The 70,456-nt window shown below is 50.2% G+C and overlaps 2 protein-coding genes and 2 pseudogenes across 2 annotated transcripts; 2 read left to right on the top strand and 2 right to left on the bottom strand.

Annotated features, from left to right (window-relative positions):
* Window positions 1-3,936, bottom strand: part of LOC132772917 (zinc finger protein 850-like) — a 5,169-nt pseudogene extending 1,233 nt beyond the window's left edge.
* Window positions 3,937-6,148: 2,212 nt separating this feature from the next.
* Window positions 6,149-13,099, top strand: LOC132772918 (zinc finger protein 850-like; annotated as a pseudogene).
* Window positions 13,100-21,916: 8,817 nt separating this feature from the next.
* LOC132772929 (whey acidic protein-like) lies at window positions 21,917-58,753 on the top strand. Its single transcript, XM_067468346.1, has 6 exons — window positions 21,917-22,100; window positions 23,544-23,711; window positions 50,836-50,979; window positions 56,095-56,244; window positions 56,571-56,720; window positions 58,086-58,753. The coding sequence occupies exons 1-6, from the start codon at window positions 22,022-22,024 to the stop codon at window positions 58,112-58,114; spliced, it is 720 nt and encodes a 239-aa protein (XP_067324447.1). The 5' UTR covers window positions 21,917-22,021; the 3' UTR covers window positions 58,115-58,753.
* LOC132772931 (eppin-like) lies at window positions 33,134-38,156 on the bottom strand. Its single transcript, XM_060771778.2, has 4 exons — window positions 38,009-38,156; window positions 36,089-36,241; window positions 34,296-34,463; window positions 33,134-33,403 (listed from the first exon to the last, which is right to left on the bottom strand). The coding sequence occupies exons 1-4, from the start codon at window positions 38,088-38,090 to the stop codon at window positions 33,393-33,395; spliced, it is 414 nt and encodes a 137-aa protein (XP_060627761.2). The 5' UTR covers window positions 38,091-38,156; the 3' UTR covers window positions 33,134-33,392.
* Window positions 58,754-70,456: the final 11,703 nt, after the last annotated feature.

The raw sequence follows: 70,456 nt of genomic DNA, 5'->3' as shown, positions 1-70,456 counted from the left end.
GTTTCTGAAGATGATCCCTCTGAGAAAAACTCTGTCCACATTCCAGGCACATATAGGGCTTCTGCCCAGTGTGAGTCCTTTGATGTGAACGTAGATCTGAACTGCGAGAGAAGCTCTGTCCACAATCCAGGCATGTATACGGTTTCTCCCCAGTGTGGGTCCTTTGATGGGATCGTAGGTTTCCACGCTCCGTGAAGCTCTTTCCACACTCCAGGCATGTATAGGGTCTCTCTCCAGTGTGAGTCCGTTGATGTGAGCGTAGGCTTCCACTCTCAGTGAAGCACTTTCCACACTCCTCGCATGTATAGGGTTTCTCTCCAGTGTGAATCCGTTCATGTTGCTGCAGATGATCCCTCCGAGTAAAACCCTTTCCACACTCCAGGCATGTATAGGGTTTTTCCCCTGTGTGAGTCCGTTGATGCGAGCGCAGCCCTGAACTATGGGTGAAACTCTGTCCACACTCCAGGCACGTATAGGGTTTCTCTCCAGTGTGAGTCCTTTCATGCGAATGTAGGCTTCTATTCTCCCTGAAACTCTTTCCACACTCCAGGCATGTATAGGGTTTTTCTCCAGTGTGAGTCCTTTGATGGGAACTTAGACCCGAACTATGAGTAAACCTCTGTCCACACTCCAGGCAAAGATAGGGTTTTTCCCCAGTGTGAGTCCGTTGATGTGAACGTAGACTTGAACTGTGAGTGAAGCTCTGTCCACACTCCTGGCATGTGTATGTTTTTTCCCCAGCGTGAGTCCGTTGATGTGAACGCAGACCTGAACTATAAGTAAAACTCTGTCCACACTCCAGGCATGTATAGGGCTTCTCTCCAGTGTGAGTCCTTTGATGCAAACGTAGACTTCCGCTTTCAGTGAAGCTCTTTCCACACTCCACGCATGTATGTGGTTTCTCCCCTGTGTGAGTCCTTTGATGTTTTTGTAGGACTGAATTCTCAGCAAAGCTCTTTCCACACTCCAGGCATTTATAGGGTTTCTCCCCAATGTGGATCCACTGATGCGAACGTAGTTTTGAACTCTGAGCAAAGCTCTGTCCACAGTCCAGGCACGTGTAGGGCTTCTCCCCAGTGTGAGTCCGTTGATGTAAACGCAGACTTCCACTCTCTGTGAAGCTCTTTCCGCACTCCAGGCATGTGTAGGGTTTCTCTCCCGTGTGAGTCCTTTCATGTTGCTGCAGATGATGGCTTCGAGTGAAACTCTTTCCACACTCCAGGCATGTGTAGGGTTTCTCCCCTGTGTGGGTCCGTTGATGCGAACGCAGGCCTGAACTCTGAACAAAGCTCCGTCCACACTCTAGGCATGAATAGGGTTTCTCCCCAGTGTGAATCCGCTGATGTGTACGCAGACCTGAACTCTGAACAAAGCTCCGTCCACACTCCAGGCATGTGTAGGGTTTCTCCCCTGTGTGAATCCGTTGATGTGAACGTAAGCCTGAACTCTGAATAAAACTCTGTCCGCACTCCAGGCATGAATAGGGCTTTTCCCCAGTGTGAGTCCGTTGATGTTTACGTAGAGCTGAACTATGAGTGAAGCTCAGCCCGCACTCCAGGCACGTATAGGGCTTTTCCCCAGTGTGAGTCCGTTGATGGGAACGTAGACCTGAACTATAAGAGAAATTCTGTCCACACTGCAGGCATGTATAAGGCTTCTCTCCCGTGTGAGTCCGTCGATGCAAACGTAGGCTTCCACTCTCAGAGAAGCTCTTTCCGCACTCCAGGCACGTATAGGGTTTCTCCCCAGTGTGAGTCCTTTCATGTTTAAGTAGAACTGAATTCTGAGGAAAGGTCTTTCCACACTCCAGGCATTTGTAGGGTTTCTCCCCACTGTGGAGCCATTCATGGGAACGTAGTTTTGAACTCTGAGTGAAGCTCTGCCCACACTCCAGGCATGTGTAGGGTTCCTCTCCTGCGTGGATCCTTTCATGTTGCTGCAGGTGATCCCTCTGAGTGAAGCTCTTTCCGCCCTCCAGGCATTTAGGTGCGTTCTCCGTCATGTCAACAGTGATGTGGGTGTTTAGTTGTAATACAGATCCTTGCCTCTTCTTTTTTTCCTTTCTTATCTGAAAGTGAGATCAGGAATTCAGCAAGGCCACCCCCTTGAGAGGGTTTCTTCTTCTTCTTCCTATGTTCTTGGTTTCCATCCTGCACCCAAGAGGTGGCTCCATAGCATCCCCGTTTTCCCTGGTCAAGGAAGAAGCAAAAGGTCAAGGGTGGCAGCCAAAAACTTTCATTGCCTCCAAGATCCCCCCCCCCCCCCCGTTTCCCCTCATTGAAATATTAAGAAATGCAGGCCTCAGGTCTCAAATGAATACGCAGATTCCAGCAAAGGCAATCACAGATTCTTAAAAAAGAATGAACCTAGAAAGAAAGAAGAAAAGGAGGAAGGAAGGAAGGAAGGAAGGAAGAGGAACTCCTTCCAAGGGTGTCGTTCACTGGATAATGGGGTTCTCTGAATGACCAGGATGTGCTGAATGCTGAGAGACACAAAGATTTCGGGGCTCCCTCCCTTCCCCTCATGGGTCCCGGGTCCGCTTCCTGAGCGTCTCCAATTAGGCGCCTGCTGCCAACAAATCCCCGGCCTCTTCCCAAAGGAATCCTCCCACCACCAATTCAGGCCCTGCCTCCCCAACCCACATTGAGGATTGTTGGGATGCTCACAAAATGAGTCTTTGCTGAACAAAGTCCGCTCTGGGCCATTCTCTCCCTCGGATGAATCCCGGGATGGGATGCCGGGACTCCAATATTGTGGCGGGACCCATAGATGCACCCGAGGCGCCCGGCTGTCCTGTTTTTATGGATGTGTTTCAGTTGGTTCGGCCTGAGGATGTGGAGAAGGACCTTGGAGCTGCAAGGGCCACGACCACGTGTGCCCCAGACCCTTGCCCTTCCTGGCTTGCTAAATGAGCCAGAGGGAGATTGGCCGAATGGATTACGAGACAGGGCAACATCCCAACATCCCTGAACAAGGCAGTCATAGGACCAACTTAAACAACTTTCGGTCTATTTTCAATTTCCCCTTCTTGGGCAAGGTTCTAGAGTGGGAGGTGGGTATTCAACTCCAGGGGTTCTTGGATGAAACCGATCATTTTGACGTGGTCGTGTGACAGAGAAAGCTTTGGTTGCATTGGTGGATGGCCACCACAGAGAACTGGACAGGGGAAGTGCCTCCCTGATGGTCCTCCTGGTCCTCTCAGCAGCTTTCGTTACCATCGACCACGGGCCGCCTCTCCCGGATGGGACGTGAGGGCACTCCCTTGCCATGGCTGCACTCGTTCTTGGAGGACCGGACCCGGATGGTGGTTCTGGGGGACACCTGCTCGGACTCCTGGCCATTGGCTGTGGACTCCCGCGAGGTTTGATTTTATCCGCCATGCTCTTCAACATCTACATGAAACCACTGGGTGAGCTCACCTGGAGTTTTGGAGTTTGGCGTCATCTGTATGCAGATGACACACGACTCTATTACTCATTTCCACCCAAATCCAAGGAAGCTCCCCAGACCCTGGACCACTTCCTGACAGTTGTGATGGGCTGGATGATGGGTAACACAGTGAAGCTTAATCCAGACAAGACAGAGGTCCTTCTGGTCAGTCAGGAGGCCGATCGGGGTAGAGGGTGGCACCCTATGCTTGATGGGGTTACACTTCCCCTGAGGACACATATCAGCTGTTATGGGGTCCTCTTGGACTCAGCGCTGACAAGGAGGGCCTTGGCACAATTAATAATAATAATAATAATAATAATAATAATGAAACTTTATGTCTAGACTGGCCTCTATTCCCAGGAGGACTCGGGGCAGTTTACACATGGCAAGGCAAACATGCAATGCCTCAAAATAGGCACAGAAACATCAAAATAATACAAAATAATTGAGAGTAACAACAGAAAACTTAAAACAAAGGAATTAAGTACCAAAATAAAAACAAGAACAATCCATGAAGACATCCAAACTAAAACATGAATAAAATATTTACCCTAAAACAAATTATGAGATGTTGTATTAAAATGGCTGACAACGGTGTTTCATTTAAGATGTATCGTAACAACCGTCTAATCCACGAAGACGAGCCAGAAGCCCCCATCCTCCTCCTCCTCCTCCTCTCCACGCGCTGAAGTGCAAGTGTGTGTGTGTTTCCAGGAGTTTCTGAAAGGAGAGGAGGGTGGGTGGGGGCCATGTTTATTTCTGTGGGGAGGGGGCTCCAGGGACAAGGAGCGACCCATGGGCCTGTCAAGCCCCGTCTAGGTGGGTCAGCCCCCCCCCCCCCATCCTCCTCCTCCTCCTCCTCCTCCAAGGGGAACGGGACCGCCCACACTGGGCTCCACGGGGCTGTGTTTTTAGTTTTGTGTCCCAACACTGAGTGGCTGCTCTTGCATGCTCTGCCCTGAATCCCCCTGAATGAACCGGGGTGAGAAGGGCGGGACAGAAATGGCTTAAATAAATACATATTTTATTGTATTTTAAAGTTGGTGGCTTTGTTTTAATCTACTGCTGTAAACCGCTCCGAACCAAATTGGGAGTGGCAGTATGCAAGCCAAACAAACAAACAAACAAATAAATAAATATTGGCCATGAAGCAAGAGAAATGGAAACGAGGGCAGCGCTGGCATGAAAGTCGCAGCAAGGCCGGTGGAGCACGGCCTCTAGGCTCGTCCAAAAGCCTATTCTGCTGCTGCTGCCCTGAGGGGGGAAGTGGTCTCAGAATCCTAGAAGAAGAGTGGGAAGAGGAGACCCCCCCCTCCTGGGCCCTCATCCTCCAGCCCAACCCCATTCTGCCAAGAAGCAGGAAGATGGCATTCAAAGCCCCCCTGACAGGTGGCCACCCAGCCCCCAGAACATGGCCATATAGCCCGGAAACCTACAACAACCCACCCAGCCTCTGTTTACAAGCTTCCCAAGAAGGAAGGAGCCTCCTTCCACAACACTTCCCTCCGGGGAAGGCAGAGAGTTCCACTGCTGAACGGCTCTCCTCACAGTCTTCAGGAAGTTCTTCTTCCTCGTGTTCAGACGGAATCTCCTCCTCTCTTGGAGTTGGAAGCCATGGTTCCCTTGCGTCCTAGTCTCTCTCCAGGGAAGCAGAATGCAAGCTCCCTCCTCCTCCCCCCCCCCCCCGAGGCTTCCTCTCACATATTTATACATGCGGGGGGGGGGCAATCACCGAGAAGGAAGGCCTCCCCCCTCCCTCCCAACTCCCGGAGTGTTGGACTACAACTCCCGGCATTCCTTGCTTCCTTCCTTGGGGCTCTCGGGAGGCCTTCTTGTGGGCGCCCCAGGAGTGCCAAACCCCGCCCCGTGCTGGCCTTCCCTCCCTCCCCCCCCGCGAGGCCCCGCCCCCTCACCTCCTCTCCCGGCCCCGCTCTCGCTCTCTCCCTCCGCCTTCCTCACGCGCCGCTCCCTTCTCTCCAAAATGGCGGAACCCCCGCCCCCTCCCTCCCTCCCTCCGAACCCCGGCCGCGCGCCGCCCTCCCATTGGCTGGGCCCGGGAAGAAGCCCCTCCCTCACTCCCTCCATTGGCTGGCTGCCTCCGGCTGGGATTGGGGGATGGCAAGGCGGGGCAAGAGGGGCAAGAGGGGCGGGGACAGAGAGAGAGAGAGGGGGGGAGCAGGAGGGCGGGGCCCGCTCTCCACCAGGGGGCGCCCACACCAGGGCTTGGCCAGGCCTGCCCGGAAGGAGGAGCCGCGCCCCGCCCTCACGGAGAGAGAGAGAGAGAGAGAGAGCAGAGGGCGGCTCCTGCTCCCACACGGCCGGGCACGACCCCATGTTTCCGCCCAGGGAAGCTTTCCACCACACTTCCGCCCTCCCTCCCTCCCTCCTTCCGGGTTTGCGTGCAGAGAGAGAGGGAAGAGGAGGGACCCCGCAAGCCCCGCCCCTCCTCAAAGGTTACGGGGAGGGGGCGGGGCTACGGTAACGTCAAACTCCCTCCTCCCGAGGAAGGGGCGGGGCCTGCCTCCTTCCCCTCCCTCCGCTCCCCTTGCCCCGCCCCCTCCTCGCCCTCCACCAATCCTGGGCGAGAGGCAGGTTTTCCAATGGGACGGAGGGCGGGGCTCCTTCCCGGGACCGGCCAATGGGAGGGAGGGAGGGAGGGCGGCGACGGGCCTGAGGGAGAGGGGGGCCTCTCCGCCATTTTGGTGACAAGGAAGAAAGGAAGGCAGGCAAGAGGGGGGCGCGGCGCTCGAGAGGGAGGGATCCCGGGAGGTGAGTGGAAGGCGAAGCCGTTCCCGCGGGAGGGAGGCCTGGCGCCCACAAGGCCTCCCTCCCTCCTGAGGGCTGGAACCAAGGCAGGCAGGCAGGCCGCGAGGAGGAGGAGGAGGGCTGGGAGGGAGGGAGGGAGGGAGGGAGGGGGCAGGAGGAGCCTCTCATTGGGTCCCAGCCACGGGTGGGGGTTCTTCTGGGTGTGTGGGCCTGCCTGCCTGCGGCTTTTGGACTCTTGCTTTCATAGCTTTTTATCCCTGTACTTCCACCTGCCTATCCTGTCAACACACAGTGAGTGCATGGGGGTCTGGTAGTGTCAGCTCACAGCAGCTGCTCCCCATGAAGACACAGGAGTGCGCCCTGGTATCACCCAGAATGTTTACTACACCTGGATGCATGGACAGGGGGAAAGCCTCCTTATACACACACACGCACACACCCTCATTTGGAAGGAGATTTGGGGGGCAATGAGGCCTGGCTCGAGAGCAGGACGTGTGGAAAAGATCGGTTCCCTAAGGTCCCGCTCTCACATCCTGCCACCAGCAACCAGGCATCAGTATTACACCCAAAGGTGATGACAGGGAATGGCTTGGACTAGGCGAGGGGTCTTGGTGGCCAGTGTGATGCCTCTCCTCTTCACTCTTGGATCGAGACTGGACATTGCTCTCCTGCCAAGAAGGAAGCGCCTCCTGGTATCCTGCCTGCGGTCTGCGTCTACACTCATCTTTGCGCCTACAAATTATTTATTTATTTATTTATTGTTAACTTTATTTGTACCCCGCCACCACCATCTCTCTCCCCAAGGGACTCGGTGCGGCTTACACGAGGCCGAGCCCAGGCACAACAACAAAAGCAATAAACATCAATACAAGCAATTAAAAGGCAATTAAAAGACATATTTATTTATTTATTTATTTATTTACTGCGCTTATATACCGCAATTCTCAGCCCCAAGGGTGACTCATTGCGGTGTACAACATGAAGAAAAACAAGTGCAATCTACAAAGCATAGTGCAAAACAGTGTACAATTCGTCATAATCATAAAAACATCTTATCAGACAACAACATTACTACAAAATTACTACTACATTCCGAATCGTCTCATCTCTCATTATCAAATGCCTGCTGGAAAAACCAAGTTTTCAGCTCTTTCCTAAAAGAGTTGTAGTTTAGGGGTTTGTCTAAGTTCACTGGGGAGGGCATTCCAGGGTTGCGGGGCCACCACCAAGAAGGCCCTCTCCCTTGTCCCTACCAGCCGCACTAAAGACGGAAGTGGGGTTGATAGGAGGACCTCCCCGGCAGATCTTAGAGTCCGCACCGGTTCATAGGGGGAGATGCGGTCATGAAGATTGGCTGGACTCGAACTGTGGTCCAGCTGGATGTCTATGGCTGAGAAGGAATTTAGACCATAGTCTCCTAGTCCAACACTGAAACCACTACATTATGCTGGCTTCTTCATAAGTAACCCAAAGTCAGTCACTGAGCCCATTTACATCACACAATTACCACATTAGTTCACTTCCATTGCCATGGGTGCTCCCTATGGAAGTTTGGGATCTGTGAGGATGATGATGATGATGATGATGACAACGACGACGATGGTGATAAACTTTATTTGTACTCAGCTCCATCTCCCCAAGGGACTTGGGGCAGCTTACAACATAAAATAAATACAGTAAAATACATGTGTAGTTTCCATAGGGACAGAAACATCTTACTGAGAATTCAGAAGGCTCCTCCCTAAATTGCAAGTCCCAGGATTTCACAGAATGGAACCATGGTACCTCAAGTGGAATTCCAATGCTAGAATTGTGTGCAAAAGGAGCCAAACATGAATGAGATCTCTGATCCTGGTCTGTTTAAAAAAACACTAGCAATTAATTTCTACATATTTTAAGAACTTTATAACTTTAGGTTTTTCTCTTGTTTTTACAAATAATTCTTCACCATATGAGTTTCACTGGCAAGGAGAAATGAGTCTGAACTAATCAACTTCTAGACTATTGGATTAGTTCCAGGGAATTGCAAATGCAGCCAAATCGCCTTGTCTGGGACTGCCGCATGGAACACACATGCATTTCTACATGTATAATCCTACTGCTGGATACAGTCTGCTGCACAGTGGGGTATTATCGGCATGCACTGATTGCTGAATTGCATTATGTATTAAGGAATATGTTAATTTAATAGGCAAGCAGAAACTTCAAGTATGTAACACTTCTTGCAAGATTTAGAACAACCATTCCCTTTTATGATGTTAAATGAAAAGGCAGAGGAAATTAAAATAAAATATTTATTTATTTATTTCCGGCACTTATACCTCACCCTTCTCACCCCCGGGGGGGGGGGGGGACTCAGGGCGGCTTACACAACAAGGCACCATTCCGCGCCCATACAATTACAGTTATACAAAACGACAATCATAATTGAAACAATTAAAACAGTTATCATAGATAAAACCACAATGCAATTAACAATCAATAACACAACATATAGAACAATTCACGTGTTCAGCATTCGTCTTTCCGGGTTCCAGATCCCATTCCATTATACCTTACCTAGATAGTGTCAATTCTTTACCTGCTCATTTGACCAAACGCTTGGTCCCACATCCATGTTTTGAGTTTGAAGGAGAGGAGTGAGGTCGCTGTTCTGATTTCCCCGGGGAGCGAGTTCCACAGGCAGGGGGCCGCCACCAAGAAGGCCCTGCTCCTCGTCCCCGCCAGCCTCACTTGTGACACTGGCGGGGTCGAGAGAGCCCCCCCCCCAGCCGATCCTAAGCTCCGGGGTGGGACGTAAAGGGAGATCCGTTCAGACAAATACACTGGGCCAGAGCCGTGTAGAGTTTTGTAGGTCACAACATTATCCAAAAAGCAATACATAATTAAAACAGTGGGGATGCCAAATGTAAAGTTAAAATTGGAAATAATGCTGGGCCATGAACAACGAAAGGTGGTACAAGTGTTTTTTTGGAGGGCATACAAGCAGACTCGGGGAAATGTAAAGTGCTTGGAGGACAAAGTGCGATGGGATTCATTATTCCGGGAGGGCACACTGGAACAGCCACGTCTCCAAGAGTCCGTCACGGCCTCCATGTTTTCTCCCTCTATTTCCCAGTTGTCAATCATTCTTGTTGCCATGATCTTGGTTTTTTAGCTGCAACCCGGCTTTTGCGCTTTCTCCTTTCACCTTGATTAGAAGGCTCCTCAGCTCCTCCTCGCTTTCGGCCATCAGAGTGGCGTCATCTGCATATCTGAGGTTGTTCATGTTTCTTCCAGCCATTTCCACCCCAGCCTTGCATTCCTCAAGCCCCGCACATCCTCGCATGATGTGTTCTGCATACAAGTTGAATAGGTTGGGGGAGAATAGGCAACCCTGCCGTACGCCTTTCCCAATCTTGAACCAGTCTGTTGTTCCGTGGTCAGTTCTTCCTTTTGCTACTTGGCCCTGATACAGATTTCTCAGGAGAGAGACAAGGTGTTTTGGTATGTTTTCCATACAGCAGAACCTGACTCCCTGCACAAAATCCAAGACTCCCAAAGTGCACTTCTTCCTCCTCCTCCTCCCTTGAGAAAGAAGCCCCAAAGTGACCAGACTGTTCCCGTGGAAATCTGCCACTCTCCATAGGGACACTATTCCTCTCCTTCCCATGAGCCAGAGCGCGGCGGGTGAACCAGACTCCTCAGGTCGGTCACACTTTGAGCATTATTAGACCGAGTCTTTTATAGGAATTTTCTGTTGATGTCATCCCAAAGTTGTAAATGAATGATAGACGTCTGCCATCCCGGATCCATCATCTCAGTTTCCTGGCCAGATGTTGACTCTTCTTGATTGGTGTTGCCAAACACAAGGCTTGTGTTGACTTCCTTCTTAACGTAAGGAATGTTGCAAACATTACCTTAAAAGAACAATTGTCACAGTTCTTACCAGAGATTACTTCTCAATTCTCATTAGCAACTTTTAATTACAGGTAGTCATTGCAGGCCTTAATATTTTACTGGTGCTTCCAAAAGTCTTAACTCCTCCATACATACATCCTCCCATTCTTCCTTTCATTCCCACACATCATATTAATTTCAAATCTACAACGATATTTTCTTGTCAAATATCCCAGCAGTCCTTGATGTGGGTTTGAATTTGTTGGTTGGGGAATTGGTGGGTCTGAATTGGTGGCGGGAGGATTCCTTTGGGAAGAGGCAGGGGATGTGGTGGCAGCGTGCGCCTAATTTGGGATGCTCAGGAAGCAGACCTGGGACCCATCACGGGGAGGGAGGCAGCCCTGTAATTTTTGTGTCCCTCAGCATCCGGCACATCCTGGTCATTCAGAGAAACTCGTTATCCAGTGAATGACACCCTTTCCTATTGGAAAGAGCCGTTTGTGAAGATCTGCCATCTGTGTAGCCTTTATACCGTTCCTTCCTTTCTTCCGGCCTGCATCCCGTTCCTTTGGCCTCGTTTGTGTTGGACCCACTGAAATCAAGGTGATGCTCCAATAACTGGAAGGAGTTCCTCTTCCTTCTGCCATTCCTTCCTCCCTCCTTCCTCCTTTTCTTCTTCCTTTCTAGTTTCATTCCTTTTTAAGAATCCGTGATTGCCTTTGCTGGAATCTGTGTCTTGAGACCCTGAGGCCTGCATGTCTTAGTATTTCCATTTTGAGCATGACCTATGGAGGGAAAGGGGGGAAATCTTGGAGGCAGTGAAAGTTTCTGGCTGCCATCCTTGACCTTTTGCTTCTTTCTTGACCAGGGAAAACGAGGATGCTATGGAGCCACCTCTTGGGTGCAGGACGGAAGCCAATAACATAGGAAGAAGGAAACCCTCTCAAGGGGATGGCCTTGCTGAATTCCTGATCTCACTTTCAGATAAGAAAGGAAAGAAGGATAGTGAAGGATCTGAATTGCAATTAAACACCCCTGTCGCTGTTGACATGACGGAGGAAGCATCTCAATGCCTGGAGGGCGGGAAGAGCGTCACTCGGAGGGATGATCTGCAGCAACATGAAAGGATCCACACTGGAGAGAAACCCTACACATGCCTGGAGTGCGGAAAGAGTTTCACTTCTAGTTCAGGTCTACGTTCACATCAACGGACTCACACTGGGGAGAAACCCTATACGTGCCTGGAGTGTGGACAAAGCTTCACTTGGAGTTCAGGTCTACGTTTACATCAATGGATCCACATTGGGGAGAAGCCCTATAAATGCCTGGAGTGTGGAAAGGGTTTTGCTGAGAATTCATTTCTACATAAACATCAAAGGACTCACACTGGGGAGAAACCCTATTCATGCGAGGAGTGTGGAAAGAGCTTCTCTGAAAGTGGAAGTCTGCGTTCACATCAACGGACTCACACTGGAGAGAAGCCCTACACATGCCTGGAGTGTGGACAGGGCTTCATTCAGAGCTCAAAACTACGCTCACATCAACGGACTCACACTGGGGAAAAGCCCTATACATGCCTGGAGTGCGGAAAGAATTTCTCTCAGCAGGCTCACCTGCAGCAACATGAAAGGACTCACACTGGGGAGAAACCCTATCCTTGCCTGGAGTGCGGAAAGAGCTTCGCTTCTAGTTCAAGCCTACGTTCCCATCAAAGGACCCACACTGGGGAAAAGCCCTATCCTTGCCTGGAGTGTGGGCAGAAGTTCACTCATAGTTCAGGTCTACGTTCCCATCAAAGGACTCACATTGGAGAGAAACCCTATACATGCCAGGAGTGTGGGCAGAGCTTCACGCATAGTTCAGGTCTACGTTCCCATCAAAGGACTCACACTGGGGAAAGACCCTATCCTTGCCTGGAGTGTGGACAGAGGTTCACTCATAGTTCAGGCCTACGTTCCCATCAAAGGGCTCACACTGGAGAGAAACCCTATAGATGCCAGGAGTGCGGAAAGAGTTTCACTGAGAGCGGAAGCTTACGTTTGCATCAACGGACTCACACTGGGGAGAAACCCTATACATGCCTAGAGTGTGGACAGAGCTTCTCTCAGCAGGCCCACCTGCAGCAACATGAAAGGACTCACACTGGAGAGAAGCCCTACACATGCCTGGAGTGCGGAAAGGGTTTCACTTCTATTTCAGGTCTACGTTCACATCAACGGACTCACACGGGGGAGAAACCCTACACATGCCTGGAGTGCGGAAAGAGCTTCACTGAGAGTGGAAGCCTACGTTCACATCAACGTACTCACACTGGAGAGAAACCCTATACATGCCTGGAGTGTGGACAGAGTTTCACTTCTATTTCAGGTCTACGTTCACATCAACGGTCTCACACTGGAGAGAAGCCCTATACATGTCTGGAGTGTGGACAGAGCTTCGCTCAGAGTTCAGGTCTACGTTCACATCAGCGGACTCACACTGGGGAAAAACCCTATACATGCCTGGAGTGCGGAAAGAGCTTCACTCGGAGGGATCATCTGCAGCAACATGAAAGGACTCACATTGGAGATAAACCCTATACATGCCTGGAGTGTGGGCAGAGCTTCACTCAAAGTTCAAGTCTATGTTCACATCAATGGACTCACATTGGGGGAAAACCCTATCCTTGCCTGGATGTGTGGACAGAGGTTCATTCATAGTTCAGGTCTATGTTCCCATCAACCGACTCACGCTGGAGAGAAACCCTATAGATGCCTAGAGTGCGGAAAGAGTTTCCCTCAGAGGGCTTATTGGCAGCTGGAGATCACACTGGAGATAAACCCTATACATTTCTGGATTGTGGGCAGAGCTTTATTCGGAGTTCAGGGTCTACGTTTACATCAGAGGATTCAGGCAGAAGAGAACAATGCTATTTGACCCCTGAGAGATTTCCTAAGACAGAGCTTTCCAAACTTTTCATGTTGGTGACACTGTGGAAGACTGTAGGTTTTATATAGCAATATTAAATGATCACTCACAAGCCGGTTTTGCTTGGAAATGAATATATTGCTTGGATCTTTGCAGCAAAGAAAGACACTACTGACTTTTCCCCACCACCACTTCCTTTTATACACCTTTCCTGCCCATCTCCCCCTCTTCTCAGTTTCCTCATTAGAACTTGTTGCTTCACAAGTTCCCATACAAGGTTTCCAGCGCCCTTTGCTTGTTTCAAAATGTCACAGAGAGAGAATTGATTCAGCCAGGATGATTCAGTCAGGATGTCATGGAGGGAATTTGTGATGTCTTCATGCCCTCAGAAATTGACTCCTTTTTTTAAGGTTGTTTTTTAATTTTATTTATTGTAGCTTTAACATATTCAGTATTTAAACATTCTTATACTTATCATTCCCATTAACAATTGTACAGAACATGTATGTCTTGATACCTATAATATTTCATTCTCCTGCTTCATTACATCCAGTCACCCAGTGCTAACCCTTCACCCCCTATAAAGACGAGGAAGATGGCCAAACAGTAGCTGGACAGGGGGTAAAGCAGATCCCACCAACTGTCCCTCCAGTATAAAGAAGTCACACCACTGGCACCTATATAAACGTTATGAGGGGATATCTCACTAATTAACTTCCGCTGCCACCATAAATTGAAATATACAGGAACACTCTAGCTATTCAAAATAATTAAAGGGTTTTTAAGGACCACCAAACACTGTGTTTTAGTATTTTCTTCTTTTAAAGGAAAACAGTTGAGGTTGATTGAAAAGGGACTCTTAGCCACAAAGGCACACTTGACTCAGGATTTTTAAGTTTAAAAATAATCAAGGAAAGTTTATTGATAGAAATATACAGAAGAAAGTAGATGCTGGTTAAAAGCTTGGCTGTTACAGAGAAATTCTGGCTTGCCTTTAAAGCGTAATGGTTACATGTAAATGGTTCTTTCTTTGTTACTAACACAGAGATTTTCTTCTCTTTAACAACAAGTACACTTGACAGGAACTGAATCTCTGTCAAGATACATCTGTAGCTTAGCTACCCTAAACTATGGCCTAGCTAACTACAATCCAGCTATTCTTTCCCTAAATAGCTATTCCCAGTTTGCTACAGCTTACTTCGCTGGCAAACCAAAGGCAAACTGCCTACTCTTAACACGAACTCCTAAAAACTACCTTCCTACTCTAATCTCCCACAACAACAAAACTGACTGAAAAAGCCCTCTTCTTTCCCTCCAAACCTTGCTAAACTCCGCCCCTTTTCTAACCCAATCCTGGCTGTTCTAGTGCTGACTCAGGCCTAGGCCACTCCCCCTCTCTAAAATGGTGCTTTCCCTGAACTAAAATGGCTCCTGCTGCCCTCTGCCAGCTGTAACTAACTGGCCTGCTTTTCCTAGGCCCTGCCATCCAGGCTGGAAAGGTAAGGGATCTTTACACCCCCGACCAGCCAATTACAATACTTATTCCCAAAAATCAGTTGTTTCTGTTACAGTTTTGGTCCCCTTACCTTCTATATATACATATTCTATCAATTTCCCCCAAATCTTCCCAGAATCATCTTTTTTTGATAGTCCTTTTTTAACCTTAATGTTTCCTGTCAGTTTATCGTTTATTGCGATGTCCCAGATCCCCTCCTTATACCACTCTTCCAATTGGCACTCCCCTCCTTCTTTCCATTTTTTAGCTATTAATAATCTTGCTGCTGTGACCAGATTGGCAATTGATTCTTTCAGTTCTTTTGGTATTTTAACATTGTCAATAAATGACAGCAGTGCTATCTCCGGTGTTCCTGTTATCTCTATTTGGGTGATTCTTCTTATTTCTTGAAATACATTTTCCCAAAATTTTTGAACATATTTGCAAGACCACCACATGTGTCCGTATGTGCCAGTTCCTTGACAGCCCCTCCAGCACTGCGTAGAAGGTTTCTTGTCAATTTGATTTCATCTGATTGGTGTGAGGTACCATCTCCACACCACTTTGTAATAATTCTCTTTTATTCTTATTGACATATTCTTTTTAATATACGCATATTCCACATTCCTTTCCAGTTTTGTGGGTGTATTACTTTATTGCAATCCAACTCCCACGTTCTTTTGAGGTGGTCCTCCTCCTGGTCTCCTTCCAGCAGCATTAGATATCCCTTGTTATACCTTTCGTTCTTCCTTTTCCTTCCTTACTCCCCCTTTGGCTCATCATTTCTTCAAATCTGGTAAATTCTCTCCCTCCTTTATATTTCTTTCTTTCTTCCCTTAACCATCTTTCAAGTTGTAGAGCTTTATACCATCCAATGTTCCCTCCTGATAACTGGACCTTTACCTCATCTATATTTTCCATCTTTGATTCCCAATCTTTTAATTTCGTTATTCCTTTTTCCTTGAATTCACTTTCCAACTCCTTTTTGAGATTTATGGGGAAATTATTTGTAATCAACACCGGTGTTAATGGGGATATCGATGGTATTAATTTTTCTTCATATTTAGACCATATTCCCAATATGTTTTTTAGAAAAGGGTTCTCTATTTTGTTATACCATTTCTTGTCTAGATTCCTAGTTTTCCCTATAAAGAAAATATATTCTAGTTTCATATCTATGTCTTCACTCCCTTCTCCTACACCCCAAATTTGAATACTGGTGGGGTTGAGGGTGATGGATTTTGTCATTTGGGAATGCTGGAGTTGCTGGGATTTATAGTTCACCTAAAATCAAAGAGCCTTCTGAACTCCACCAATGATGGAATTGAATCAAACATGGCACACAGAATTCCCATGACCAAGAGAAAATACTGGGAAGGTCTGGTGGACATTGACCTTGAGTTTTTGGAGTTGTAGTTCACCTACATCCAGAGAACACTGTGGACTCAAGCAATGATGGATCTGGATCAAACTTGGCACAAATACTCAATATGCCCAAATGTGAACACTGGTAGAGTTTGGGGGAAATAGATCTTGACATTTGGGAGTTGTAGTTGTTGGGATTTATAGTTCACCCACAATGAAATAGCATTTTGAACCCCACCAATGATAGAATTGGACCAAACTTTCAACACAGAACACCCACGATAAAGAAAAAAAAACTATGTTTTCTGATGGTCTTTGGCGACCCCTCTGACACCCCCTTGCAACCCCCACAGGGGTCCCGACCCCCACTGGTCTAGAGGCATTCTGTCCTGACGTTTCGCCTGCATCTATGGCAAGCATCCTCAAAGGATGCTTGCCATAGATGCAGGCGAAACGTCAGGAGAGAATGCTTCTAGACCATGGCCATACAGCCCGAAAAAACCTACAACAACCCAGTTCTTAACTATGTTTGCCGGTATAATCTGAAAACAAATCCCCGAAGAATAACTCGTAAAGTATAAGCCCCAATGATACTCTGGTTACTCCCTCCGGAGTTTACTCGTTCAGTAAGAGTTCCAACTTCACTCTTACGTATGATATAATAAGGGAGTGTTAGGTATGAAAAGGATATAAACAACATTTCTGAGACAACAAACTAAACGCTTGAAATGCCCTTTAGAAAATAACATCCACAAGTCCCAATGATATTGCGGAGGTTGCTCGTGCAGACAGAGTTTTCTCTCTCTCTCTCTCTCTTCTGTGTAATCGTTTAAACAGTTGGTAAATATTGAAAAAAATATTTGCTGAGTGTCTGAAGCAATGAACTCAAGACCTGAACTGTCCTTGGGAAAGTAAAATGACGTCAACAAGGGTCCCCGGGTTGAAATCCCTCGTTTTGGGAGACTTCCCCTTCTTCTTCTTCTTCTTCTTCTTCTTCAGGATTCTACGGTATCTTCACATAAGCGTGTTAGTCTCAATAAGGAGGGAGGGAGGGAGGAGAAGAAGGAAGGAAGGAAAGAAGAAAGGAAAGAAAGAAAGGAAAAGAAGGAAGCAAGAAAAGAAGGGAGGGAGGGAGGAAGAAAAGAGGGAAGGGAAGGAAGGGATAAGAAGGAAGAAAAGGAAATGCAAAGAGACAGAATGGGGGACGATGAGGCCTGGCTCGAGAGCAGTACGTGTGAAAAAGATCTTGGAGTCCTCGTGGGGAGGAAGGGGAACATGAGCCAGGAATGTGATGTGGCGGCAAAGAAAGCCAATGGGATTTCGGCCTGCATCAATAGGAGCATAGTGTTGAGCTCGAGTGCGGCGGGAAGCCCCGCCTTCACATTGATATGAACCGCAGCGGAGAGTTCCGCAGTTCCTGGACCAAGTTTTTGGGATCAACAGATGAAGTGTGCCCCAGCAGCTGGCTCAAAACCAGGAATGCCTGCAGACTCTCCTTGCTTTCCCTTTCCCTTTACATTGTAACATTCCCCTAATAAAGCACTTGAAACTTGCAACATTTAATCTCTCCGCTTGATACTTTTGTATCTTTCCTTGCCTCAGACTAACTTAGCATTAAAATAACCCTTTTTCCAGGCTCCGGAGAGCCGTGAGCCTGCGGGGAGGTGCCTCCAGGCACCCCCCGGACCAAGGATCTGTGCTCGCCCAATTCGCGGATACTGAAACCGCCATTTTGGACCCCAGTAACCACTAAAACAGTAATATGGCGGATCAGCACCGTTCTAATTTTGTATTTTTCTGCTATTAATTCTAAGACTAACTGCTATCTCGCTTTCCCCATTTTGGGCTCCTGCGCTCGGGGAATAATCGTTTTGTTTAAAGTATTATTATTAGACAGCAAACAGCTGATTGCCAAACTCTGCTGGCTCGGTGAAAGCAGCCTGTTATTTCCTTGCTACCACTCGTTCCTGCTCGTGCCCTGCCATCAGGGGCTTGCTGTGGGCACCCACAGGAGGACCCAGAGAAGCGGCCAGGCCGGCCCCTGGCCCCAGCGCGGAAGATCTAGTTCGCCAAGGGCCGGACAATGGATTCTGTTGCTTCCTGACCCAGCGCACATAACTGGGTTCCTGTTTCCTCTTTGTGAACTCTCTGACTTATGCACTGGACTATGGACTCTGCTACTACCCAACCCAGCGCCCATCACCGGACTTCTGCCTTTTCTTATTGACTCTCTGCTTCATGAACTGTGTGCCACATCCCTGGCCACGAACTTCCTTCTGGTGCTTGCCTTGAAAAGCAAGCAGCCTCCGTTTCCACGCACCTTTACCAAAGGACTATGAGATCTCCAGTTTGCGTTATAATAAAGATCCAATATTGTAATAAACTTTTCTGGGAATGGGGATGGGATTGCCTCATGAAATATGAAATGTATGTAATGGAATATTATATGAAATGTACTCTGGTTCCCCTCCCCGCTTTTCCCTCTTTGACCCTTGCCCCAAAAGGAATGTGACCTGAGGATTACTGTGACAGGGAGGAAATCCTTTGTCGTCCTGAAACAGTTCATATTTACATTTGCATGGGCCCGTGATTGATCCTTTCTCAAACTAACTTTCAGAGCAGACAGTAAGGGAGGGAAGGGTCAACAGAAACTCAGGAAGAAAAGACTGATAAAAATCATTTTTAGGTATTTTGTTGATTCCCCCTTTTGAGGTCCAAATGCCGCCGAAAGCTTCTTTTCATATTCCCTCCCAAATCCCATCACAGACCAGGAAGCTCATTGTTCTCCTATCTAACACCCCGCCATGTGGAAACAAAGCCACACATTCCAGCTGGCGGATGCCCCAAAAGGCTGTCATTTCCACCGCCTTTGTCAGGCTTCGTCCCGCCTCCTGGCTGCCGATTGGTCCATCTTCCGAGGCGCTAGGAAGGTGCTGATTGGCCCCCTAGAGGCGGCAGAGCTCACTGATTGGACAGGAGGCAAGGCATGCCGCCAAGCCTCCTCCCAGCTGTTCTGCGGCCAGCCAATCAGGGCGAAGCCGGCCAGCAGAGGGCGGGCGGGATTTTTGAAACTGTTTTCCTTTGTCTGTGCACTATAAAAATGCTTGGAAATTCTGTAAAAGTATGCTTGCAGTGGAATGATTCCTGCAATGCATCTGATCTCAGCTGAATCACAATAAACGCCTCGGTCACTGAACCTCTTCAGCCTCCGGTGGGATTAATTCCTAATATTTTTCGTTCTTTGGATTGGCTTTCGCTGGCTGCTCACCGAGGTTTAAAGACCCCTTTAGCGGTCTTCAGGGATCTCTCCCGCTGGGAGACCCTCCAAAAGAGCTCGATATCAGTGTCTAGATCCAGGGAAGTCCTGCTCCCCATGCTCTATTCTGCTTTGGTTAGACCACTTTACCTGGAATATTGTGTCCCATTCTGGGCACCACAATTCAAGAGAGATATATTGACTCTAAGCTGGAATGTGTCCAGAGAAAGAGGGTGACTAAAATGATCAAGGGTGTGGAGAACAAGCCCTATGAGGAGCGGCTTAAGGAGCTGGGCATGTTTAGCCTGAAGAAGAGAAGGCTGAGAGGAGACATGATGAGGGCCATGTATAAATATGTGAGAGGAAGCCACAGGGAGGAGGAGGGAGCAAGCTTCCTTTCTGCTTCCCTGGAGACTAGGACGCAATGGAACAATGGCTTCAAACTACAAGAGAGGAGATTCCATCTGAACATGAGGAAGAACTTCCTGACTGTGAGAGCCGTTCAGCAGTGGAACTCTCTCTGCACCGGAGTGTGGTGGAGGCTCCTTCTTTGGAGGCTTTTATTTATTTATTTATTTACCTGACTTCTATACCGCTGTTCTCAGCCCGAAGGCGACTCACAGCGGTTCACAACAAATACGAACAGCAAAAATTCAGTGCTACAGTATAGAAACAGTTAACAACCTAACACATTACACAATTAATAAACAGTTACTACAATACCCATTCACTGTCGTCTCGTCATCAAAAACATGTTCCAGATTCGTCATCCATTGTTCCATTCCAGTGTTCATTAACCAATCATTGCACTAATTATTGGAACGCCTGCTCAAACAGCCCGGTCTTCACTTTTAAACAGAGGCTGGATGGCCATCTGTCAGGGGTGCTTTGAAGGTGATTTTCCTGCTTCTTGGCAGAATGGGGTTGTACTGGATGATGGCCCAGGAGGTCTCTTCCAACTCTTGGATTCTATGATTTTATGTAATGAAGGAAGAAAAGAAAAAGGAAGGGATAGGAAGAAAAGAAGGAAGGAGAGAAAGATCGAAAGAAAGAGGAAAGGAAGGAAGAGAAGGAGAGAAAGAAGAAGGTAGGAAGAAAAGATGGACAGGAAGAAAGAAAAGAAGAAGAGGGAAGGGATAAGAAGGAAGGGAGAAAAGGAAGGAAGGAAGAAAAAAGGAAAGAAAGGAAAGGAAGGAAGGAAGAAAATAGAGAAGGGAAGGAAGGGATAAGAAAAAGAAAGAAAGAACAAAAGAGGAAATGAAGGAAGCAAAGAAGGAAGGGATAAGGAAGGAAAGGAAGGAAAGAAGAAGAAGGAGGGAATGGAAGGAAGGAAAAAAGGAAGACCAGGAAGAAAGAGATTGCCAGGGAGCTGAGACCACCTTACCCCCCCCCCCCCCAAGGAATTAGTTAAAAATATATTAAATGACAAGCTTCACTTCTTCACTTCACTTCACTTTATTTCTTAATTAGTCACTCTCCACCCAGGTACTCTGAGCGACTTACAATCTAAAATAGCATTTTGCACAATATCAAAACATTCAGCGGTGACTATTTGGCAAATTAGATCTGATAATGGCACCAAGAAGGATGCCAGGAGAGCGGAGGCCCAGGCAGAGGTGGGCTGAGTGCCCTGAAGTGGCTGCTGAGTGGGAGAGAAATCAGGCCGAACTCCCCAAAGGCCCCCCACTGCCTGGCTATCAGTGGACTCCAAGGAAGGAAGGAAGGAAGGAAGGAAGGAAGGAAGGAAGGAAGGAAGGGGAAGAGCCAGCCCTCCTCTTAATGTTCTCCAGCAAGAGCAAGAGCACCTTCCCTGTGGGCAGCACAGCCAGGCAACCCCCATTGGGTGCCCACCCCCACCCCACCCCCACGAGGGAGGGTCTTCCTCCAGGCGCAAAGCAGGAGTGGGCAACGTGGAGGTCCCTGAAGAGACTCGGGAGCAGAGTGGGCAGATCAAAGGGGAACTTGGCCAAATGGCACCGCCTGAGAGAACCCTCCGCCTTGTGCGACCGTGGACAGAACATGCCACTCCGCACCCGTGCGCCTGCCCACCACGCCCTGCCTCATGCACAGGGGAAGAATTGTTGGAGGCTACAGACAATGCAGTTGCTGTTGCCCATTTTTGGTCCAAAGATATTTAGCCCCTTGTGCTCCTTCTGTTTTTTATCAGTTTTCTACTAATTTGTGCAATGCTTTTGGCACGAAATAAATCAATCTCCTGAAGTGTGAGAAGGGAGGGAAGAGCTCCGAGTGGCAGTGGCTCTTGCTCTGTGGGCTGCTGCTGCTGCAGAAACCCTGAAGGGCCGTGAGGCCTGCTTCTCCCCCCGAGCGAGCGAGCGAGCGTGGGGCTGGCTCTGCCTGTGCCGTGGGCCAGTGCTTCTCTTTGTGCCTCGCTATGGCCTCCCCCAGAGCCAATGGGGCTGTGCACTTGCAGGGAGGGAGCTCTGTGTCCGTGGACAGCTCCCTGTGGTCTCTGCCTGGCTGACCGGCTGGACAAGCCCCCAGGCGCTCCCCAGTCTGGGCAGAGAAGGCAAGCCTGGCTCCCGCACTTGGGAGCGTGGGTGGGTTCCTCTGCCACGCCTGGCTTGTCATCTCCCACTCAAGAGAACGCTGTGGGTCGGCCGGCGCCTGGGGTTCAAAGGCAGCCAGGTGGGATGGGCGAACGGACTGTTCTTTCCGCACTCCTTGACCACTGGACCTCGAAGGCGGAGGTGAGCCACCTTTCCATTCCTCACCTGGGCCAGAATCTGGTGGGGGGGGGGGCTTATTATGGGAGCCCGTTGAAGGTGGCTCCATTTCGGGGAAGGGGTCAGGGTCCCACCGTTGGGGGATTCCACTGCAAGGAGGGCTCCTTTCTTTCAGGAAGGACCTCTTGGCCCTCGTCGCTGCCCGGGTTGACCTTGGGGTCCGGCCCTTGCCCAGAGATGGGTGCCGGGACCCCCGCTCTCTTCCTGGGGTTCCTCCTGCTCTGGGAGACCCTCCCCACGGCGTCTGGAGATCTGGGTGAGTGCCGTGAGGGGGAAGCGGGGAGCACATCTGTGGGTGGGGAGACCCACTCGTGGATGTCAACCAAGCGGGGATAAACTTCAGCCCACATTTTGGACTTCAACTCCCACCATTCCTGGCCTCGGCCTCAACCGCTGAAAAGGAAAAGGAAGGGTCCTGAGGCCAGGAATGGTGGGAGTTGTAGTCCAAAACACCAGGAGGGAGGGCCCAAGTTTGCTCATGCCTGGATTAAAACACGGATGACCTTGCAAAACTACAGTTTCCAGGCTTCTGCTGTTTGAGCTGCCATGGTTAAAATGCTGTCGGAGTGCATTCATTCTGCCGTGTAGATGCCCCTCTGGGAGGACGAATGCTCTTTGTCACCACGGTGACTCCATCCCAGTGCTGTGAGATCCTGGAATATGCCGTTTCAGAGCCAACTACAAATCCCAAGATCTCACAAGATGGAGCTGCAGCAGTGCAAGTGTGGTCAAACTGCTTTAATTCTGCTGTGTGTCCACACTCACACAGGACCGTAGCCAGAAAAAAAATCTCAAGGGGGGGGGGGGAGGTTTTTTTTATAGGGAATCATGAGAAGTAGTTCAAAAATCATTTAAACAATATGGTTCATTCTATATTTTATATAGACTTAATTAAATCAATTTTCTCGTCTCCTTCATGGGGGGCTTCAAGTCCTGCCCCCCCCCCCAATGCCTCAGGTGTGGCCTCCCAGGTGTGTGTGTGTGGGGGGGGGGGGGCAACTGGGTTCCTTTCAGCGCTTGATGCAAGTCAGGACTGTGAATACATTTTTATTTATTTTATTTTATTTATTTGACTTGTACACCGCCACTCCCAATTTGGCTCGGAGCGGTTTACAGCAGTAGATTGAAACAATACAACCAACTTTAAAATACAATAAAAACGAGAACCGACGTAGTCCCGAGTTGTTATTCACCCATCGAAAGCTTGTCGGAAGAGAAAGGTCTTACAGGCTTTCCGACAAGCAAGTAGGTCTCGGATGGTTCGGGTTCCAACCGCCAAGACATTCCATAAATAAGGGGCCACGATCGAGAAGGCCCTCTGCCTAGGAGAGGACAGGTGATAAGTCCGGATGTTGGGGACTTCAAGCAAATTTTGGTCTTCGGACCGAAGTAATCCCTGGGGTTGGTATAAGGGGGAATTGTCCCAATGTGCTGGAGAGGGTGTTGCAGTTCTGGAGGGACATCTCATAGACTTAGCAGCAAGGGAGTGGGCTCACCAGTTGAAATTCATAAGTAAACCAGGGATGTTTTTAACCTGAAACATTTCGAGGGGGGATTGAACCCCTAACACCCCCTCCCCCTTGACTACAGCCCTGCACACTCACACTCACACACGGCATTCCTCCTTCCAACCCGATGATGTATGTCATGCAGTAACGCTGCCCCCTGTGCCTGCCCCCCCCCCGCCTTTCCCCCCCAGGGGTGTGCATGCTCCCGTCCGACCCGGGCGTCTGCTTCAACCTCCAGCAGCGCTGGTACTTCCACTTCCAGAAGAAGGAGTGCCGGCCCTTCACTTGGGGGGGGTGCCGGGCCAACGAGAACAACTTCCCCACCCACGAGGCCTGCATGGACGTCTGCGGACACTACGGTGAGTCCCGGGGGGGGGGGGGGGCCTCCTTCACGCAGGTTGGGGGGCCAAGCAGGTGTTGGGGAAATCTGCCTGCCGTCCAGGTCTGGAACTGGTGCCTGGCCACTGTGACGGTCTGGATTGAAGCTGAATCCAGGCAAGGCAGCGGTCCTCCTGGTCAGTCGCAAGGCCGAACCGGGCATGGGGTTGCAGCCTGTGCTGGGGGGAAGGAAGGAGGGAAGGGGCGACACCCCCCCGAAGGCGCAGGGTCACAGCTTGGGTGGGATCCTGGACTCATCGCTGAGCCTGGAGTCTCCCGGGGGGGGGGGGGGGCTTTTGCACACTTAACACTACTTGTGCACCCATTCCTTGGGAAGCCAGGCTTGGCCACGGTGGTCCACGCTCCCATTGGAATCACAGAATCCTGGAGTTGGAAGAGACCCGTGGCTTCATCACACTCGAGAACAGAATCCACTTTAAATCGGGTTCCTGCCTCCTGCAGAATTCTGGGGTTTGTACTTTTGGGAGGCTGGCAAAGGCTCCTCCCTGAACTACAAACCTCAGAATTCAGCAGGAGGCAGGAACCCGATTTTAAGTGGATTCTGTTCTGTAGTGTGCTGAGGTTACTGGTGGGCCATCCAGTCCAACCCTATTCTGCCAAGAAACAGGAAAATCCCCTGCAAATGCCACCCAGCCTCTGCTACAAAGCCTCCAAAGAGGGAGCCTGCCTCCACCACACTCCACAAAGGGCAGAGAGTTCCACTGCTGAACAGCTCTCTCTCTCACTGTCAGCAAGTTCTCATGTTCAGGTGGAATGTCCTTCCTTTCCTGCCATTTGAAGCCATTGTTCCATTGCGTCCTGTTCTTCAGGGCAGCAGAAAGGAAGCCTGCCCCCTCCTCCCTAGGACATATTCCCCTCACATATTTTAGATATGGACATCATGTCTCCTCTCAGCCTTCTCTTCCACAAGCTAGGCTTTGGCCTATAAAGCCTTAAACAGCTCCAGCCCAGTTTATCTGTCCGAACACATCTCCTTTACGAACCACCACAAAGACTAAGATCTCTGGGGAGGCCCTGCTCTCGGTCCCACCACCTTCACAGCCGCATTTGGCAGGGACGAGAGAGAGAGAGAGAGAGAGAGAGGCCTTCTCAGTGATGGCCCCCTCACTATGGCACTTCCTTCCTGGCGAGATTAGATCAGCGCCCTCCCTCCCTCCCTCCTGTCCTTCAGAAAGTTGGTGAAAATTTAAAAACCTGGCTGTGGGACCAAGACTTTGGGGCAGTGCCAGGAGGAAACTTTACCTTGCCGACCAGAGTCAATAAGGATGATTTGAGACGGTTTTAACAGTTGATTTTAACGTGGGGACGACTGGTTCCAATGTTTATGTGTATTTATAGTTTATTTTATGTCCCGGCATTGAATGCTTGCCGTGTATATGTATCTTGTGCTCCGCCCTGAGTGCCTCTCGAGGTGAGAAGGGCCAAGCTTTCGGGACAAGGCAATAAGGCAGCGATAGGAAAGGTCACCAGGCCAATTAGATTTGGCGCTGACGACTAGGACGGTTTTAAATGGTGTATTTTCATATTGAGACAAATGTGTGTCATGATTATGTATGCGCATATGAATTTGTGTCCCGGCATTGAATGTTTGCCGTCTTTATGCTGTGCTCTGCCCTGAGTCCCCTGAGCCGGGGTGAGAAGAAGGGTGGAATATAAATGTTTAAATAAATAAATGCGCCAGAAGCGGGCGCATGATGTGGCACCAGCGCTCCATGGCAGAGCAGGTTGAAGCTCTTGTAAATCTACATCTCCCGTGATCCCAAGACTACAACGCCTAGGATGGCACCCAAGACACGCTCATGCACTTGGCTCTTTTCTCTTTGCAGGATAATGAAGACGCTGCCGCTGAGGCCTTGGGAGAACACCTGGGGAGAACACCTGAGAGAAGTGTGGAGCGGAGGGCCACCTGGACCCAGGGGAAGCGCCTCTGGTGGGTCCACACTAGAGGTCTTCTCTGAATAAAGGCCGCCTGCGTTTCCTTGCCATTCTGTTCCCCGTGTTTTTGTGCGCAGGGTTCAGGGTGGAAGCCGAGCCCATTCCTGTGCCTCTCAGCTCCACAATGGAGAAGCCGCGCCACATGGACTTCTCTCCACATTTACAGCCTTGACCTTTGTGAGTTTGATGATTGATGGCTTGGACTGAAATGTCCGCTCTAGGAGCCTGTAAGCCTTCCAGTTCAAAGCCATGGGCAACTTCATGCTGGAGGACTGAGGGATTCTTCTTCGAGGGGGCACCCGTTTAGCAAACTCAGGGTCGTCCAGTGCAGTTCTATGGTCAACCCCCCACCTGGGAGGTTCTAGATTCCTCGGTCCTCCAGCACAATTCTGTGGCCAGCTTCTGCTGGAAGTTGTTTCCTGAGCGCCCTGTGTTTCTGCACGACCCCCCCCCCCCCCAGTGTAAACCCAGTTAGTATTCTGGTGGCCAATGGGGAGGGGGGCAGGAGGGCTGGGCTGCTTGGCCTGGGATGGCCTGCGGTGGATGACCCTAAGTCAGGCATGGGCCAACTTCGGCCCTCCCTCCAGGTGTGGTGGACTTCAACTCCCACCATTCCCCACAGCCATGGACCTTTCCCTTTTCCCTTTCCTTAAGCAGAAGAGGAAATGGAAAAGGGAAAAAAAAAGTCCTGCGGCTGTTGGGAATTGTGGGAGTTGAAATCTCCTGAATGCAACGACAGAACCTTGCCGATAAAACCCTTGGATACTAGTTACGCCTTAGGGCAGGCACGGGCCAACTTTGGCCCTCCCTCCAGGTGTGGTGGACTTCCACAATTCCTGACAGCCTCAGGCCCCTCCCTTTCCCCCCTCATCCGCTTTGGGAGCTGAAGCCCAAAACAAGGGCATTCCCAACACCTGGCCAAACTCCTTAAGAGCAGCAGCATGAAACCCCGAAGCAAAGGCTATTGTCTGGACATGAAGACAATGGGAGCGAAGGAAGCCCTGCTCTAGCATCCAGACCCGTGTCTGTGCGTTCACAAGTATGTCCAATAGGTCAAGGATCAGCAGCCATCACCAGAATTGGGAGGAAGGGCTTGTGGACAGAGAGGAGGGAGAAGGCTGGATTCGTAAACGCCTGGCAGAGAGGGAGGGCTGGATTCGGGAGAACTGGGCAACGCCATTGCAGGAGGAGGAGGAGGAGGAGGAGGAGGAGGAGGAGGAGGGAGAGACTGTTTACTCAAGGCCTGGCTCTCCTGCCTCTGGCCCTTTGGCGCAACAAATCGGATGGATGACCAACGACTGGAGAAAGGTCACGCTTGACCAATCCCTCCCCGAGGGAGGACTTCTGGTTTTCAGCTCTGCAGATGTCCACTTAGGGCTGGAAGGTTGGACTAAGTCTCCCGTTGCCCCTCGACCATGGGAATCCTCTGGCTGACCCTGGGCAAGGCGCACTCTGAGGAGCTGGGCTCCAAGGCAGAAGGTGCCCGGCGGAGAGCAACCCAAAGGGTCAAAGGCCGGGAAGGCATGGGTCCCTCTGAGGAGCAGAAGAGAAGGCTGAGAGGAGACACGGGAAGGGCCAGGGGTCAAGAGGGGAGGGCAAGCCCTAGGGATGGGGGAGGGAGCAGGCGTCCTTTCTGCTGCCCTGGAGAGAGACTAGGGCGCCATGGAGCCACGGCTTCAAACTACAGCAAAGGAAGGAGAGTCCACCTGGACCTGAGGAAGAACTTCCTCGCTGTGAGAGCTGTTCAGCAGTGGAACTCTCTCCCTCTCTCTCTCTCTCTCTCCCCCCCCCCCTTTTGTGGAGTGTGGTGGAGGCTCCTTCTTGGGAGGCTTTTAAACAGAGGCTGGATGGCCATCTGTAGGGAGTGCTTTGAGTGGGATTTCCCTGCTTCTTGGCAGAATGGGGTTGGACTGGATGATGGCCCACCAGGTCTCTCCCATCTCTAGCATTCTAGGCTTCCAAGCAGCAGTGGCTCTTGCTCTGTGGGCTCTGCAGAATGGTCCTGAGTGGCTCTGAGCCCTGCTTCTCCTCCCGAGCGTGGGGCTGTGGGGTTGTGGGGCTGGTTCTGGCTCAGTCCGTGCCCGTGTGCCTGTGCTTCCATGATGCACAGACCCTCGCTATGGCCTCCCCCAGTGTCAATGGGGCTGTGCACTTACAGGGAGGGAGCTCTGGAGCCAGAGGCGGCCCTAGGTAATTTTCAAAGGTAAGCAAACAGTATTTTGCCGCCCCCCCCCCAACCAATCATTGATATATATTTTCTGTTTGTCGTGGGAGTTCTGTGTGCCATATTTGGTTCAATTCCATCATCGGTGGAGTTCAGAATGCTCTTTGATTGTGGGTGAACTATACATCCCGGTAACTACACTTGCCGCACTTGCTCCCTTGCCTGGCCCGCTTTGGGTCCGGAGGCGTGCCTGAAGACCCCGGCGTGTGCACCAAAAGTCTACTCCTGACTTTCTCCTCAGCCATTGGGACCGAGAGAGAGAGAGAGAGAGAGAGAGAGGTGGAGATGCCCACCTTTCCTGAAGGTAGGCGCAAAAACAAAGGAGGGAGCGGAGGTGGGAGATACCTCCAGCCGGAGGGGCTCTCTCTCTCTCTCTCTCTCTCTCTCTCTCTTGGTCCCAATGGCTGAAGAGAAAGTCAGGAGAAGAGGCGACTTTTGGTGCGCACGCTGGGGTCTTCAGGCACGCCTCCGGACCCAAAGAAGGCCAGGAGTGGCGGCTCCGCCCCTTGGCCCACCCGCGGATTGGGGAGAGGAGGGGAGGCAGGTGGAGCGCTGGGGAATCAGGAAAGGGAGCTGGTCATGGGGAAGGGATCGAACGCGGAGAACGCACCCGGTGGCCGGGTGGAGCAGGAACGAGAGGGGCGAGGCGAGGCTCAAGGGCCCGGCCCCTTTGGGAAGAGGATCGCCCGGCAGCGAGGCAAGAAAGCCGAGGCTCCCCCCGGACTGACTGCGAGGGCTGTTGTGAGCTGAGGGGGGGGGGGGCGCTCCTCAAGTGGCGGTCGAGGGGCATTTATAGAGGCACCTCTGCGCCCCTGGCAAAAAAAGTGTTCTGCGACCGCTTACTCCGCATAATGGACGAACCGCCCACGTCTGGAGCTGTGGACAGCTCCGTGTGGTCTCTGCCAAGCGCTCCCCAGTCTGGTCCAGGGCAGAGAAGGCAAGCCTGGCTTCCGCACTTGGGAGCGTGGGTGGGTTCCTCTGCCATGCCTGGCTTGTCATCTCTCGCTTGGAGAGAACACTGCGGGTCGGCCGGCGCCTGGGGTTCAAAGGCAGCCAGGTGGGATGTGCGAACGGACTGTTCTTTCCGCACACATTGACTGCTGGACCTCGCAGGCGGAGGTGAGCCACGTTTCCATTCCTCACCTGGACCAGAATCCGGTGGGGGGAGGAGGGGGTGCCTTATTATGGGAGCCCGTTGAAGGTGGCTCCGTTTCAGGGCAGGGGTCAGGGTCCCACGTTGCCTGCTGTGTGCAAGGAGGGCTCCTGTCTTTCAGGAAGGACCTCTTGGCCCTCGTCGCTGCCCAGGTTGACCTTGGGGTCCGGCCTTTGCCCAGAGATGGGCTTCAGGACCCCCACTCTCTTCCTGGGGTTCCTCCTGCTCTGGGAGACCCTCCCCACGGCGTCTGGAGATCTGGGTGAGTGCCGTGAGGGGGAAGCGGGGGAGCACACCCTTGGGTGGAGAGGGCCACTTGTGGGTGTCAACCGAGAAGGGGTAAACTTCAGCCCACGTTTTGGACTTCAGGTCCCACCATTCCTCAAGCCCTTTCCTTTCTCCCCTCAGCCAGTTAAGCAGAAAAGGAAAAGGAAGGGTCCTGAGGCCAGGAATGGTGGGACCTGAAGTCCAAAACACCTGGAGGGAGGGCCAAAGTTTGCCCATGCCTGGATTAAAACAGTAATGACCTTGCAAATCTACAGTTTCCAGGTTTCCGCTGCATTGAGCTGCCATGGTTAAAATGCTGTCCAACTGCATTCATTCTGCTGTGTAGATGCCCCTTTGGGAGCATGAATGCTCTTTGACACCACGGTGACTAGATCTCAGTGCTATCAGACCCCGGAATTTGCCGTTTCAGAGCCAACTACAAATCCCTAGATCTCGTAAGATGGAGCTGCAGCAGTGCTATAATTCTGCTGTGTACACACACACACCCGGCATTCCCTGTTACAACCTAATGATGTGTTTCATCCTGGGTTGTTGTAGTTTGCTCAGGCGATACCACTCCCTGGGATCTCAATCGTGGGGTGGTGCGCTGGGGTGTGGCCTTCCTCCCGAGTGCCGCCGTCACCTGCCCCCCACGCCTGCCCCCTGCCCCCCCCCCCCCGCCTTGCCTTGCCTTTCCTCCCCAGGGATATGCATCCTCCCCCCCGACCCGGGCCTCTGCTTCATCCTCCAGCAGCGCTGGTACTTCCTCTTCAAGAAGAAGGAGTGCCTGCCCTTCACTTGGGGGGGATGCCGCGCCAACGAGAACAACTTCATCAGCCGCAAAGCCTGCGTGGACGCCTGCGGCCGCTACGGTGAGTCCCGGGATGCTATACTTATTTGCTATACTTGTATACCGCCGTTTCTCAGCCTAGCCGGCGACTCAACGCGGTTTGCAACAACTTATAACAAACAACAGTATACAGTTTAAAAAGCATAAAAGCACAATCCACAATACATATATCAATAAGCAATCCAATTCATCTCTTGACTAAAATCGCGATCCAGTTTCGTCATCCAAATTGCCAGTCCTTCAATCATTACACTTATTGCACTGAGTTAACCGAACGCCTGTTCGAACATCCAGGTTTTTAGTCTTTTCCGGAATACCATCAATGAGGGGGCTGATCTTACCTCCATGGGGAGGGCGTTCCATAGCCGTGGGGCCACCACAGAAAAGGCCTTGTCTCTCGTCCCCGCCAGCCGCACCTGTGAAGCAGGCGGGATAGAGAGCAGCCCCCCCCCCCCAGAAGATCTTAGGGTCCTGGCAGGCTGATAGGCCGAGATACGTTCGGAGAGGTAAGTTGGGCCAGAACCGTTTAGGGCTTTAAAGGCCAACGCCAGCACTTTGAATTCAGCCCGGTAGCAAATCGGCAGCCAGTGGAGCTGGTGCAGCAGAGGAGTTGTGCGCTCCCTGCGCTCCGCTCCAGTTAGTAATTAACCATGGAATTTGACTGACAACTATTAGGCATATGCGATTGCCCCAACTTCTATTAATCATTAAATCAGACAGAGCGTCCATAGACTACATCAAGTCAATACTATCTGGCAAGTCAGAAGTCAACTTGTGGGCCGCAGACCAGCACTGGCTGCCAGAACCAGAACCCGGTCCACAAACTTCTTTTCTTCTATATTTTATTTTATTTTACTTCTGCAGAACTGACCTGCCCCGCCCTGGTCAAGTGGGCCCTGGTCATAGTAGGCCCTGATCCAAGTTGGCCCTGGTCAAGTGGGCCCTGGTCATAGTAGGCCCTGATCCAAGTTGGCCCTGGTCAAGTGGGCCCTGGTCATAGTAGGCCCTGATCCAAGTTGGCCCTGGTCAAGTGGGCCCTGGTCATAGTAGGCCCTGATCCAAGTTGGCCCTGGTCAAGTGGGCCCTGGTCATAGTAGGCCCTGATCCAAGTTGGCCCTGGTCAAGTGGGCCCTGGTCATAGTAGGCCCTGATCCAAGTTGGCCCTGGTCAAGTGGGCCCTGGTAAAAAAAAAGAAAAGGTTGGGAACCACTGGCATAATAAACTGTCTCAATGGGTTCACAGTTCTATACACAACACAACCTAGCCTTGTGGGTTTGTCCTTGTCAGCTGTGTTGAGCAAATGCCAAGCAAAAGGTTCTGTCAACCATTTCAGGGGAAAGATTCTGAGCATGGAAGGGATGAAACATTTTCCCACAGAGAACCTGGCCCCGATCCCTGCTGGGAAGCAGGCCCGAGAACCAAAGGGGCACCTGCTGCGCACAGTCCGAAAGACCCCCAGAGGCCAGACCCATGCTTCGCTTTCTGAAATGATGGCGTGGGGGGATTCTGTGACCTGTTGCCAGTCTGTGACGACCCTAAGTCAGGCATGGGCAAACTTCCGCTCTCCCTCTGGGCGTTTGGGACTTCAACTCCCACAATTCCTGGCCTCAGGCCCCTTACTTTCCCCCCTCAGCACTTAAGGGCCTGAAGGAATGGTGGGAGTCGGAGTCCAAAACACCCTAAGGGCTGAAGTTTGACCCTGCCCGGTTTACATCCATGAGTGGCTATCCCTCTGAGGCTGAGAAAGTGTGGTTTGGCCAAGGCTCCTCAGTGGGTTTTCATGGCTGAGCAGGGATTCCAACCTTCTTCTCCATAGTCATGAGTCCCACGCATGTGCTGGAAGAGGCCGCATGATGTGGCACCAGCCCTCTATGGCAGAGCAGGTTGAAGCTCTTGTAAAACTACAACTCCCATGATCACAAGACTACAAAGCCTAGGATGGCACCCAAGGTGTGCTCATGCACTTGTCTCGTTTCCTTTTGCAGGATAATGACGAAGCTGCCACTGAGGCCTTGGGAGAACACCTGAGAGAAGTGTGGAGCGGAGGGCCACCTGGACCCAGGGGAAGCGCCTCTGGTGGGTCCACACTAGAGGTCTTCTCTGAATAAAGGCCGCCTGCGTTTCCTTGCCATTCCGTTCCCCGTGTTTTTGTGAGCAGGGTTCAGGGTGGAAGCCAAGCCCATTCCTGTGCCTCTCAGCTCCACGATGGAGAAGCAGCGCCACATGGGCATCGTGGGATGATTGATGGGTTGGAATGAAGTGTCCGCTCTAGGAGCCTGTAAGCCTTCCAGTTCAAAGCCATGGGCAACTTCATGCTGGAGGACTGAGGGATTCTTCTTCGAGGGGGCACCCGTTTAGGAAACCAAGGGTCGTCCAGCGCAGTTCTATGGTCAGCCTCCCACCTGGGAGGTTCTAGATTCATGCGTCCTCCAGCACAATTTTGTGGCCAGCTTCTGATGGAAGAACCACTGCAACACTTCATTCAAAGTTCAGGCCAAAGGCAAGAAGGGATTATTAACTCACATGGGGGGGGGGGGGGGAGTCATGCGTTGCTGTGTGAACAGGCAGGCAGCCCTCCAAGGGCCCAGAGGAGGCCGCAGGGACAGTGAGACCAAGCAAGCGGGCAGGAAGGGAAACCCCATTAGGGTGGCCAAGAGGAACACTGGGCGGGGCACCTCGACCTTTCGTGGTTGTGCTTTTGCACGTGTTGCTCGCTCGTGGCCCTGCAAGAAAGCCCCGCTGCTTCAGTTCTCTGTTCTACCCAAGCATGGAGGGCGCAGCATCTCTCCCAGGCCTTCATCGTGGCAGCCCCACCTCAGCCCAGGAGGGACCGACCGACCAACTGACCGGCTGATCGACCGCCTCACAAGGGTGTTTGTAGTCTTGGTGGGCAGGGGGGGGGGTGGCCAGCATGGGGAGCCCAAAGAGAAACTGCTCCAGAGAACACAAAGCAGCCAGGAGACTGAAGCATGCGCAGAACGTCATTTATTTCCTCCAATGCTTACGGAAGCCCACCAGCCCTGCCCACTTGCCCCAAAGGGCTCCAGGCTGACTCTGTGAGCTGGGAAGGGAAGGAAGGAAGGAAGGAAGGAAGGAAGGAAGGAAGGAAGGAAGGTGAGCAAAGGCAAGAAACAGGGCGGCCACAGGCAGAGCGGGAGGAGGGCTGCTTCTTGGGTTCTCCGTTCATGGGGAGCGGTGGCTTCTCTTCTGCTCTACTCTGGCCCTGGAAGAGAAAGACGGCACCATCTCAGATCCTGGCAGACATCAGGCGGCAGTTCGTAGGATCCCCTGATGGGAAGAGACCCCAGAGGCCACCCAGTCCGACCCCCCTTCCTTCTTCCAGGCAGGAAGGCACCACTCAAGCCCTCCCGACAGATGCACATCTAGCCTCCTCCACAGAAGGACACCCAACCCAAGCAGCACGTTCCTTCCTTTGCAAAGACCTCTGGAAGGTATCTCTGGACATGGTTTCCCAGCCATTTGCAGGACTCTCCCCGTGTCCTCCCGGTCCCCTTTCCTTTCCCCCAACTCGTAAGTGAGATTGTCTTTGCAAAAGACAGGATCAACCTTGGCTTATTTCATTCTCACGTCCAAGAAGGAGAGCCCGCTTGGTGCAGTGGTTTGAGTGCTGGACAACAGCTCTGGAACCAGGGTTCACGTTGCTACTCAGCCTTGGAAACCCGCAGGGCGGCCCTGGGCAAGTCACTCTCTCTCAGCCTCAGGGGAAACCATTGGGCAAGCCTGACCCAGAGACCCTTGAGCCAGTGGGATGGATGTGGAAGGGTCAGTGCTTAGAGGGCGACTAGCAGTGGCCGTTCAGCAACACCCGGAGGGCCCCACAACCCCCACCCCTGCGCTGTAGCATGAAATGCGCATAGAGGGGCCCTTGAGATCCACTTGCTGCCTGGGAGCTTGGCGGACTCTCCTTCTCTGGAGGTTTTAAGCAGAAGCTGGGTGGCTATCTGTCAGGAGGGCTTCAATTCTGCATTCCTGCCTGGCAGAAACGGGTTGGACTGGGTGGCCTTTAGGGTCCCCTTCCAAGACAATGATGCACGTGTGAGCAGCTGGGCCTGTGCTGCCTGCGGGTGGGGTGAAGCCTGCCCCCCCCCGCTCACCTTTGCCCTTGCAGGCCCGCTGGCACTCCTCCTTGGTCTTAAACCTGTTCAGGTTGCCACGGCATCCTCCGTAGATGAACTCCTCACACCTCTTGTTGCCCCAGTTGTGGTAGAAGTGTGGCATGCGGGCTTTGCAGGGTCCCGTGACGGGGGGGAGGCGGCAGCGGTCTGGGAGAAGGAAGGGAGCAAGCAGCGTCAGGAGGGCAGCCTCCGTGCCCCCCCCCCCCCATACACACACACAAGAGGTGCAGGATGAGCCAGGAAGCCCCCCCCTGCAACCCCCCTGCAAAAGGACGCTCCAGGCAGTCATGCCAGCCACACGACTAGGAGGTGTCTATGGACAACGCAGGCTCCTTGGCTTGGAAGTGGAGATGAGCTCTTCCCCCAGAGCTGGAGATGAGCACCGCCTTCAGAGCCGGAGGTGAAAGGAGAAGCCTTTGCCTTTGTTTGTGACTTTGTGTCTCATTGTATTACATTGTAACAAGGCGTTGAATGTTTGCCTGTGTCTCTTTAATCTGTTTTGGGTCCACTCAGGGAGAACAGAGGAATATAAAGGAAGTGTTATATTATGTAATATATTATATAGAGTCCAGGCGGGCTTCTATTGGGAGTGACAGTCCTTGCAATCACCTCAGACCACACACTACGGGGGGGGGGGGGGTTCACCTGTGGGTGCAGGTTGCCAGCCTTGGCTCCTCTGGGTCTAAACCCATCCTATGGTCACTGCTGGTCATCACATGGGAACCATATGGGGAACTGGTGATATCGAGCGAGGGGAGGGTTGGTGCCTGACATCATTGGCACCTCCTTCCCAAAGGCCACATTTGTGCCCAGACCACTTTTTAACCTCTCGTTTGCTCTGAGGTCCAGTTTGACCCTCACCTCCAGCACCGGGATTGTGGCGCAGCTGGCTGAGTGTCCGCTGCATTAAGATCACTCTGACCAAAAGGTCATGAGTTCAAAGCCAGCCCGGGTGGGAGTGGGTTTCCAACCAATTATGTGTAGCCTGTTGTTGACCTTTGCAACCCGAAAGACAGTTGCACCTGTCAAGTAGGAAAATTAGGTACCACCTTAAAGTGTGGGGAGGCTAAATTAACTGATTTATGAGGCCATAAAGAAGACTCCAGCAAACATTCCAGCGGGGAAGCATGCGGGGAATGCGGAAGTGCTTCAGCAGCGTCGCAGATGGACGAGGAAAGCGACAGAAAAAGTTAAATAGCCTCTGTGTATGTCTGTATATGTTTGTATGCCAAAATTGGCATTTATGAGGCCATAAAGAAGACTCCAGCAAAGCATTCCTGCGGGGAAGCATGCGGGGAATGCGGAAGTGCTTCATCAGCGTCACAGATGGACAAGGAAAGCGACAGCTCCCCTGGCGGCCAGAAAAAGTTAAATAGCCTCTGTGTATGTCTGTATATGTTTGTATGTCAAAACGGGCATTGAATGTTTGCCATATATGTGTACACCATAATCCGCCCTGAGTCCCCTGCTGCGGGGTGAGGAGAAGGGCCGAATAGAAAAGCTGTCAATAAATAAATAAACTCTTGGGACCTCTCCAGAGGTCTTTTGGACCTTTTGTCTCCAGATGACCATCCTGGTTGGGGGGTTTTTAACCCCCTGCAGTGGGGCCTGGTCAGTTCTGCAGCACACATCACTATTAGCCCCCCCCCTCCAAGGCCCATCTTGCTGGAAGACATCTGGGCCCCTTCATTAAGGATATGGAAAGGGCTACACATAGACCCCCCCCCCATCCTCATTACTCCCCCCGTAAAATGACCCAAAGGCGTTCTTACTTGGCTCTGGCACCTGGCAGGTGTTGCCGCAATCAAAACCGCAACACTTCTCCCTCGGGGGACAGTCGGCGTCCACGTTGCACTTTCTGCATCCGCTCTTGTCCGAAGGGTCTGCCAAGGGGACTGGCAAGTTCAGGCAGTAGCCAGGCCGCTCTGGAAAGAGACAGGGGGAGGTCAGTCCCAGTTTGGCCCATCTAGACCAGGCATGGGCAAACTTTGGCCCTCCAGGTGTTTTGGACCTTGACTCCCAGAATTTGCCCACTGTAGAATGAAAACGGTTTGATGCCACTTTAACTGTGATGTCTCCATGCTATGGAATGCTGGGATTTCTAGTTTGTTGAGAAAGGCCAAGAACCTGTAAAACCACAACTTCCATCACCCCATAGCAGGAAAATGTGCTGGTTGAAATAGTCACCTGCAGGAGGGAAATTGGGAAGCGGGGGGGGGGGGGGGGTAGCCAGGGAGACAGCTCACTTGCAATTCATTTTAATTGTTGACTCAAGCCAAGGGTTATCCCCACATCTCCTAAGCTGTGCCCATAGATTCGAAGGCTTATCTTCTTGAATGCAATATTCCTGCTTCTTGGCAGAATGGGGTTGGACTGGATGGCCCATGAGGTCTCTTCCAGCTCTTTGATTCTAGGATTCCTAAGATACTGGCTTTGGATGCTGGTCCCCATTAAAACCTTCTTGGTCATCTGTGGAATTTGGGAAGGGGAGGGGATGAAGGTAAGTAGATGCATAGCCAAATGGATCCAAGGAGGACACCCTGCAGAAAGTGTAGCCCCCAGACCCTTTTGTGCACCCTCTCTAAAACTTTTGCAAAATCCTGCCACACTCCATGGGTAACGAGGTAGAACAAATTATGGTACATTTTGGGGATTCCTTGGGTTTTTTGGCCATAGTGTGCTTTGATTGTGTGGCACAACGGGGTTGGGCTGGATGACCTTTGAGGATCCCTTCCAACTCTAGGGGATTCTGCTGCTGCTTCCTTGGGTTCCAGTGGTGTCTCCTTCTCTGGAAGTTTCTAGCAAAGGCTGGAGTTGAGGCGACCCCAGAAGGGGAATATTACAACCATAGAATCGTATAATCCTAGTGCTGGAAGAGACCTAGTGGGCCACCACCCAGTCCAACCCCTTTCTGCCAAGAAGCAGGAAAATAGCATTCAAAGCACCCCCGACAGATGGCCATCCAGCCTCTGCTTCAAAGCCTCCAAAGAAGGAGCCTCCTTCAACTACGCTCCCTCCGGGGCAGAGAGAGGGGGGGGGGGGACTTCCACTGCTGAACAGCTCTCGGAGTTAGGAAGCTCTTCCTCAGGTTCAGGTGGAATCTCCTTCCCTTCCTGCAGCGGGAAGCCACGGCTCCATTGCGTCCTAGTCTCCGGGGCAGCAGGAAGGAAGCCTTCTCTTCTGCAGGTTAAACATGTCCAGCTCTTGAAGCCGTTCACAAAGACGTGAACCAATGGATCCAAAATCACAAGAGATTCTGACTAATTATGTGCACTAATTATGTGGATGGACTCCTAGTTTGCATGAACTACTGAGCAACAGAAGGTACACGTTTGGAAGGGATTGGACTCTCCTTCCTTGGGACCTTTAAGCAGAGGTCAGATCTCCACCTCCCAGATGCTGCATTTCACATGGCAGGGGTGGGACCAGATGACCCTCGGGAGTCCCTTCCAGTTCTTGGGTTCTAGGTGCTCCAGTGGATGATATCTGCAGCCAAGGAGGGTCCACTCAGCAGCCTCCCCCTGAATTTGGGACCTGGAGTGAAGGCACCTTCTGCATGTGGAGAGAAGGTTGAGTCCCATGCCTTCTCTCCAGGCAAGGATGGGAGGACAAGTCCTGGGCCTGGAGATCTCTTCCCAAAAGCCAGGCCAGGGACCCCACCCCTTTCCCACTAGGCCCCACACAGGACTCACCCTTGGCTGTTGTACCGGGAAGCTCAACCAAGAGACCAGAGAGGCCCACCAAGAGGGCAAGGCTGATGGAGGAGGAGACCATGGTGCCAGGTGGGAATGCCCAGCGGAGGAGGCTCCGAAGCAAGCTTTAAAGGCTCCCAAAGACACGAGGGAGGGAGTGAAGGAGGGAGGGAGGGAAAGAAGGAAGGAAGGAAGGAAAGGAGGCTGGTTTGGAGAGCCCATCAACCGTCCAGCGGTTGCACAAGGAGGGCAGGCTGGGTTTGTCCAGAACTGCACAACGCCGCTTCCTTCTTCTCCTCTGAACAGGTGAGGAGCAAAGGAGGAAGGAAGGGAGGCAGACTGGGGAAACCCCCTCCCTGGGGTGACATCAAAGAGAGGGCAGGGAGTGTTTCTGGGAGGAGAGGGGCCCCTCCCCACACATCATGCTCTTTTCTCTTTTGGAGAGGGAGAGGGTGTCTACAAGGCAGATCCCCCCAAGAAAGAAAGAGGGCACCGACCAAGAGAGCAGGTAGACCAGGGTAGACCAGGCATGGGCCAACTGGGTGTTTTGGACTGCAGCTCCCACCATTCCTAACAGCCAGTAGGGTTGAAGTCCAAAACACCTGGAGGGAGGGCTGAAGTTGGCCCATGCCTGGTCTACCTGCTGTCTTGGTTGGCGTCCTCTTTCTTTCTTGGGGGGAGCTGCCTTGTAGACACCCTCTCCCTCTCCATGCCTGGTCTACACTGTGCAATTAACCCATCCCAATCACACAAAGTCTTCCTCGTTTTGCAAGAAAGACCATCGCTGCCCAAGCAGAGAAATACATTCCTGTGGTCCAAGAGGAAGGAAGCCCTCCTCCTCCACCAGGTTCTGTCTGTGGCCTCCTTCAATTCCCAATAGCTTGCCCTTGAGCTCTGTGAGTGCTTCCTTCCCTCCAAGCCGCAAAGGAGGCCTGAGGTGAGTCTACACAGCAGAATGAATGCAACTTAACTGGGAGGCAATCCTGGGAGAGGAAGCTTTACAAGATCTTCAGCCTTCTCTGCCAAACTCCTAGGATCCTGTACCAGTGAACCACGGCAGTTAAAGGGGTGCCAAACAGCATCCATTCTACAGTGTAGATGCACCCAAAGGCCGTATAGCAAAGGCTAAAGTTTCGGGGTGCGGTGTCATCTGTACGCAGATGATGTCCAGCTCTGTCACTCCTTCCCACCTGCTACTAAGGAGGCTGTCGAGGTCCTGAACCGGTGCTTGACTGCTGTGACGGTCTGGATGGGGGCGAACAAATTGAAATTGAATCCAGACAAGACAGAGGTACTCCTGGTCAGTCGCAGGGCCGAACAGGGTATAGGGCTACAGCCTGTGTTAGACGGGGTCGCACTCCCCCTGAAGACACAGGTTCGCAGTTTGGGTGTGATCCTGGACTCATCGCTGAGCCTGGACCCCCAGGTTTCGGCGGTGACCAGGGGAGCATTCGCACAGTTAAGACTCGTGCGCCAACTGCGACCGTACCTTGGGAAGTCTGACTTGGCCACGGTAGTCCACGCTCTGGTTACATCCCGTTTAGACTACTGCAACGCTCTCTACGTGGGGTTGCCTTTGAAGACGGCCCGGAAGCTCCAATTAGTCCAACGGTCGGCAGCCATGGTATTAACAGGAGCGGGGCACAGGGAGCATACAACTCCTCTGCTGTACCAGCTCCACTGGCTGCCGATCTGCTACCGGGCTCAATTCAAAGTGCTGGTTTTGACCTTTAAAGCCCTAAACGGTTCTGGCCCTACATACCTATCCGAACGTATCTCGGCCTATCAGCCCACCAGGTCCCTAAGATCTTCAGGAGAAGCCCTTCTCTCCATCCCGCCTGCTTCACAAGTGCGGCTTGCGGGAACGAGAGATAGGGCCTTTTCTGTGGTGGCCCCCCGGCTTTGGAACGCCCTCCCTACTGAAATAAGATCAGCCACCTCGCTAATGGCATTTCGGAAAAAACTGAAAACTTGGATGTTCGAGCAAGTTTTCAACTAATGCCGATGTGATGATGTTTTGATCATGGACTAGCAATCAAGGATAACGAATTGGATTATGACTTTAACTATGAGATGTCCGGTCTGTATTGGTGGCCCAATACTATGTATGTATATGTATGTATTTTTATATTTTATCTTACATTTTTAAAGTGAATATTGTATTTTAAATATGTTGTAAACCGCAATGAGTCGCCGCACAGGCTGAGATATTAGCGGTATACAAGTGTACCAAATAAATAAATAAATAAATAAATAAATAATGGAACTGATGCCAGAGAATTTGGAGGGGAGAAGACCGGTATACAAAATTGCTAAATAAATAAATAAATAAATAAATAAATAAATAAATCCATGTTGACTATTAGCAATGACCACATTTGTTTCTAAGTGTTTCTAAGAGGAGGGCCCAAGTTTGCCCATGCCTGATATGGATAGATAGGGTCTGGAGACAGATAGGATTTCTCTCATCTCTACCCTGAGGTGTCAGTGTCGAATCAAAAGTGGGGAGGGAGGGGGTTATTATAATGCCTCCCTATGAGAATGAAATCCAGAACCAGGCCCGTGAGTCCTGTCAATCCTCCAGACAGTGCAACCTGTCAGACCAAAAATTCTGGTTTGACCAGCCTGGAGTGGCTTGAGCTGGAAAGGCGGCCAAGTCCTTCCTCCAAGCAGCACTTGGGTCGTTTTTACAGGCACTTTCTCAAGGAACGCCCCATTCCAGAGGGACCGAGAAGGAGGAGGCTCCATGTGGCAGCCTTGGCATCGTTTGGTGTCAGCGACTTGGGAAACTGCAAATCGCTTCTGGCATGAGAGAATGGGCCATCTGCAAGGACATTGCCCAGGGATGTTGCCCAGATGTGTTACCATCCCGTGGGAGGTTTCGCTCATGTCCCTCCATGGGAAGCTGTTGGAGCTGACAGGCAGGAGCTCGCCCCGCTCCCCAGATTCAAACCGCCGACCTTTCAGTCAGCAGTCCAGCCGGCATAAGGGCTTAACCCATGGCACTACCGGTGCTCCACCAACCTGAAGGCAAGGCACACCCTTCTGGAGAGGCAGAAAGGGCCAAAGGGCCCCCCGTGCAGGGTCACAAGGGGCAACTGAGCACGTGGGCCACTTGAGTGCAACCTTACTGGGGTCAAACCAGGTCAAGGCGATGCTCTCTGTGTGGATTCCGGTTTCCTTTGAAGCATGGGAATTGGGTTTCTGTGGTCCTTCCACAGGGCCCTATGACCCAGAGGATCAAGGCAGCAGCAGATCCCACAATGCCTGCTTCCAGCCGGGAGATCTGTGTCCACACACACACTGCCCTAGATTTCTGTTCACAGCAGGTAATATGGGGTATTATTTGGCTGTGTGGAAGGGGCCTGTCGTGCTGAGCGAGGCTTCCTGTGGCAATGGATGCCTTCCTTTCTTTTCCCTGCCAGGAAATTGCACACAAGCCCCTTCCAACGGTCAGCGCCCAAAGACCGTTGGTTGAGGAGGGAAGAAGGCGGCCTTACAGAAACAGAAGAGGAGAAGTCAAGGTAGCGCCAACCCCCCCCCCCCCTCCTTTTACTCTGGAGCCAGGGAGGCTGGCCCAGGTGTGTTGCTGACAGTTAGGTCGCTGTGAGCTTTCTGGGCTAGCTGGCCACGTTCCAGAAGCATTCTCTCCTGACATTTTGCCTGCATCTATGGCAGGACTCCTCAGGGATTATGAGGAAGCTTGCCAAAGATGCACCTCACAACCTCAGGAGAGAATGCTTCTGGAACATGGCCATGCAGCCTGGAAAACTCACAGCACCCCACTGGCCCAGGTGCTTGACCTCTTTTTCATTCAGAGCAGCAGCTGCCTCGGCCAATGCGGACTCTGTTTCCAAATGAACTGAATTCCTCCTCTTTCTTTCCCGCAGGCTAGAATTGCTTTAGTCTTCAAGGTTTGGTTCCCCTTTGCTCTGATCTCCCTGGGATAATTCGCGTGGTCAGTCAGGTAAGGTGTAGAAGATCGTGGTCATGGCACGAAATGCTGCACCTGGAGTTACATCATAGAACTGGAAGAGACTTTGTGGGCCATCCAGTCCAACCCCATTCTGCCAAGAAGCATTCAAAGCACCCCGAAGAGATGGCCATCCAGCCTCTCTTTAAAAGCCTCCATAGAAGGAGCCTCCACCACATTCCCTCCGGGGCAGAGAGTTCCACTGATGAACACTGCTCTCTCTCACAGTCCGGAAGTTCTTCCTCACGTTCAGGTGGAATCTCCTTTCCTGTAGTCTGAAGCCACTGCTCCATTGCATCCTAGTCTCTCTCCAGGGCAGCAGAAAGGAAGCTTGCTCCCTCCTCTCTAGGACTTCCTCTCACATATTTATACATGGCCCTCAACGTGTCTCCTCTCAGCCTTCTCTTCTGCAGGCTAAACATGCCCAACTCATTAAGCCACTCCTCATAGGGCTTGTTCTCCAGGCCCTTGATCATTTTAGTCGCCCTCCTCTGGACACATTCCAGTTTAGAGTCAACATCTCCCTTCAATTGTGGGGCCCAGAATTGGACACAGTGTGATTTATTTATTTGCTTTATTTTTATACCGCATTTTTCAGCCTAAATCGGCGACTCAATGCGGTTTACAGTGCAATTTATATAACAATAACAATTAAATTAAAACACCATGTACACGACAGACAATACAAGACAACACAACATGGTCATCAACGCCTCAGTAAAATCAGATTCCGTTCTCATAATCCTTCTACCATTCCTTTGTTCATATATACCGTCTTCATGAGTTCAGTTGCCTGATTCCAGGTAAAGTGGTCTGAGAAAGGCAGAAGAGAGCATGGGGAGCAGGACTTCTTCCCTGGATCTAGAGACACTAGGCTCCTCTTGATGCAGGCCAACATCCCATTGGCTTTTCTTGCCACTGCATGACATTCCTGGCTCCTGTTCCCCTTCCTCCCCACGAGGACTCCAAGATCTTTTTCACACCTCAGGGATGAGTCCAGGATCACTCCCAAGCTGCGAACCTGCGCCTTCAGGGGGAGTGTGACCCCGTCCAACACAGGCTGTCACCCTATGCCCTGTTCGGCCTTGACCAGGAGGACCTCTGTCTTGTCTGGATTCAGTTTCAATTTGTTCGCCCTCATCCAGACCGTCACAGTGGCCAAGCACCCCGGTTCAGGACCTGGACAGTGCCCCCCAGGCCCATTCCGGCGAGGCGTCCCAGAAGGAGACCGTGGTCGATGGTATCGAAGGCCGCTGAGAGGTCCAGCAGAACCAACAGGGACACACTCCCCCTGTCCAGCTCCCGCCGTAGATCATCCAGTAAGGCGACCAAGGCTGTCTCAGTTCCATGTCCCGGTCTAAAGCCAGACTGTGCCGGATCCAGATAATCCGTGTCTTCCAAGAATACCTGGAGTTGTGCTTGGTTATAAAGCCATTGTTCTCCCAACCCTGCTCTATGCCTGTGAAACGAGGACTGTCTACAGACGTCACACTCAACTCCTGGAATGATTCCATCAGCGCTGCCTCAGAAAAATCCTGCGAATCTCTTGGGAAGAAGACAGGCGGGGAAATATCAGCGTGCTGGAAGAAGAAGCAGAGGCCGCCATCAGCTCCGCTGGGCTGAGGGCCACGTTGTCCAAATGCCCAAAGATCACCATTTCCCAAAGCAGTTCCCCTATTCCCAACTTAAGAATAGAAAACAGAATGTTGGTGGACAGGGAAAGAGATTGAAAGATGGGCCTAAAGCCACCCTTAAAAACTGTGTCATAGACACCGAGAGAGAACTGTGAAGCCCTGGTTCTTGAGTGCTCTAGCTGGAGGTCAGCTGTGACCAGCAGTGCTGCATGAATGGAGGGCAAAACGTGCTAAGAGGAAGGAGGCATGTTAAGCCAACCCTGACCAGGAAACCGATGCCCTCATTGTGGGAGAACATTCGGGTGAAGAACAGGGCTCCACAGTTACCTATGGACCCACCACCAGGACACTACACTTGGAGGGCCACCATCTTCGGATGCAAGTGATCACCAATGATAACTGTTTGGGAAACTGCAAAGTCTCATCATGCTGCAAGGAAAGGGCCGTCTGAATGGGCTAAGGGCAGATTGAATGTCCTCAGGGGTCCCTCCCAGGAAGAACTATTCCCTGCTTCAAGGAGGACTTGGTAACCCCAAGAAAGTGCCTCCTTGGCTCCTGAGCCTCGGCCCACCTTGCTTCAATGGAGAAGTCCCTTGAGGGAAACCTTGAGGGTGCTGCTTTCCAGTGTGGCCACTGGGTGGCAGCCAAGGGTCGCCAGGAGGCCCCCTGCCCTCTGCTCAAGCCCACCAGGTGGCGCTCCTGCCACGGCTATCAGGAGGAGAGAGGTCAAGTGCCCAGCCAGGTGGAGTGGCCCTTGGCAGGAGCTCTCTGGAATACAGTCAATGGGACATTGAGAAAAGGAAGAGGTCTTTCAGCCTCCATTTGGGAGGATTGCTGCACAAGTCTCTGCCAAGACCACAATCAAGGTCCCACAGCACAATGCAGAACAACTAGAAGAGGCCTGGGCCAACTTGGGCCCTCCCTCCCTCCCTCCCGCCAGGTGTTTTGGACTCCAACTCCCACCATTCCTCACAGTCAAATTTGGTCCAGATCCATTGTTGTTTGGGTTCACATTGCTCTCTGGATGTAGGTGAACTACAACTCCTATAAATCAAAGTCAACCCCCCCACCCCACCCCCAGACCTCTCCAGTATTTTGCATTGGCCATGCGGGTTCTGTGTGCCAAATTGGTCTCGGTCCGTTGTTGGTGGGGGTCAGGGGGCTCTGCCTCGATGCAGGGTGAACTGCAACTTCCATCCTGTTGAGTCAGTCCCCCAAACCCTCCAGTAAGTTCCTTTGCTGACCCATTCCGCTCTGTTAGCTGTGTACCATAGGAAAGTTTTATGGGAGAGGCAGTGGGCGGGGTCATGCAAATTCCACACCAATAGAGAGAGAGAGAGAGAGTAAAGAACACTGGGATGTCTGTGATGGAGGAAGATCAGAAAATCTAGGAAAGCTTTCACTTGGATGGTGGGCAGTATGGCATGAGTGGAGGACATTGGCAGGCTCTTGGACATGTTCATGGCGCTCCCTTTAACCTTCCAGGTCATTGGCAGGAGGGCCATTGGTGTCTCCTGGGTAATGGGAACTGCAGCTGTTTGTGGAGGAAGGAGCTTGTCTGTGCAAGTGGACACACCAGCCACACACACACACACTTTCACTTTTATTATGTGTATAGATATTTATTTATTTATTTATTTATTATTTTTCTTATTATTTATTTTTATTAATTTATATGTATTTGTTAATATGTATATGTATGTATAGATACAGATATGGTCAGTGGACTAATCAATAAACAGATGTATCTATTTAGATAGGGATAATAGGGATAATAGATTGCCATCGTCATAATATATCACCTCTTTCATAGAATCCTAGAGTTGGAAGAGACCTCCTGGGCCATCATCCAGTCCACCCCATTCTGCCAAGAAGCAGGAATATTGCATTCAAAGCACCCCCGACAGATGGCCATCCAGCCTCTGTTTAAAACAGTGGTTCTCAACCTGTGGGTCCCCAGGTGTTTTGGCCTACAACTCCCAGAAATCCCAGCCAGTTTACCAGCTGTTAGGATTTCTGGGAGCTGAAGGCCAAAAACATCTGGGGACCACAGATTGAGAACCACTGCTTTAAAAGCTTCCAAAGAAGGAGCCTCCACCACACTCCGGGGCAGAGAGTTCCACTGCTGAACGGCTCTCACAATCATAGAATCATAGAATCAAAGAGTGGGAAGAGACCTCATGGGCCATCCAGTCCAACCCCATTCTGCCAAGAAGCAGGAATATTGCATTCAAAGCACCCCTGACAGATGGCCATCCAGCCTCTGCTTAAAAGCTTCCAAAGAAGGAGCCTCCACCACACTCCGGGGCAGAGAGTTCCACTGCTGAACGGCTCTCACATAGAATCCTAGAATCCAAGAGTTGGAAGAGACCTCCTGGGCCATCATCCAGTCCAACCCCATTCTGCCAAGAAGCAGGAATATTGCTTTCAAATCACCCCTGACAGATGGCCATCCAGCCTCTGCTTAAAAGCCTCCAAAGAAGGAGCCTCCACCACACTCCCTCCGGGGCAGAGAGTTCCACTGCTGAACGGCTCTCACAGTCAGGAAGTTCTTCCTCATGTTCAAATGGAATCTCCTCTCTTGTAGTTTGAAGCCATTGTTCCATTGCGTCCTAGTCTCCAAGGAAGCAGAAAGGAAGCTTGCTCCCTCCTCCTCCCTGTGGCTTCCTCTCACATATTTATACATGGCTATCATAGCTCCTCTCAGCCTTCTCTTCTTCAGGCTAAACATGCCCAGTTCCTTAAGCCGCTCCTCATAGGGCTTGTTCTCCAGACCCTTGATCATTTGAGTCACCCTTTTCCTCTGGACACAGTATTCCATCTTAGAGTCAATATCTCTCTTGAATAGAGATTGGACACAATATTCCAGGTGTGGTCTAACCAAGGAGGAATAGAGCATGGGGAGCATGACTCCCCTAGATCTAGGCACTAGGCTCCTCTTGATGCAGGCCAAAATCCCATTGGTTTTTTTTGCTGCCACATCACATTCCTGGCTCATGTTTACCTTCCTCCCCACGAGGACTCCAAGATCTTCTTCACACGTCCTGCTCTCGAGCCAGGCCTCATTGTCCCCCATTCCGTATTTTTGCATTTCATTTTTTCTGCGTAAGTGGAGTCTCTTGCATTTAGGCAGAAAAAAATGAAATGCAAAAATACAGAATGGGGGACGACGCTTGGCTCAAGAGCAGTACCTATATAAGACTCTTGGTGACTCTGTTCCCATTCACCTATGCGCATCATAGAGATGCCCACATAGAATCGCAGAATCCTAGAGTTGGAAGAAACCTCAAAGACCATTCAGTCCAGTCCCACTCTGTCATAAAGGAAGACATAAACCAACCCCTCCCGACAGATGGCCATCCCATCACAGGCTAATCGTGAGCCAACAATGTGATGCAGCAGCTTAAAAGGCCAATACAATTCGAGGCTGCATCAATAGAAGTCCTTTTCTAGGGGGATAGTCAAACTGTGCCCCGTTACGTGGTTAAAATGTGCTGAATGGGGAGAGCACCAATCACATTTCACTGGTGAACAGGGTTTCCCAAAGGGATGCTTGTTTTCCTGGTGAGTGCATCCACCAGTGGACATGACGCACCCCCACTTCCTCATTCCTCCGACTACTGCTTCAAGGCCTTTCATTAGCTAATGAAGCATTATTAGTGCTGCTAATGACAAAGCTCTGGGTTTCGGTGTGGTTGTTGTTTGGAAAACCTCTCAGAGCTCTCCAAATGCTTTGGTTACATAAGAAGGTCCTCACCAGGTATTGCCATGAATGGAACTAACTAGGCTTCAGCCTGGAAATGGGAAGCCAAAGAGCATCTGCACTGTAGAAGGAATGCTGCCAGAGCTCTGTGCTATGGAATCCGGACAGTTGTAGTTACGTAAGGTGTTTAGCCTTCTCTGGAAAAGAATTTAGACTAGGCCTGGGTCATATTCAACCCTCCTGGTGTTTTGGACTCCAACTCCCACAATTCCTGGCCTCAGGCCTGAGGCCCTTTCCTTTTCCCCCTCAGCCGCTTCTGGGGCAGAGAGAGAGAGAGAATTCCACTGCTGAACACTAGGGCTGGGCAACCACGGAAAAATTTGTTTCTAAACTCGATTCGTTTTTTGGGGGTTTTTGCGTTTCGATTTTTAAAAGAATTCCGAATTTTTTCTTTAAAAAAGTTTGATATTTACGAAATTTTGGAAATTACGAAACAATTTCGAAACAATAACAAATCGATTCGTTAATGGCGGACGCGACCGCGCAATACGCTAAAAACCCTCCAAATGGGACAGGGGGAACTTCTGAAGCTTCCCTCTCCCTCTGTGGTTGACTGTTGGTGTGATATTTATAAAAAAATTTCACTGATTAAACAAACAACAACTATAAAACTTGCCCCAGACATGCGGAAATAATAACGAAACGATTTCAAAACGAATACGAAACAAATACGAAACAATTACGAAACGAATTAAAAAATTCGTTTCGATTTTTGGTTGCTCCTGAATGGTTCGTTATCGCTTCGTTATAAAAAAAAATAATGAATTTTTAACAAATTACGAAATTAACGAACGAAACCGCCCAGCCCTACTGAACAGCTCTCTCTCTCTCACACACAGTCAGGAAGCTCTTCCTCATCTTCAGGTGGAATCTCCTTCCCTTCCTGCAGTTTGAAGCCACAGCTCCATTGCGTCCTAGTCTCTCTCCTGGGCAGCAGAAAGGAAGCCTGCTCCCTCCTCCCTGTGACTTCCCTGGTCTCACCTCTTGATCCCTGGCTGGCCCTCACCCTGTCTCTTCGCAGCCTCCTCTGTCCTCATAGGGTGTGTTCTTCAGACCCTTTGCTTCACCCTCTTCCTCTGGACACGCATTCCAGCTGAGAGTCAACATCTCCCTTCAGTTGCCCAGAATTGGACACAGTGGGATTCCAGGTTAAGTGGGCTGACCAAGGCAGAATAGAGCATGGGGGGCATGACCTCCCTGGATCTAGGCTTGAGGCTCCTCTTAATGCAGGGGGAAATCCCATTGGCTGCTGGATGACATTCCTGGCTTGTGTTCCCCTTCCTCCCCACGAGGAGAACTCCAAGGTATTTCCCACACGTCCTGCTGTCCAGCCAGGCCTCATCGTCCCCCATTCTGTCTCTTTGCCTTTCCTTTTTTCTGCCCAAGTGGAGTCTCTTGCCTTTGTCTCTGTTGGACTTCATTGTCTTAGTTTTGCAGTGACAAAGGCAAGGTACTCCACTTGGACAGGGTGTGTTTGTGCCCGACTGGGAACGGGCCCCTCACCTCTCCCTCTCCTGTCCCACCCACAGCCACGGTCTCTTTCCTCTGAGGCATCAGCAAGTCTCCTCCTGAGCTTTTCCTGTTTGGGACAGAAGAACAGAAGGCTGGATTGTTTGGCTCAGGGCAGGAGGCGCCTCTTGCCGCATCTCCAGGAAACGCTCTTCCTCCTTCATCTCCTCCTCCTTCTTCTTCCCTGGATGTGGTGAAGGAGCACCTTGGAAGCCCCTGAGCAGCAGGGGTGCAGGGGGGCCCTGAAGGGGACCGTGGCCCCAGGAGCCCCAAGGAGTCCTCCCTGGCTCATTGGGAAGGAGGGATGGGGCTCCTTCTGCCAAACCTGGGCTGAGAAAGGAGGAGCTGCTGCAGCCGTCCAGGTAGGTCGCGTGGGCCGCACCCTGGGAGGAATGTAAAGCCTCTCCTGCGGTTGAGTTCCAGCTTTTCCAGGCTGCGTTCCAGGAGCATCATGACACCCTGGGGGCAATGGCTGCTTGTGGGGCTCTTCATGCTCGGAGAGGGGGGCCAGGCCTCGGAATATGGAGAAGAGAGGAAAGGTGAGTCTGCTTGGAGGCAGAGGTGGTCCGTTGAGCAGCCGGAGGGCTGGATGACCTGGAGGGAAGTCCTGGCGCCTTTGTCTTCTGCTTTGGGCAGACCTCTTCCCCTGGAATCACCCTGCGTCCACTTCTGGGCACCAAAGTTCAAAAGAGACATTGACTCTTAAGTTGGAAGGAGTCCAGAGGAAGAGGGAGACTAGAAGGATCAAAGGTCTGGAAACCATGAATAATCCCTCTGAGGAGCATCTTAAAGAATTGAGAAGGCTGAGAGGAGACATGAGAGGAGCCGTGGAGAAATATGTGAAAGGCTCCCTAAGGGAAAGGGCTCAGGATTGTTTTCTGCTGCCCTGGAGACTGGGACTCAATGGAGACATTGGTTCCTGGAGAGGAGATTCCATTGAACATTAGGAAGAACTTCCTGGCTGTAAGAAGAGCTTTTCAGCAGTGGAACTCCCTGCCTCGGTGTCTGGTGGATGCTCCCTCCTTGGGAGCTTTTCAACAGAGGCTGGATGGCCAACTCCCATGGCTGGAATCACTGGGTTGTTGTAGGTTTTTCTGGGCTCTATGGCCATGTTCTAGAGGCATTTTCTCCTGACGTTTCGCCTGCACCTATGACAAGCATCCTCAGAGGTAGTGAGGTCTGTTGGAACTAGGAAAAAGGGTTTATATATCTGTGGAAAGACCAGGGTGGGACAAAGGACTCTTGTCTGCTATATAAACCCATTTTCCCACTTCCAAACAGACCTCCCTACCTCTGAGGATGCTTGCCATAGATGCAGGCGAAATGTCAGGAGAGAATGCCTCTAGAACATGGCCATATAGCCCGGAAAAACCTACAACAACCCAGTGATTCCGGCCATGAAAGTGTTCGACAATACTAGGTTTGAATGTTTCAACTGACCACCTTGATTAGCATTTGATGGCTTGGAAGTGCCTGGGGGGAATCTTTTGTTGAGAGTGATTTGATGAGAGTGACTGGAGAGCATCTTGTGAGAGCACTTTAGTCATGTATTCATGCATGGGAGAAGGGGGCAGACTAGATGACCCCTGGGGACCCCTCCAATTCGGTGAAGTCTGATATGGGAGGGAAGCCAAGCGGTTAGAAAGGGACCCTGGGGCCATTTGGGCCAGAGCGCACATGAGAGTTCATGGTCAGGGTTATTGCTGGGCTTTTGCCTTTCTTTTTGTGGTAGTCTTCCAAATTGGTTTGAAAAGATCCATCCACATTCAGGCTGTGAAGGTACGACAGGGTGACTCAACAATCTGCATCTCCCAGGATGGCATAGCATTGAGCGATGGAGGTTGAAGTGCCACCAGACTGGACCACCTCTGCAGTGTAGACGCGTGCGCCCCCCACCCCATCCCACCCCACCCCACCCCCCGCTGACCCGGTTTCTGTTGCCTTGCAGGGAAGGCCGGCTTCTGCGTGGCGTCCCCCAACGGGCTGTACAGCCCCCCCTGCAAAGTGTCCTGCGAGGGAGACACGGAGTGCCCCGGGGAAGAGAAGTGCTGCCAGTACGCCTGCAACTACCAATGCGTGCCGCCCTGCGGAGGTACTATTTGGGGAAATGCACATCTCCATCGCCTTTTGGGAAAGGGCTGCTCAAAGCCTTTTGGGGAAAGCAGGAATCTCCCCGAGAAGAATTCAAAACTCGCTTGAGTCAACCTTCTCCTTAGTGGTAAATAATATATCCACTAGTACTATCCATGCAAGGCAATTAGGTTCCTCGGCTGTTAGACTGAGATCCTAGGTATCTCTTTGAAGATATGTCAATGCACAAACACACACACCACACCTTTATAGCAGAATTTCAGAAGTGTTGTTTACTAGAGCTGGGCGATTTCGTTTCGTTAATTCGTAATTCGTTAATAATTCGTTAATTTTTTTAATTACAAAACGATAACGAACCATTCTGGAGCAATTTTTTTAAAAAATGAATTTTTAAACACGTTTTGTAAATGCTTCGTATTTCGTTATTGTATTCGTTTCGTTATTGTTCTGAGGTCGTTTCGTTATTATTTCCGCATGTCTGGGGCAAGTTTTTTGTTTAATTAGTGAAAATAATTTATAATATCACACCAACAGTCAACAACAGAGGGAGAGGGAAGCTTCAGAAGTTTTTGGAGGTTTTTTAGCGTATTTCGCGGTCGCGTCCGCCATTAACGAATCGATTCGTTATTGTTTCGGAAATCGATTCGTTAATGTTTTGTAATTTTTTTTCACATTTACGAAATTTCGTAAATATCGAACTTTTTAAAAGGAAAATTTTGTAATTATTTTAAATAACGAAACGCAAAAACCCCCAAAAAACGAATCGATTTTAGAAACAAAATTTTCTGTTGTTACCCAGGCCTATTGTTTACAATTGCCATGTAAACAACTTACTGTATATACTCAAGTATAAGCCTAGTTTTTCAGACCCTTTTTAAAGCTGAAAATTCTCCCCTCAGCTTATACTCGAGTCAAGGTTATTTATTATTTTATTCTGTTATTAGTATTATTTTTATTTCATTTATTATTTTACTTTCTTTATTATTATTATTACAGTTACAGTATTTTACCCTATGATGATTATGATTATTACATTTATTATACTTTATTATTATTGCATTTATAATTTTATCTATTATTACATTTAGTGTTTTACTCTATTATTAGTGTTATTATTGCATTTCCATTATTTTACATTATTATTATTATTATTATTATTACATTTATTATTTTACTCTCTTTATTATTGTTGGAAGGATATGTAAATACATTTACATTGAAGAAGGTTAGAATAATGATTTAATCAGAGCTGGGCAGTCTTATCTCAAATTACAATTTTATGTAAATATTCAACACTATTTCACCTCCTGATGCCTCAATTAATGTAATTTTATTGGTATCTATTTTTATTTTGAAATTTACCAGTAGCGGCTTCATTTCTCACCCTCGGCTTATACTCGAGTCAATATATTTCCCCAGTTTTCTGTGGTAAATTAAATTAGGTGCCTCGGCTTATATTCGGGTCGGCTTATACTTGAGTATATACGGTAGTTTAAATCATGCCCAAAATAAAGTAGTCTTCATTAAAATAACAGAGTTGTTTTACTCACAAACTTCATGTATTCAGCATACAGGAACATTGCATATCAGTCTAGTTACAGATAGGATTTGAAGTGAGAGCCGTTCAGCAGTGGAACTCTCTGCCCCGGAGTGTGGTGGAGGCTCCTTCTTTGGAAGCTTTTAAGCAGAGGCTGGATGGCCATTTGTCAGGGGTGTTTTGAATGCAATATGCCTGCTTCTTGGCAGAATGGGGTTGGACTGGATGGCCCAGGAGGTCTCTTCCAACTCTTTGATTCTAAGTAGTTTCTCTGTGCAGATAAGATAGGGCAGCTTTCTTAGAACATACAGTCCAAAATCTAAAGCATCTCTCTGTTCCAAAAGTCTAATAGAGTCTCTGTCCTATAAAGCCTTCCATTTCTAAATTGGAGTCTGAGTCCTGAACAGTCCCAGATCTGATCACATGGTCTGCAGCCCCACCCACAACATAGTTAAGGAAAGCTGCAAACCAATACACACATATACAATACAGTAAGCAATTACATATATAACAAATAACTAGTATAGAAGGCTTGAAGAAGGTGGCTATTTCCAACAAGGTAGAGATGACTCCACGCTCTCGCTCACTTGCTCGTTTTGTGGGCAATTAGTGAGTGCAAGAGTGATTAGAATGTGGAAGGGTGGGGGCTTGTTTTGTGATTCTACCTATATAATGTGATTGGGGTGGCATCTAATTTCGTTGTACGATGTATAATGACCACAAAGTTATTCTATTCTATTATTCTATCCAATGCCAAGAAGGCGTGGGGTGGATGCTGAGGGGAGGATGCAGGAGGTATGGGATAATGGATTTGAATGGCAGGAAAAGCGCTTCCATCCCGACATTACGAACCGTTTCCTGGCAGTTACTGCTTTTCAGAATATGCCACAACCTTGGCGCCCAGGGAGCCCCTTCTCTGGACGTTTTCAAGCAGAGGTTAGATGTCCATCTGTCAGGAGGGCTTGGGTTGTGCTTTTCCTTCATGACAGAATGGGTTTGGCCTGGATGGCCCTTGTGATCTCTTCCAACTCCAGGAACTTGTGATTCTATAACACAGGCATGGGCAAACTTGGGGCCTCCAGTTGTTTTGGACTCCAACTCCCACAATTCCTAACAGCCGGTAGGCTGTTAGGAATTGTGGGAGTTGGAGTCCAAAACAACTGGAGGCCCCAAGTTTGCTCATGCCCAGAATAGATACACCCTGAGGTGAGGTTTACAATTGAAACAATCCAATTCAGGATGCATCCACACTGTAGAAGGAATGCAGTTTGGGATCATCATAATTCACTTCATGGCACAATGTCATGGGATCCCGGGAGTTCTAGTTTTATAATATCTTCAGCCTTTCCTAATCAAAAGTACTGGTGCCCCACCAAACTACAGCTCCCAGGTTTCTGTAGCATGGAGCCATGGCTGTTGAAGTGGTGCTGAACTGCATACATTCAGTAGATGCAGTTTGACACCACTTTGGCCGTAGAGTAGTCAGCTCCAGTTGCCCTTGGCGGGAGCCATGAGCCCAGGGTGTGTATTGTGACGAAATGAAAATCATGCGTAGTTCACGTTTGATCAGCCCACACGCTGCCTGGACAGAGAAGGAAAATATGTCACGTGCAGATGAACAGTAAAAAAAAGCACCGGGATTGTGGTGCAGCTGGCTGAGTGTCGGCTGCATTAAGGTCACTCTGACCAAAAGGTCATGAGTTCGAAGCCAGCCCGGGTTGGAGTGGGTTTCCAACCAATTCTGTGTAGCCTGTTGTCGACCTTTGCAACCCGAAAGACAGTTGCACCTGTCAAGTAGGAAAATTAGGTACCACCTTAAAAAGTGTGGGGAGGCTAAATTAACTGATTTATGAGGCCATAAAGAAGACTCCAGCAAAGCATTCCAGCGGGGAAGCATGCGGGGAATGTGGAAGAGCTTCATCAGTGTCGCAGATGGACAAGGAAAGCGACCGCTCCCCTGGTGGCCAGAAAAAGTTAAATAGCCTCTGTGTGTGTCTGTATATGTTGTATGTCAAAATTGGCATTGAATGTTTGCCATATATGTGTACACTGTAATCCGCCCTGAGTCCCCTGCTATGGGGTGAGGAGAAGGGCGGAATAGAAAAGCTGTAAATAAATAAATAAAAACAAGTAGTTTACTCATCATAGTTCAGAACAATATATTTACAATCACGTGATCAGTTGCATCAATTCACATAATGTCCTTTTATGAGAGACTAGCCATCCCTTGCCACGCATTGCTGTGGCTCAGTCTGTGTATATGTGTGTGTTTGTGTATATAAAAGTGGTTTTGCATTGTAATGGATTATTTTGTTTTTTGGCTTTTTAAGTCACCTTTGATGTGTTTTTCCATGTTTTTATGAGTGATGGTCACTTGGCCTGATAGATGTGTTGTGTCCAAATTTGGTGTCAATTTGTCCAGTGGTTTTTGAGTTATGTTAATCCCACAAACGAACATTGCATTTTTATTTATATAGATTTACAATGGTCAAACTCCTTCAGCAGCTCATGAAGCAAGAGCACACTCCATCCTTTGTCCATACTTTGTCTCTCTCTGCTTCCTTCTGCTGCACTCTGTGCTTCTGTCTTCACCCGCATAGCTCAAGCCTGATGTTCTGTCACATGCTGGGCCTGTAAATAATTGTCTTTAAAACAGGACGTGTAACCTTTGCCCAGCGGGAAGCCAGGGGCCCAAGGAGAAGTTCTCAGAGGTTTCCACCACAAACAGTCTTTAGATGGCTTGAGAAGTACAACAAAGTCTTTTATTGAGGAACAATCAAACATAAACTTTTCTTGTCGTCAGTAAAGTTAAGCAAATGATTCCAAGCTTTTAGGCAACTGGTGAATTCCTAATCTTGCCCACGAAGGACAGGCAACTGTCCTCAATAACTTCTTCTTTAAAGGAAAATCCCCTTTTTAACTTCTCCCAGGCTGACTGTAATCTAACCTCACTGATGTGGGCTCCGCTACCGGGTCGAACTGCATCTCGAACGCCAAGTGGACCTACCAGCAAGGCAGTAGATGTTCTCCAGCTGGAGTTCTTTAGTCTTTAGGGCTGTTTTCCTGGAGATTCTTAAAGCTGTGGAAATGCTTCCCTGGGAATTCTTAAAGGTTGAAGTTTTTGTACAGAGGAAGTTTACACACATCCTGTACATAGCTTTCCTTGCTGAGACTAACTAAAAAATGGCTCCCTTCCCTTTCCAATTGCCCTGAGCAAGGGGTGGGACCAAACTCAACGATGATGGGCAGGTGGCTTGCCCTATAACTGCAACCAAAAGAAGCCACCTATCTGCAGAGTCCCTGAAACTTAGGACTGCAAAGAAACATTCAATGCAAAGCAAACAAAATTTGAGCTCCTGGTACAGCTGTACCAGAACACCTGAACAAAAATGTAACAGTATCCAAAAGTCCCAGGCTCAGCTAGCTCCCTGGACATATCCTCACCAATCAGCTTTGTGCAACTCATTTTACAGCTGACACACACATTAACTGATTTCTTACGTGCTCCAGTATGGTTGAATCCCTCTCCTGCTGTTCCTAATGAAAAGACCCTTGCTCCGCTTTCTCTTCCGGGTGCAGAGAAGTCCGGCCACTGCCCTCCGCCGCTGACCAAGAAGCTCAATAGCCCCGCGATGTGTGGGACACTGTGCACAGAGGACAAGGGCTGCCCCGGCAAGGAGAAGTGCTGCGAGACCAGCTGTGGGCGCGTCTGCATGGCCCCCCTGGAAGGTAATGGGGATGAGGACTCTGGTTGGGGGAGGTGGCGATAGGGCAGGCATGGGCCAACTTGGGCCCTCCCTCCAGGTGTTTTGGACTCCAACTCCCACCATTCCCAACAGCCTCAGGCCCCTTCCTTTTCCCCCTCAGCCGCTTAAGCGGCTGAGGGGGAAAAGGAAAGGGCCTGAGGCTGTTGGGAATGGTGGGAGTTGGAGTCCAAAACACCAGGAGGGCCAAAGTTTGCACTAGGAATCTTCCCTCAGAGATTAGTGTCTCACCAATTGGGTGCGCAAGCCAAGCCGGGTGCTCTCATTGCATTTCCTCTTTCTGACTTCCAGAGAAACCGGGCAAGTGTCCCAAGCAGCAGTGGGTGAAGAAGTTGCCGGAGGAGCCGTGTTTCGACACTTGCCTCCAGGACCAGCAGTGCCCCGGGGAGACCAAGTGCTGCTTCACCGGGTGCGCCATGAACTGCGCCAAGGCCCAGCAAGGTAAGGCTATGATGAGGCCGGGAGGTTTCCCCTCATGCGCAGTAGGAAAGGATACTGGGAATCATGGAATCCTAGAATCCTAGAGTTGGAAGAGACCTCCTGGGCCATCATCCAGTCCAACCCCATTCTGCCAAGAAGCAGGAATATTGCATTCAAATCACCCCCGACAGATGGCCATCCAGCCTCTGTTTCAAAGCTTCCAAAGAAGGAGCCTCCACCACACTCCCTCGGGGGCAGAGAGTTCCACTGCTGAACGGCTCTCCCAGGAGCTATCCAAGGTCCTCAATCAATGAGACAGCTAGCCTTCAGGACCTTGGATAGCTCCTTTAAAACCTGGAGTACATTAAAGCCTGGAATAGATTCAACTTATAGAATCATAGAATCCTAGATTTGGAAGAGACCTCCTGGGCCATCATCCAGCCCAACCCCATTCTGCCAAGAAGCAGGAATATTGCATTCAAATCACCCCCGACAGATGGCCATCCAGCCTCTGTTTAAAAGCTTCCCAAGAAGGAGCCTCTACCATGCTCCGGGGCAGAGAGTTCCACTGCTGAATGGCTCTCACAGTCAGGAAGTTCTTCCTCATGTTCACATGGAATCTCCTCTCTTGTAGTTTGAAGCCATTGCTCCATTGCGTCCTAGTCTCCAGGGAAGCAGAAAACAAGCTTGCTCCCTCCTCCTCCCTGTGGCTTCCTCTCACATATTTATACATGGCTATCATATCTCCTCTCAGCCTTCTCTTCTTCAGGCTAAACAGGCCCAGCTCCTTAAGCCGCTCCTCATAGGGCTTGTTCTCCAGACCCTTGATCTGCTCCCTCCTCCCTGTGGCTTCCTCTCACATATTTATACATGGCCCTCATCATGTCTCCTCTCAGCCTTCTCTTCTTCAGGCTAAACATGCCCAGATCCTTAAGCCGCTCCTCATAGGGCTTGTTCTCCAGACCCTTGATCATTTTAGTCGCCCTCCTCTGGACACATTCCAGCTTGTCAATCTCTCTCTTGAATTGTGGTGCCCAGAATTGGACACAATATTCCAGGTAAAGTGGTCAAACCAAAGCGGAATAGAGCATGGGGAGCATGACTTCCCTAGATCTAGACACTAGGCTCCTATTGATGCAGGTCAAAATCCCATTGGCTTTTTTTTGCCACCGCATTACATTGTTGGCTCATGTCTAACTTGTTGTCCATGAGAATTCCAAGGTCTTTCCCCCACATCCTACTCTCAAGCCATGCGCCCGCCCCCCCCCCCCCCCATTCTGTCTCTTTGCATTTTGTTTTTTCTGCCTAAGTGGAGCATCTTGCATTTGTCCCCGTTGAACTTCATTGTGTGAGTTGCCTGACCAAAGGCTTGCTTTTCTCTTCCAGATGTTTCCACTCAGACTGACTTGCAGTGATGGGCTCCACTGGGTCCAGCCAATGGACTTGGAGGTTCATCACCTGGATTTGGAGGCTCATCACTGGGTCCGGCCAATGGATTTGGAGGTTCATCACCTGGTTCATCACCTGGAGAGCAGCGTGGCCGTTCTGCAAAAGGGACTCTGGGGTCAATTCTTATTATTACTATTATGATGTTTGTTTATACCAGGCTTTTTCTCTCCCTGGAGCCAAGCAGGGGGGCCAAGCAAGGGGCACCCGCATCCCAGGCCCTCTCCACTCAGGAAATAAGCTCACTTTGGGCCGGGAATGCTCTATTTAATCAAACAGAAGCAAGAGTTGAGTATCTGTGTCTTGGTTATTGTCAAGGCTTCCAAGCATCACAACCATCATTTACAGGTAGCACAATTTGAATTATTTGCACACGATCTTCCCATTAGTCAAAATGCAACATGCATTTCACTGTCCCCAGTCTTTCCCTTTATTGGCCAGGTCACCAAAACGTCTTTGGATCCCGCTCTCTCTTGGCTTTTGCATGAGCGAAACCTCGAGTCCCTCTCTTCGAGGAGAAGCCCATCCCTCCGCCCAAAGAAGAGAAGCCCGCATCCCAGGCTCATGAGGTTTGGCTGCCTCCGGTCATATTCTATTCAGCAGCTGCAAACAGTATGCAAATAGTTCTATTTGCATACAGGAACATTAAAGTATGATTTATAATGTATGATCATAATATAGGGAAATAGAACTTTAAAATTATACATTGTATTGTTTTGAGCAGAGTTAGTCACTCTGAGTCTCTTAGGAGAGGAAACAACAACAACTGGAGTTGTCTTATAGTACAGTGGAATGCAGAATGCAATCTTGGACACACAATATATTATTATTGTTGTTGTTGTTGTTGTTATTCTGACACAGAAGTACAGTATGTCACAGCAAACAAGATCTATATTATTATTATTATTATTATTATTATTATTACAACAACAGCAGCAGCAACAAAAACAACAACACTTTCATCTAATCACCTCTCAACAAAAGATTGCTCCAGGCACTGCCAGGCCAACAAATGCTAATCAAGGTGGTCAGTTTAAACCTTCACACCTAGCTCCAGCAGACAAGAGTCCTTTGTCCCACCCTGGTCATCATTCCACAGATATATAAACCCATTTTCCTAGTTCCAACAGACCTCACTACTTCTGAGGATGCTTGCCATAGATGCAGGCGAAATGTCAGGAGAGAATGCCTCTAGAACATGGCCATATAGCCCAGAAAAACCTACAACAACCTATAGAGGAAACAAACAAGGATATCTAATCACCTCTCAACAAAAGTTTGCTTCAGGCACTGTCAGGCCATTATATGCTAATCAAGGTGGTCAGTTGAAACATTCACCCATAGCTCCAGCGGACAAGAGCCCTTTGTCCCACCCTGGCCATTCCACAGATATAGAAACCCATTTTCCTAGTTCCAACAGACCTCACTACCTCTGAGGATGCTTGCCATAGATGCAGGCGAAACGTCAGGAGAAAATGCCTCTAGAACATGGCCATATAGCCCAAAAAAACCTACAACAACACAACAACACTTTATTTGTATTCTACCCTATCTTCCTGAGGTGACTCAGGGTGGATTCCAACATATATACGGACACAGGCAAACATTCAATGCCTTGAAAACATGAAACGCAGATACACAGACAAAGGCTTCCCCTTTCATGTCCGGCTCTAGGGGAGGGCCCCATCTCCATTTCTAAGCTGAAGAGCCTGCCTTGTCCATAGACATCTCTGAGGTCATGTGGCCACTGGCATGACTGCATGGAGCGCTGTTTACCTTCCAGCCAAGGTGGTACCTATTGATCTGCTCACATCTGCATGTTTTCGAAGTGCTAGGTTGGCAGGAGCTGACGCTAACAATGGGAGCTCACCCCAACCTGCAGATGCGAACTGCCATCCTTCAGGTCAGCAAGTTCAGCAGCATAAGAGTTTAACCGTTGTGCCACCTTGCCCCCTATTATTATTTATTATACCCCACATTTTCTGTCCAAAAAAGAGACTCAAAGCAGCTTACCGTAAAACCGATACAATTTGAAACACAAAAAACATACAAACATTAAAACAGGAGTCAACATGAACAGTATTAAACACAAACAGGTATGTGCTCATGCGTTATAGCCAAGCTCTTAGGCCGCAAAGAAGCCAGGCTGGGCTTCAGGATAAGAGCCTGGCAGCCCCTTGGAATTGGGGGCCAGTGGGGCGCAGTTCCTCCCCACGGTCTCCATTTGCCCTCTGCCGCTCCCTTGTGGCCCTCTGCAGAACGTACTTACTTACTTATTTACTTAGGGGATCCCTCGTTTTCCGAGGAGGATTGTCTTCCAATATTCTTGTGGGTCCGTAGGTGGCCGTGGAGCCCTATTCTTGCTCTGCATCTTCTTCCGAAGTGAGGTCATTGGTTTCCAGACGGAAGGTGGTCTCGGTCGGGGTTGGCTTGACGCGCCTTCCTCTTGGCACGTTTCTCTCTTTCGCCCTCTACTCATGCCTCCTCGAATTCTGTAGCACTGCTGGTCACAGCTGACCTCCCACTGGAGTGATCAAAGGCCAGGGCTTCCCAGTTCTCAGTGTCTATGCCAGAGTTTTTAAGGTTGGCTTTGAGCCCATCTTTGTGCCCTTCTGCACTATTGCCCTCATGATTCCCTGCGTTCCCCCGACCTTTTCTGCCCTCGGCTTACCTGGGGCAGTTCTATTATAGAGGCACTTTATGGCACGGCTGATCTAGAGTGTTGAATTCCCAATTGCCCCCAGATAGTTTTGAAGTATTGGGCGGCCCTTGTAGGTGATGATTATCCTGGAAGATGAAAGGTCTCAAGACAGATGTCCCTTGACAGGTTGTGTATTCAGGATATGCAAATGAGCCTCACAAAATGCTGCTGGACAAGCTTAACCCGCAGAGCTGAGGCCGAGGGCTGTTGGGTGTTGCAATCCCAAAACATCCAGAGGCTTGCATCGACCGATGGAGGGGTGCGAGGGAGGCACGTCCCTTCTGCAGCCTTTGCCATATTGCTTTGCGTTGGAAATAGCAACCCTTCACAAGACGTATAGGACGTATAGTCATTTGTTGCTGTGGCCCAGCCTGGTGATCTGGAAAATAAAGTCATGAGAAAGCGTTGGTTTCTAATCTATGTCAAGTCTTTCTGCTTGTGGGCAAATTTATTTATTTATTTATTTAAAAGTTTTCTATACTGATCTTCTCACCTACAAGAGGGACTCAGATCCGGTTCATAACATGTGTTCATATACAAAAATACATCATCATTACACAATTAAAAACATATCACAATACAACATCGTCATCATCACAATCACATAGCCACGTCGTCAAAGCATTCCTGGTCATAATTCACAGTTGTTCATTCTCCTTCCATGTGGACCAAAGTTGACTCAGTTATCAAAGGCTGCATTCCATAGCCAAGTCTTTGTTAGCTTCCTGAACATCAGGAGGGAGGGAGCAATTCTAATCTCCTGTGGGAGGGAGCTCCAAAGCCGGGAAGCCACCATCAAGAAGGCCCTGTCTCTCGTCCCCACCAACCGCGATTGTGACAGTGGTGGGATCGAGAGCAGCCCTCCCCCCCCCCCCCGGAAGATCTTAAAGACCTTGATGGTTCGTAGGGGAGAATCCCTTCGGACAGGTAAACAGGGCCAGAGTTGTTTAGGGCTTTGTAGGTCAAAACCAGCACTTTGAATTGTGCTCGGAAGCTAATCGGCAGCCAGTGGAGCTGGCGTAACAGAGGGGTCGTGTGCTCCCTGGACCCAGCACCCGTTAGAAATCTGGCTGCCGAGTGTTGGACTAGCTGCAGCTTCTGGGCAATCTTCAGAGGCAGCCCCACGTAGAGAGCGTTGCAGTAATCTAAACGGGATGTAACCAAAGCGTGGACCACCGTGGCCAAGTCAGACTTCCCAAGGTACGGGCGCAGCTGGCGCACAAGTTTTAATTGCGCAAAAGCTCCCCTGACCACCGCCGAAACCTGGGGCTCCAGGCTCAGCGATGAATCCAGGAGAACTCCCGAACAGCGAATCTGCGCCTTCAGGGGGAGTGTAACCCCGTCCAGCACAGGCTGTAACTCCATACCCTGTTCAGCCTTTCGACTGACCAGGAGGACCTCTGTCTTGTCTGGATTCAGTTTCAATCTGTTGTCCCTCATCCAGTCCGTTACAGCAGCCAAGCACCGGTTCAGGACCTGGACAGCCTCCTTAGAAGAAGGTGGGAAGGAGTGACAGAGTTGGACATCATCTGCGTACAGGTGACACCGCACCCCGAAACTCCGGATGATCTCCCCCAGCGGCTTCATGTATATGTTAAACAACATAGGGGACAGTACTGAACCCTGCGGGACTCCTCAGTACAACGACTGAGGAGTCGAGCTGGAGTTCCCTAGTGACACCTTCTGGGAGCGACCCTCGAGGAAGGACCGGAGCCACTGCAGAGCAGTACCCCCAAGGCCCATTCCCTCGAAGCGTCTCAGAAGGATACCGTGGTCGACGGTATCGAAGGCCGAAGAGAGGTCCAGCAGCACCAACAGGGACACACTCCCCCTGTCCAGTTCCCGGCGAAGATCATCCACTAAGGCGACCAAGGCTGTCTCAGTACAGACTGCGCCGGATCTAGATAGTCCGTGTCAACCAGGAATTCCTGGAGTTGCGAGGCCACCACACGTTCCAGGACTTTGCCCAAATAGGGGAGATTGGAAACTGGCCAAAAGTTGACGAATTGAGTGGGGTCCAGTGATGGCTTTTTCAACAGCGGTTTTATCACAGCTTGCTGTTTCTTTGTCAGTGTTGATGTGGAGATTGTCTTGCTGTTTCTTTGTCAGTGTTGATGTGGAGAGTGTCTGCTTTGCCTACTCTGGAACATTGTCTTTCTTTAGGGGTCCTTTTCAAATCTATAATACTTTATCTCTCTCTGTGTGAATCATATCTATCTATCTATATCTATACCTGGACGGCTCTTTGTCCTGAGGGCTTTGATGACATTTTCTTGCCCTGGTGAAGGAAGTTGGACTGGGTAGCCTTCAGTATGGGGGTTCTGTGTGGGAGGTTTGCCCCAATTCTGTTGTTCGTGGGGTTCAAAATGCTCTTTGATGGTAGGTGAACTATAAATCCCAGTTACTACAACTCCCAAAAGTAAAGGTTTATTTCTCTCAAACTCCATCTGTGCTCATATTTGGGCATATGGAGTATTTGTGTCATGTTTGGTCCAGATCCATCATTGTTTGTGTCCACATTGCTCTCTGGATGTAGGTGAACTACAACTCCCAAACTGTAAGTCAATGCCCACCAAACCCTTCTACTGTTTTCTGTCGGGCATGAGAGTCCTGTGTGCCTAGTTTGGTTCAATTCCATCGTTGGTGGAGTTCAGAATGCTCTTTGTAGGTGAACTATAAATCCCTGTAACTACAACTCCCAAATTTCAAGGTTATTTCCCCCAAACTCCATCTGTGTTCATATTTGGGCATATTGAATATTCGTGCCAAGTTTGGTCCAGATCCTCTGACGATGCTTCCCATAGGTGCAGGTGAAACGTCAGAAGAGAATGCCTCTAGAACATGGCCAGACAGCCCGAAAAAACCAACAATAACCCAGATCCATCATTGTTTGAGTCCACATTGCTCTCTAAATGTAAGTGAACTACAACTCCAAAACTCAAGGTCAATGCCCACCAAACCCTTCTAGTGTTTTCTGTTGGTCATGGGAGTCCCGTGTGCCAAGTTTGGTTGAATTCCATCCTTGGTGGAGTTCAGAGTGCTCTTTCATTGTAGGTGAATCATCCCAGCAACTACAACTCCCAAAATCAACCCCTCCCCAACCCCACGAGTATTCAAATGTGGATGTAGTGGGTATTAGTACCAAATTTGGTCCAGTGAATGAAAATCCATCCTGCAGATCAGATAATGACATGACGATTAAGTAGAAAATTACAGTTACAAAGTAGCAACAAAAATGGGGGACATGAGAGAAGCCTCCTCGCAGGATTGCAAGACATCCGGGCGTCCCCTGGGCAACGTCTTCGTAGACGGCCGATTCTCTCACCACAGAAGAGACCAGCATGCAAACAAGCAAGCAAAACAACCAACGGTCCTTTTCAGGACCAACCATGACAATAATCTCAATCAACATCGAAGGCATGTCAGCTGCCAAAGAGCAACTGCTCTATGAGCTGTGCCGAGATGAGAAATGCGATGTGCTGTGTGTCCAAGAAACACACAGGGATGAACAACAGAAATGACCCAAAGTTCCAGGAATGGTCTTAGCAGCGGAAAGACCACATGCGCAGTATGGAAGCGCCGTCTTTGTCAAGCCAGGCCTCCAAGTCAGCAGTGCCCACAACACTGAAGTAAACAATATCAAGGTTCTAACAGTAGAGCTGAATAACATCACCATCACCTCTGTGTCCAAGCCCCCAAATGAAGAGTTCTGCTTCTCCTCCCCCGAGAACTTTGACAGGCACCAAAGGGCGGTAGTAATTGGGGACTTCAACAGCCATAGCCATGTATGGGGCTATGCCCAAGAGGACAGAAATGGAGAGGCTGTCCTCTCCTGGTCTGAACTGCACAAACTATCTCTCATCCATGATAGCAAGCTCCCACCATCCTACAACAGCGGGAGATGGCACCGAGGTTATAACCCAGACCTCCTATTTGTGAGCGACAGCATCGTACAGCAATGCACCAAATCAGTGGGACCACCAATCCCAAACACACAGCACCGACCAATAATATGCCAACTGCTCCCAACCATAAGGCCTCAGGAAGTTCAATTTAAACAAAGATTCAACTTCAGAAAGGCAGATTGGACTAAATTCTCAGACATGTTAGATGACATGATCATATCGGTCGCGCCAATCCCTGAGGAATACGAACATTTTATTGAAATAGTGAAAACCTGCTCACGGGCCTCGATACCGAGAGGCTGCAGAACCCACTACCTTCAGGGCATTACTCCTGAGACAGCTGCCTTGTTGGAAAACTATTACAGGCTCCACAACGAAGACCCATTCAGTGAGCAGACCCTTCTTCAGGCATTGTGTCCTCCATCTCTGAAGCCAAGAAAGAACAGTGGATCAAGCTGATCACAGAGGTCGACATGGGCAGGAGCAGCCAGAAGGCGTGGAGGCTGCTGAGACGGCTGAGCAACGATCCCTCACAAACTAATACCCATGCCAACATAAAGGCAGATCAGATAGCACACCAACTCTTGAAGAATGGGAAACCCAACTTTGCCACCAAAGCAGGAAAGAAACCAATAGCCAGACAACCAGAGAGTGAGAACAGCAATCTTCATGAACCCTTTACATCTACTGAACTGGACATGGCTCTCAATAAATGTAAAAATGGCAAAGCAGCTGGCTTGGATGATCTACGGATGGAACAAATCAAGAACTTTGGTCCCAAAGCAAGGTGCTGGCTGCTGGAGCTGATGAACAACTGCACTGCATCCTGTCAGATCCCCAAAATCTGGAGGAAAGCAAGAGTCATCGCCATCTTGAAGCCAGGCAAAGACCGTAATGACCCAAAAAGCTACAGACCAATCTCCCTGTTGTGCCACCTCTACAAAGTTCTGGAGAGACTTATTTTGCATAGAATTATGGAAAAAATAGACCCATGTCTGATCCCACAGCAAGCTGGCTTCAGAAAAGGCAAAAGCTGCACATCGCAAGTGCTGAACCTGACCCAGCACATAGAAGATGGCTTTGAAAGGCAGCAGATCACAGGAGCTGTCTTCATAGATCTGTCAGCGGCTTATGATACCGTCAACCACCACCTCCTCCTGAGAAAAATGTATAATATCACAAAGGACGACCACCTGACCCGCCTCATAGGAAACTTGCTACAAAACAGGAGCTTTTTTGTTGAGTTCCAGGGCCAGAGAAGCAGATGGCGGAAACAGAAGAATGGCCTGCCTCAGGGGAGCGTGCTTGCTCCATCCATGTTCAACATCTACACAAATGACCAGCCATTGCCAGAAGGGACAGACAGTTTCATCTATGCTGACGACCGTGCCATCACCGCTCAAGCAGGGAGCTTTGAGACTGTAGAACAGAAGCTCTCCGAAGCTCTAGGTGCTCTTACTGCCTATGACAGGGGAAACCAGCTGATCCCTAACCCATCCACAACACAGACATGTGCCTTTCATCTCAAGAACAGAGAAGCATCCCGAGCTCTGAGGATTATTACCTGGGAAGGAAGGCATCCCACTGGAGCATTGCAGCACACCCAAATGGATGAGAGCTAACAAATTGAAATTGAATCCAGACAAGACAGAGGTCCTACTGGTCAATCGTAAGGCCGAACAGGGCATAGGGTTACAGCCTGTGTTAGACGGGGTTACACTCCCCCTGAAGACGCAGGTCCGCAGCTTGGGAGTGATCCTGGACTCATCGCTGAGCCTGGAACCCCAGGTCTCGGCGGTGGCCGGGAGAGCTTTCGCACAATTAAAACTTGTGCACCAGTTGCGCCCGTACCTTGGGAAGTCGGATCTGGCCACGGTGGTCCACGCTCTTGTCACATCCCGGTTGGATTACTGCAACGCACTCTACGTGGGGTTGCCTTTGAAGACTGCTCGGAAACTTCAACTAGTCCAGCGAGAGGCAGCCAGATTGCTCACCGGAGCGGCATACAGGGAGCATACCACCCCCCTGTTATGCCAACTCCACTGGCTGCCGATCCAATTCCGAGCACAATTCAAGGTGCTGGTTTTGACTTACAAAACCCTATACGGTTCCGGCCCAGTGTATCTGTCCGAACGGATCTCCCTCTACACACCACCTCGGAGTCTCAGATCTTCTGGGGAGGCCCTGCTCTCGACCCCGCCTTTATCACAAGTGAGACTGGCGGGGACGAGGAGCAGGGCCTTCTCAGTGGTGGCCCCTCACCTGTGGAACTCGCTCCCCGGGGAGATCAGATCAGCAACCTCCCTTCTCTCATTCAGGAAAAAGCTGAAAACTTGGATGTGGGACCAGGCTTTTGGAAACTCTGGCAGCTAAAAAGAAAGACCATAATGATGGGCAAATAATGAAGAAACCTATTGGACCTATGGAACGCGAAACATTGACCATGAGACTGTTTATTGTTGTGATATTGTTGTGCTATTGTGTGCTATTGTGCTATATATATTTTAATCTGCTAATTGTTTAATTATTGTAATTGTTTTTATATTTGTATGTATTTGGATAAGGACATCGAATTCTGCCCTCTTTTTGTAAGCCGCCCTGAGTCCCCCCTCGGGGGTGAGAAGGGCGGGGTATAAGTAGCAGAAATAATAAAATAAATAAAATAAATACCTGGGAGTCACTCTGGACCGTGTTCTTACATACAAGAAGCACTGCCTGAACATCAAGCAAAAAGTGGGTGCTAGAAACAATATCATACGAAAGCTGACTGGCACAACCTGGGGATCACAACCAGACACAGTGAAGACATCTGCCCTTGCGCTGTGCTACTCTGCTGCTGAGTATGCATGCCCAGTGTGGAACACATCTCACCACACTAAAACAGTGGATGTGGCTCTTAATGAGACATGCCGCATTATCACGGGGTGTCTGCGCTCTACACCACTGGAAAAATTATACTGCCTAGCCGGCATTGCACCACCTGACATCCGCCGGGAAGTAGCAGCCAATAGTGAAAGGACCAAGGCAGAGACATCTCCAGCTCATCCCCTGTTTGGGTATCAGCCAGCACGCCAACGACTTAAATCTAGAAATAGTTTTCTAAGATCTACAGAGACACTCGCTGGAACACCTCAGCAAGCGAGAGTCCAAAAGTGGCAGGCTCAAACCCAGAACCTCAACCAATGGCTGATACCAAATGAGAGACTCCCCCCTGGGCACACAGAGGACTGGGCGACCTGGAAGGCGCTGAACAGACTGCGCTCTGGCACCACGAGATGCAGAGCCAACCTTCAGAAATGGGGCTACAAAGTGGAATCCTCGAGATGCGAGTGTGGAGAAGAGCAAACCACTGACCACCTGCTGCAATGCAACCTGAGCCCTGCTACATGCACAATGGAGGACCTTCTTGCAGCAACAGCAGAAGCACTCCAACTGGCCAGATACTGGTCAAAGGACATTTAATCAACTACCAAACTCACAAATTTTGTAACTTGCTTGTTTTCTTTGTTTCTGTTAGAAATGTAATATAATTTCACTGGTTGTTCTGACACGACAAATAAAAGCAACAAAAATGTTTCTGTATTGTCGAAGGCTTTCATGGCTGGAATCACTAGGTTCTTGTGGGTTTTTTCGGGCTATAGAGCCATGTTCTAGAGGCATTTCTCCTGACGTTCTAGAGGCATGTCTCCTCCACCTCTGAGGATGCTTGCCATAGATGCAGGCGAAACGTCAGGAGAAATGCCTCTAGAACATGGCTCTATAGCCCGAAAAAACCCACAAGAACCTAAAAATGTTTCTACCTCAATAGTATGAGGTCCATACTATTGAGAAAAGCAGGTGGCTTTGATATTTTTAGATGCAGAGAAAGCATTTGACAATGTATCCTGGCCATGGCTGTGAAGGTGAACACTCTTCTGGGGCAGCCCCACATAGAGCCCATCACAGTAATCTAGTCTAGATGTGACTAAGGCATGCACCGTGATGGCCAGATCAGGGTTTTCAAGGTACGGGTGCAGTTGGTGCCCCAGCCTTAGCTGTGCGAAGGCCCTCCCGGCCACCGCCAACACCTGGCCCTCCAGGGTCAGGGCTGAGTCCAGGAGGAGCCCCAAGCTGTGGAACTGCGCTGTCAGGAGAAGTGTGACCCCATCCAGCACAGCTTGCAACCCTAGATCCTGATTGACCCCCAACTGGCCAGGAGGACCTCTGCCTTGTCTGATTCAATTTCAGTTTGTTCATCCTCATCCAGTCCATCACTGCTGACAGACACCAGTTCAGGGTCAGGACGGCATCCTTGGCATCCAGTGGATAAGAGGGATAGAGTTGGGTGTCATCTGCATAGAGGTGGTACCGAACTCCAAAACCCCAGATGATCCTGCCCAGCAGTTTCATGTAGATGTTAAATGGCATGGGGACAGTACTGAACCCTGCCGGGAGACCCCACGAGACAAAGGCCATGGGATCGAATCCCCCAGTGTCACCTTCTGGACCCAACCCTCTAGAAAGGACCAGAACAATGGCAAAACAGTGCTCCCTAGTCCTAGGCCCATGAGGGGGTCCAGAGGGACACCATGACTGATGGCTTTGAAAGCCCCTGAAAGGTCTAAGAGAACGAGTAGGGACACACTCCCTCCAACTAGCTCTCTATGTCGATCATCTACCAAGGTGACCAATGCCATCTCAGTGACACCAGACTGAGGTGGGTCTAGATAATGTGTTTCATCCAGGAATCCCTGGAGTTGGGAGGCCACCACGCGCTCTCGAGCCTTGCCCAGGAACGAGAGTTTTGACACCGATCATATTCTGAATCCCTTCTTTTTTAAATCCCTTATGGAGAGTACGAGATCCTCGCTCCATTTCCCTGAGAAGAGACTGCATCAAATATAAAAATACCCTTTGGAAAGTCCCCCAAGGGCCACCCAGTCCAGTTCCCTGGCATGCAGGAGCACCAATCAAAGCCATCTGGTCAGCAGCCACAGCAGGGATGGGGGTCTCTATGTGACCGTTGGGCCTCAGGGCGGCCATGCAATAGAGGAAGGCCGGGAGGCCCATTGTGACAGGGACACGAGCCCCTAATTGAGGAGGAGCCGCCAAACAGGTTCCCCTCGTCCAGCCTCTTGCCCAATTACGGGCCGAGCTGAGTGTCAATCAAGGAGGCTTTAAATCAGGACCCACAGCAGCCCAAGACTCGGTTCTCCTGGACGCAGCTGAGCAGCATGAAGCCCGGCAGAAGGTTCCCCCTCTTCTTGGTGGCTCTCCTGGCCATTTGGTCCCAGTTGCCCTCCGTGGAGGGGGGAAAAAGTAAGGGTAGAAGATCAGGTGATCAATGCCTGGTAGGCTGTTAGGGATTATGGGAGTTGAAGTCCAAAACACCTGGAGGGCCAAAGTGTGCCCATGCCTGCTATTAATAGTTCTGTCCTGTATTAGGGATGTCTCTATGGGGCCAGGATCCAAGCAGAGGGCTTTCTCACTTTCAGGAGTTCCAACCCTTCATCTTTCTTGCAGGAGCCCCGGTGGCGCAGTGGGTTAAACCGCTGTGCCGGCAGAACTGAAGACTGACAGGTCGCAGGTTTGAATCTGGGGAGAGGCGGATGAGCTCCTTCTATCAGCTCCAGCTCCTCATGTGGGGACATGAAAGAAGCCTCCCACAAGGATGATAAAACATCGAAAATCATCCAGGCGTCCTTGCAGACGGCCAATTCTCTCAC

The sequence above is a fragment of the Anolis sagrei genome, chromosome 4 (assembly GCF_037176765.1).
Source record: "Anolis sagrei isolate rAnoSag1 chromosome 4, rAnoSag1.mat, whole genome shotgun sequence".
NCBI lineage: Eukaryota > Metazoa > Chordata > Lepidosauria > Squamata > Dactyloidae > Anolis > Anolis sagrei.
Note: the sequence above shows the minus strand (reverse complement) of the source record. Positions and strands in the feature narration are given on the sequence as shown.

What these genes read in the sequence shown, in the direction of transcription:
- LOC132772931 (XM_060771778.2), bottom strand. Translation starts at nt 38,090, where the DNA reads ATGGTCTCCTCCTCCATCAGCCTTGCCCTCTTGGTGGGCCTCTCTGGT. An exon ending in TCCCGGTACAACAGCCAAGG is followed by an intron (nt 36,242 to 38,008) that starts GTGAGTCCTGTG and finishes GTCTCTTTCCAG; the next exon opens with AGCGGCCTGGCTACTGCCTG. An exon ending in CTGCCAGGTGCCAGAGCCAA is followed by an intron (nt 34,464 to 36,088) that starts GTAAGAACGCCT and finishes TCCTTCTCCCAG; the next exon opens with ACCGCTGCCGCCTCCCCCCC.
- LOC132772929 (XM_067468346.1), top strand. Translation starts at nt 22,022, where the DNA reads ATGGGTGCCGGGACCCCCGCTCTCTTCCTGGGGTTCCTCCTGCTCTGG. An exon ending in CACGGCGTCTGGAGATCTGG is followed by an intron (nt 22,101 to 23,543) that starts GTGAGTGCCGTG and finishes TTTCCCCCCCAG; the next exon opens with GGGTGTGCATGCTCCCGTCC. An exon ending in ATGCGTGCCGCCCTGCGGAG is followed by an intron (nt 50,980 to 56,094) that starts GTACTATTTGGG and finishes TTCCGGGTGCAG; the next exon opens with AGAAGTCCGGCCACTGCCCT.